At 40.1% G+C, this 72,089-nt stretch overlaps 1 pseudogene; it reads left to right on the top strand.

The window, feature by feature from the left end:
- The first annotated feature begins 40,137 nt into the window (after positions 1–40,137).
- On the top strand, positions 40,138–41,071 carry LOC123743357 (stonustoxin subunit beta-like; annotated as a pseudogene).
- The last annotated feature ends 31,018 nt before the right edge of the window (positions 41,072–72,089 follow it).

Raw genomic sequence — 72,089 nt, forward strand, 5'->3', positions numbered from 1 at the left:
ACAGCAAACCAAGGATCGTCCTCAGACAGACCCATCTTTTTGCCCGAGCTGGATTCAGTGTCCTCTGGGGTCACTTCCATCAAAGGAATCATTCCGGTTGCCCATCTCCTCCGTTATCAATCTCTCCAGAACCCTGGAAATGAGACCTCTCGCACATGGGACCAAACAACAACCACACAACACAAACACACTCATACAGGTGAAAGCAGCCCATTACAGTTCTTACAACCACTTTTCCATTTTCCATTTCCCAAACATGAGCTGTGATTTGGAATGTACGTGCAGCAATGAACCTAATCATTCTACCTACACCGCCCTCTTCTGCCAATAACATATCGAGAGTCAATCTATTTTACCAGGTCATGAGGGGTGGTGGATAATTGGTCAGAGAACCTCTTTACTGCATCCCCGGTTTCATTCATGAATCTGTTGATTATAAAAGATGTCATTAATCCAATCCACATTTTTATTTATTGTCACCCACTAAAATAATGTAGTGTTAAAGCCTTCACATATTTGATTCATAGCTTTGTATTCATCTGGAACTTCCCTGAGGATGCCAATAGCATCCATCTGACAAAGCTCCCTCCTATCCTGGTCAAAACTCTGCCTGTGCCTACTTTAGCCTCTTATAACTGGCCTCTGATGACTAACTTGAACTGGTTGGACCTATAACCCCAGGGCACAAGTTCCTAACCACCCTTTGTGGTAGTTTCTGTCGTATGCATCCTTTGCTGGTACTAGCCCACCCTTCATCAGTTATAGGTGCTGTGAGGTTAAGAATTTTCTACTCATCTTTCAAACCTAAGTCAGTCACATTAACCTGTTGGCTAGGCAGATTTTCACGGCTGGATAAAAAAACGTACCCGATTTAATCTGGTTACTAATCCACCCAGTAACTAGAATATGCATATACTTATTATATATGGATAGAAAACACCCTAAAGTTTCTAAAACTGTTTGAATGGTGTCTGTGAGTATAACAGAACTCATTTGGCAGGCAAAACCCCGAGACATTTTCTGACAGGAAGTGGATACCTGATGTGTTGAATTACCTTTAAGCCTATGCCATTGAAACACACAGGGGTTGATTAATGTTTTGGCACTTCCTATTGCTTCCACTAGATGTCACCAGCCTTTTACAAAGTGTTTTGAGTCTTATACTGTGAGATCTGACCGAACAAGAGCCATGGAACGGTGATGGCCGATTAGACCTGGCCGAGTTCATGTTGGGTACCCTCGTCCAATACGTTATAAAAAAATGCATTCGCCCACCTTGAATATTATTCATGTTCTGGTTAAAAAGGCACTAATGATTTATGCTATACTAACGTTTGACATGTTTGAACGAACGCGAAATATATTTTTTCCTCTCGTTCATGAAGTGAATTACGAGCGGGCTTAGATCATGTGCTAAACAAGACGGAGATTTTTGGACATAAATGATGAGCTTTTTTGAACAAAACTACATTCGTTATGGACCTGTGATACCTGGAAGTGACATCTGATGAAAGAGAATCAAAGGTAATGGATTATTTACATAGTATTTTTCGATTTTAGATCTCCCAACATGGCGGTTAGTCTGTATCGGCAACGCATTTTCTGAGCGCAGTGCTCAGATTATTGCAAAGTGTGATTTCTGCAAGGTTATTTTAAATCTGGCAAGTTGATTGTGCTTCAAGAGATGTAAATCTACAATTCTTTAAATGACAATATAATATTTTACCAATGTTTTCTAATTTTAATTATTTAATTTGTGGTGCTGACTTCGACTGCCGGTTATTGGAGGAAACGATTTCCTCAACATCAATGCCATAGTAAAACGCTGTTTTTGGATATAAATATGAACTTGATAGAACTAAAATGCATGCATTGTCTAACATAATGTCCGGAGTGTCATCTGATGGAGATTGTAAAAAGGTTAGTGCATCATTTTTGCTGGTTTTATGGTTTTGGTGACCCTGTCTTTGAATTGACAAAACATTACACACAGCTATTGTCAATGTCTCTCCTAACATAATCTAACTTATGCTTCGCCGTAAAACCTTTTTGAAATCGACACGGGTTAGATTAAGGAGATGTTTATCTTTCAAAGGTGTAAGATAGTTGTATGTTTGAAAAATTTGAATTTTACATTTATTTGGTGTTTCATATTTGCCGCTTAATGCACCTGCTGTTGATGGAGTGCACCACGGGGGACGCTTAGCATCCCACCTCAGCCCATGAGTTTAACGATTACTTTCAGCCATTAACCTCTTGGGGCTATGTGGGACGCTAGCGTGCCACCCGTGGTGCACCCTATCAACAGCAGGTGCATTTCAAGAGCGGCAAATTTGAAACCAAATAAATGTCAAAATTATCTTACTATCTTACACCCTTTGAAAGATAAACATCTCCTTGATCTAACCACGTCCGATTTCAAAATTTTACGGCGAAAGCATAAAGTTAGATTATGTTAGGAGAGTACATTGACAATAGCTGTGTGTAATGTTTTGTCGATCAAAGACAGGCGTCACCAAAACCATAAAACCAGCTAAAATGATGCACTAACCGTTGACAATCTCCATCAGATGACACTCCTAGGACATTATCGTTAGACAATGCATGCATTTTTTTTTCTATCAAGTTCATATTTATATCCAAAAAAGTGTTTTACTATGGTGCTGATGTTCAGGAAATCGCTTCCTCAATAACCGCAGTCAAGTCGGCACCACAAATTAAATAATTAAAATTAGAAAACATTGGTAAAATATTATATTGTCATTTAAAGAATTATAGATTTACATCTCTTGAACGCAATCGACTGCCAGATTTAAAATAACCACTGGGAAATCACACTTTGCAATAACTGAGCACTGCGCCAGAAAAATACGCTTTGCGACTACAGACAAACGGCCTTGTTGGAGAGATCTAAAATCGAAAATACTATGTAAATAATCCATTACCTTTGATTCTTTTCATCAGATGTCACTTCCAGGTATCACAGGTCCATAACGAATGTAGTTTTGTTCAAAAAGCTCATCATTTATGTCCAAAAATCTCCGTCTTGTTAGCACATGATCTAAGCCCGCCGGACTTCACTTCATGAACGAGGGGAAAAATATATTTGCGTTCGTTCAAACATGTCAAATGTTGTATAGCATAAATCATTAGTGCCTAACCAGAACATGAATAATATTCAAGGTGGACGAATGCATTCTCTTTAAAACGTATTGGAACGAGGGTACCCAACATGACCTCGCGCCAGAGTCTAATCGGCCATCACTGCTCCAAGGCTCTTGTTCGGTCAGATCTCACAGTATAAGACTCAAAACACTTTGTAAAGGCTGGTGACATCTAGTGGAAGCAATAGGAAGTGCCAAAACATTAATCAGCCCCTGTGTGTTTCAATGGCATAGGCTTAAAGGTAATTCAACACATCAGGTATCCACTTCCTGTCAGAAATGTCTCAGGGTTTTGCCTGCCAAATGAGTTCTGTTAACTCACACACCTATTCAAACAGTTTTAGAAACTTTAGGGTGTTTTCTATCCATATATAATAAGTATATGCATATTCTAGTTACTGGGTAGCAGGTTAGTAACCAGATTAAATCGGGTACGTTTTTTATCCAGCCGTGAAAATACTGCCCCTAGCCCCAACAGGTTAATATCATCTAAGTTCTCGGTGCCATTCTTGTATCTATAACACTGGTACTCATCAGGAGTTAAGATGAACCGAGGTGGGTTGGCTGAGTACTTCAATCTGGCCATCCCCAATTCCTGTACAGTTGACTGCTTCCCCAGGATTTTTTTAATGTTTACCTTAACCTGCTTAGGCCTAGGGGGCGCTACAGCGATTTTTGCAAAAATTCGTACCCGTTTTAAACGGCCTCCTACTCAAACTCAGAAGCTAGGATATGCAAATAATTAATACTTGTGGATAGAAAACACCCTAAAGTTTCTAAAACTGTTTGAATGGTGTCTGTGAGTATAACAGAACTCATATGGCAGTCAAAACCCTGAGACCGATCGTAACAGGAAGTGGAATTCTGAATTGCGGACTCAACTTCATCTCTTTGCCTATAAATCACACAGTGAGCAATAGTTCATTGAGCACTTCCTATTGCTTCCACTAGATGTCCCCAGTCTTTACAAAGTGGTTTGAGTCTCCTACTGTGAAAACTGACTGAATGACACGCTGTGGAACGTGGTCACACAGAGAGGGCCATCACCATTATGACGCCGGCGCCCCTGGCTACCCTCCCCTTTCAAACGTTTTGAAAGACAATGCAATCTTCCCCTTAAATCTTATTGGAGCTCTGGTTGAAAAAGGCCCTAAAGATTTATGTTATACAACGTTTGACATCTTTGAACGAACCTAAATGAAAAGAAAATGATTTTTTCGAAAGAGGTGTCCCGGGCACGTCGGAACTTTTTGGTGCAGCCTTCAGAACGCGCTAACAAGAACAAGCTATTGGAAAGAAAATACATTTGTTGTGGACCTGGGATTCCTAGAAGTGCTTTCTGATGAAGATAATCAAAGGTAAGGGATTATTGACAATAGTATACAAGACTAGATTTGATATGCGATTGTTCCAAGATGGCGCTGACATGTAACGCTAGTGTGATTACCCAGTAAAGTTATTTTAAATCTGGCATTACAGTTGCTTTCAAGAGATATTCATCTATAAATCTTAGAATGACAATATTACATTTTAAAAATGTTTTCGAATAGTAATTTAGTAAATTGTAGCGCTGTTTCACCGGATGCATTTGAGGGAAAATAGTTAGTCAACGTTACGCCCGATGTAAAATGCTGTTTTTATATATAAATATGAACTTTATCGAACAAAAGAATGCATGTATTGTGTAACATGATGTCCTAGGAGTGTCATCTGATGAAGTTTGTCAAAGGTTAGTGCTGCATTTAGCTGTTTTTGGTTATTTGTGATGCATGTGGTTGGTCGGAAAATGGCTATGTGGCTACTTTACGATATACTCCTCTAACATAATCTAATGTTTTGCTTTTGTTGAAAAGCCTTTTTGAAATCAGACAACGTGGGTTCGATTCAGGAGAGGTGTATCTATAAAACGATATAACATAGTCCTATATTTGAAGAAAAAAAATTACATTTTGTTATGCTAATTGGGTTAGGATTTTTAGCTGGATGTCCGTCCCGAGCCCGACCAGGGGTTAAACCTACATCCTGATCTTTTTGATTCCTCATTCTGTACGTCACTCATCAGTGTATTATATAGTTTATATTTTACTTCTTCTCAATGACAACGGTATCGTATGATTAGTACCGGAAGGTGGTGGATCTGAATGTATCAGAAAGATTAGATTATGATGCAGCTCAGAGTTTCTACTCTTCCCCAAAACCGCCAACCCTCTCCCTGTCCTTAGTCTCTCTGCTTGGTACCACCCCATACTCACACCTCTAGGAGCACACACAGTGATGAACGGTCGGGATAGGAAATCTTCGTTAAGGAGGTAGCCCCGGACCCTGTTGGTACTCGGTTCTTCTCCTAACTCTGTGTGTGATCAGCAGTGCTCATATGTGTACATTCCTTCTTGCAGTGGGTAACGTGGACCCAAATGACTCTTTCAGCTTTTCTAATGGCAAAGACAGTGGTTTAACAGAACCTGGTATGGGCCTTCCCAACGGTGTTCCTTCCAGTTTTTTCTCCTCAGGGACTGGATCCACACCCAGTCTCCTGGTTGGATTGAATGAATCACCTTCTCCTGTAATTCACCTGTTGGATACAAATTCTTGGACATATGGATTTGGTTAACAAACAGTCATCTCATGTGTTCTGTTAGTATTTCTTCAATTTCTATGTCTACCTGTTCTGGTATCTCTATTCTCCCTAACTCTGGCATTCTATAGGCTTTATCTGATTAGCTAAAATGTCATCCATCCTTTAAAGAGATAGATCCTAGTAAACCAACTCTAGGGATAATATCTTGACTTAATATTCTAGCTACCATAATCATGTCCACCAAGTAAGTTGGGAACGCTTCTACCCATTTGCTATACTTATCTATTATTGTTAAACACCCTTTCTTCCCCTCAATAACTCCATTTCCAAATGTTGGAATGGATATTCTACAACAAACAATTTGTTTAAGTAATTATCCTAACCTGTTCTATCACCTGCTCTACCATACTCCCCCTATTTATACATGGCTCAAGCCATGTATCAATATTGCTGCATATCTAAACAATGTTTTTGGTAAGGTTAGTAAATTATCCTTATGTCAGCCCTTCTCTTGTAGGATTGCCCCCTTTCATTTTCCACATGTCCAATTCTCCCAGGGCAATTCATCCTTAGCTACTCTGTAACAATTCTCTGATGCATATGTGCTTGTCTGTGTAAATAGTCATATCTCTTCTTGGCGAATTTACCAAACATAAAGTTAGAATCAAAACTAAAATACATGCCTCTCCTCCTAACTTTTCATTTTTTTCATTTTTTCATTTTTTTAAACCAATGGAGCCGATAGTCTCTCCATGAATTAATATAAGCTAAGTGAACCAAATTCCCTTTTATTCTTATTATGTCTTTCTGTCTGTCCCAGTATTATTTCTGTCCTCACCTGTTTATAATTTAACTATGCTGGTCTCCACTCCCTAACTGTTATCTAATCCTTCTGCGTCCCTTTTATCTTCTCTTCCTGTATTATGCTCTCCTCCTGCTACTTCCAACCCATCAAGGTCTCAGCAGTGCAGGGAGGACTTCTCTGTCTGCTGTCTTATTCCATAGCTACTTAACCTCTATGGGCTAGGTGGGACGCTTGCATCCCACCTACTCAACAGCCAGTGTAATCCTGTGGCACGATATTCAAATACCTTAGAAATGCTATTACTTCAATTTCTCAAACATATGACTATTTTATACCATTTTGCAATATTCTGAGTAGATAGCTCGCCATCACGGGCTAGCTATTTTGACACCCACCAAGTTTGGCACTCACCAAACTCAGATTTACTATAAGATAAATTGGATTACCTTTGCTGTTCTTCGTCAGAATGCACTCCCAGGACTTCTACTTCATCCACAAATGTTGTTTTGGTTCAAAATAATCCATAGTTATGTTCAAATATCCTCTGTTTTGTTCTTGTGTTCAAGACACTATCCGAACGGTGACGCGCGGACACGTATCGTGACAACAAATTTCAAAATATTCCATTACCGTACTTCGAAGCATGTCAAACGCTGTTTAAAATCAATTTTTATGTTATTTTTCTCTTAAAATAGCGATAATATTCCGACCGGGAAACCCTGTTTTCGTTCAAAGACTCAAAGTTGAACATGGAGTTGTCTCGTGCACGTGCGCTCCCGTCTCATTGTTCTCAGCTCGATCACTATCCAAATGCGCTACTGTTTTCAACCATGGACTGCAAAGTCATAATTCAACGTTCTGGCGCCTTCTGAGAGACTATGGGAGCCTTTGAAAGTGTCACGTTACAGCAGAGATCCTCTGTTTTCAATAAAGAGAGTGTAGAATGCCAAGAAATGGTCAAAGAAGGCTCTTCCTGTACAGAATCTTCTCAGGTTTTGGCCTGCCATATTAGTTCTGTTATACTCACAGACACCATTCAAACAGTTTTAGAAACTTTGATATTCGATTGTTCCAAGATGGCGCAGACCTGTATTGCTAGCCTATTTCTCTGAGTATAGCATCCCCTTTTATTGCAAAGTGTGATTTCCCAGTAAAGTTATTTTAAATCTGGCAATGCAGGTGCTTTCACGAGATGTTCATCTATAATTCTTTGAATGACAATATTACATTTTAAAAAATGTTTTCGAATAGTAATTTAGTAAATTATAGCGCTGTTTCACCGGATGCATTTGAGGGAAAATAGTTTCTCAACGTCACGCGCCGATGTAAAATGCTGTTTTTATATATAAATATGAACTTTATCGAACAAAAGAATGCATATATTGTGTAACATGATGTCCTAGGAGTGTCATCTGATGAAGATTGTCAAAGGTTAGTGCTGCATTTAGCTGTTTTTTGGTTATTTGTGATGCATGTGGTTGGTCGGAAAATGGCTATGTGAATACTTTGACGATATACTCCTCTAACATTATCTAATATTTTGCTTTTGATGTAAACCCTTTTTGAAATCGGACAACGTGGTTCGATTCAGGAGAGGTGTATCTATAAAACGATATAAAATAGTCCTATATTTGAAAGAAAAAAAAAAACATTTTCTATTGTTCGGTTATGAATATGGCGAAATGATTTTACGCTGGATGTTGATTCCGCATACGGGACGGAGAACATCAAGAGGTTCTAAACTTATTCAACAACAAAATATAATAATACTATTATATTAATTCCACAGCCTTGTTGTGTTAAATCTCTTCCACTGAATACAACCACAGCTGACTTCCTAAGGGAAAATAAACTTATCTAGATAATGTAAAAAAATACCCTAATTATCAAACAATATTCACATAACATAATCAGATCAAAATGACTAATCTGAACTACTCCACAAAGAAAAATTATTGTACCCTAATCGTCATTCTGTCTTCTCGTTGGTTCAAATTATCAATTGTGTCTAAGAACTTTAACTCCATCATAATTATCATTTCTACAAATTTCCTTAAAGTCAGTATCACAAATGACCTTAAATTCACCATCCAAATGGCTTTTCATTGCGGCTGATCAGACCACAAAAGGAAAAGTCACCAGAGGGGTCAAAAGTCATACCACCCTTTCAGAACCGTGTTTCTTACTACATTAGACAAATGAAGGCTAAGAACTTTATCTACATTTTGTATCCCAGGTTCCCAGAACATTCCCTATCAAAAGAATTTCAAGTGTTTAATTAACCTCTTGGGGATCGAGGGTAACCTAATCCCACTGACGGGATTGCTAGCAAGGCGGGAAATTCAAAACATCAAAAAATCTAATAATTTCAATTTCTCAAACAATCAACTATTTTACACCATTTAAAAGATAAACATCTCCTTAATCTAACCACATTGTCCGATTTTCAAAGAGGCTTTACGGCGAAAGCATAAAGTTAGATTATGTGAGGACAGTACATAGCCAAAAAAGTACAAACATCCATTTTCAATTCAAGGACAGGCGTCACCAAAAGCAGAAAACCAGCTAAAATTATGCACTAACCTTTGACAATCTTCACCAGATGACACTGCTAGGACATTATGTTAGACAATACATGCATTTTTGTTCTATCAAGTTCATATTTATATCCAAAAACAGCATTTTACATCGGCACGTGTCGTTGAGAAAATGTGTCTCCCCCAAAACTGCCAGTGAATTTACAAAAATACTCATTATAAAACGTGGATAAGATATTAAACTGTTATTCAAAAAATTATAGATTAATATCTCGTAAAAAGCAACCGCATTGACAGATTTCAAAATAACTTTACTGGGAAAGCACACTTTGCAATAATCTGACTACTGCGCTCAGAAAAAATACACTAGGCTATACAGTTAGCCGGCATGTTGGAGTCATCTAACATCATAAATAACATTAGAACTATTCCCTTACCTTTAATAATCTTCATCAGAAGGCACTTCCAGGAATCCCAGGACCACAACAAATGTTGTTTCTTTCGACAAAGTTCATAATTTAGGTCCAAATAACTCCAAGTTGTTCCATGTTGTTAGTGCGTTCGGTAGGCTACTCAAAATGTAGGACGGGGGAGGGAAAAGTCACAACGAAAAGTCAAAATAAAATCTATTTACGTTCGTTCAAACATGTCAAACGTACACCGGCCGCCTGTATTTTTTGTGGACCGATGGAGCTCCCTGGTTGTTTCTTCCACCTGTTAAATCCCGTGGAGGGCTTCTCCCTCTCTCGTTGACGAATGCTGGCTACCTCTGTCCGGTTCTCCTCTCTTCACTAGATGGACGGTAACTTTAGTGTTTAACCCCTCTGTGTCCAAGGACCGGACTTTTGAATATTATTTTCATAGGGCCTCAAGTAGGCTGGACACATTCCAATTTTGACTATGCTTTTTTCTGATTAAAACTAGTTCATTGCATCCGCCATGGAGCCCAGTACCTTATGATAAACAATATTGTTAACAACGTATTTTTCGGATAAAAACTAGTTAATTGCATCCGCCATGGAGCCCCATGGCGGATGCAATTAACTAGTTTTTATCCGAAAAATAGTATCATAATATTGCCTTATGTCCCTGGTTATGAAGTCATCGCAAAAAAAACAGACCTTATTTTAGTGCATTTTTCACCCTGCCAGCTCCTATTAGTTTAATTGAGCACCGTGGCACCAACTCACCTTCTGAACGTTCTATTCCCAGCTCATTGTTCTGCATCACAATGGCAGCTTCGCTATTGTTATCAATAAGACCTGCCTGCGTTAACATTGTAGGCTTATCTCAGGTGACTTACCATTACCAGCGTCACAAGTACTTTGTGTGCAAGCTCACTGTTTACCTGGGTACACCTTGTGGTGACTCATGCTTCAGCTGATGGCTGGCGGATACCCATCAAACGTTAAACATTTTCTGGTCATTGTTAACCATATTTGTTTTCAGAAAAGGTATACAACCTAAACAAAATGCATGTCCCTGTCCTCTTTTTCAAGATGCTGCAGATTTAAACAGCCAGAATTCCTTTTTTTATTAAAGATTTTTTTTTTTTTTGACGATTTGTTGTTTCTAAATGGCTGCTGGGTAATTTGATATGCATCGAAATCTTAATTTTAGGCATCGAATTGAGCGAAAGCTGTGTAGGTTCACTGAGTTTCTAACCAAATGGACAGGTCTAGCTCATTGATTTGTAGATCTGACTCAGTTCCTACGTCAGATTATGAATTTAGCAAGTGTCGCGAATGAGTTATGTAGTACCCACAGAAGGCCACAGGGAGGAGCAAGAGAGCTATAAACCTATACTGTTTTTTGCCTTAAAAACCCTAATCCTAACAATCAATCAAATGTATTTATAAAGCCCTTTTTACGTCAGCAGATGTCACAAAGTGCTATACAGAAACTCTAACCCTACGAATTACCTGTTTTAGCCCTAACCCTAGGTATAACCTATTTTAGCCCTAACCCTAGGTATAACCTATTTTAGCCTTAACCCCTAACCCAAATTCTAGGGTAAAGTATCCTAGAACACTAGATGGATGGTAAAACCTGTCTAAGCATTTAGCTTTTATTGTTTTGTTATATTATTATATTTATTGTTTCAAGGCAGAACACTTGATAAACAAGACACATTAGTTTTATTTTTCTAATGTGGTTTGAACTGGGTGACCTGGTAACCTCTATGTGAAAGTCCATCAATTGGCGTGGGATAGGTGGGGCAGGTTTGAGACTGATCTAAGGAATTAACAAGAAAAATACACATTATTTCTCAGCTGCCTCACCAATGTCTGTACGTGAATTAAGAACTTTTAATTGCTAAATATTTCCAATAGATGGCAGCATATACCATGAAGCATCAGCTATAGTCTACAAGCAGCAATATGATTGACATAAAATAGATTGCAACCAAAGACTTTATGTCCCATGATTTTCTAAAATGGTCACTCATTACTTTATTTAGTTATATATCTCGTTTTAAGGCTGTGTTGTTTTTCGGAGAGCAAAGAAATAGTAATGAGAGCAGGTATTGAACCCAGGGTAAATAATCACTAGTCAGATGCTTAAACCTATACTCTAGTATACTTTCATCATAAAATATTTTCTTAATATCTCATATTGGGACTAAACAGCCTCGAAATAGAATAGACAAGTGCATCTTCCAGCCAATAAATTCCATCATGCAACCCTTGTGGTAATCAAAATTACCTCATTGTGCCCCTCGCTTGCACGCAAAGGCAGAGTGCTTGCTGCAGCTGACAGCACAAGCTTTTTGGAGGGGCAGAGATGACTACTTGTGCGAGCATTTAACAATGAATATACTAGGAAAATACTTTTTTCTTGACCAGATGTGACTGAATTAATGTTCAGGCTTATTGATAATCGTTATATTACTGAAGTATAATTTCAAAACATGAGCATAAAAACAGGTGATAATAAACATGCATCGTCATTATATTACTTCACAGTAATCTGTTAAATGCTTCTTCTGTCCTTCCTCTTGCGTTAGCAGTGTGGAAAGGGACAGAAAGAAGTGCACACAGGAGTTTTCCTGTGAGGGGAAGTGTGTTCAGGGAGAACTAAACTAACATTCTGAAATATAATTTGTGGTCTTATGCTGCCATCTATTGGAATTATGTTGCAACTGCAGGAGTACTGAATAATGTGTAATTCCTTACTAAAGTAGTAATCACACAGAACTGCAAAATGAAAAAATGTTCTAGTTCATTTTACCACTTAAAACCATAAAATAACCATTTATAGCTTAACAAACAATGAAGCTGACATAAACCAAAATCACCATACATTTAGTTAATTTTATATATAAAACGATGTATTTAGTTGGGTGACGTTATCTGCCAAAGTAACAGCCCTGTAGAAAAAGAAAAGCTCTCCAGTATGTACCAACACAGTAAAAGGTGAGGTTACAAGATTATCAACCTTCAAAGCAGAATTACTTTCCCATTGTTCCTCAACTGTAGTGTATGTGTAACTGGTGTGAAATGATTAGCTAGTTAGCTATACTGTGATATACCATTATCTAGCCCTGAGTCTATATAGTGTAACTGGTGTGAAATGGTTAGCTAGTTAGCTATACTGTGATATACCATTCTCTAGCCCTGAGTCTATAAATTGTAACTGGTGTGTAATGGTTAGCTAGTTAGCTATACTGTGATATACCATTCTCTAGCCCTGAGTCTATATAGTGTAACCGGTGTGAAATGGTTAGCTAGTTAGCTATACTGTCATATACCATTCTCTAGTCATGAGTCTATATAGTGTAACAGGTGTGAAATTGTTAGCTAGGTAGCGGGCGTGCACTAATAGCGTTTCAATCAGTGACGTCACTCGCTCTGAGACCTTGAATTAGTTGTTCCCCTTGCTCTGCAAGGGCCGCAGCTTTTGTGGAGCGATGGGTAACGGTACTTCGAGGGTGACTGTTGTCGATGTCTGCAGAGGGTCCCTGTGGCGTGGAGAGGGACGGAAGCTATACTGTGATATACCATTTTCTAGCCCTGAGTCTCCTTTTATAAAAAGTAAAAAACACAATTTCAAATGTTGCTACATACTGTAAGACCGATTTGAGTCGGTCGGTCACATTTGACTGTGTAAAACTTAGTAGTACTACTGATTTCTCTGAGAGTGAGACAGATATATATTATTACTGTGTAAAACCTACCAGTACTACTGATTTCTCTGAGAGTGAGGCAGATATATATTATTACTGTGTAAAACCTAGCAGTACTACTGATTTCTCTGAGAGTGAGGCAGATATATATTATTACTGTATAAAACCTAGCAGTACCTACGGATTTCTCTGAGAGTGAGGCAGATATATATTATTACTGTATAAAACCTAGCAGTACTACTGATTTCTCTGAGAGTGAGGCAGATATTATTACTGTGTAAAACCTAGCAGTACTACTGATTTCTCTGAGAGTGAGGCAGATATATATTATTACTGTGTAAAACCTAGCAGTATTACTGATTTCTCTGAGAGTGAGGCAGATATATATTATTACTGTATAAAACCTAGCAGTACTACTGATTTCTCTGAGAGTGAGGCAGATATATAGCATTTAGAAAAAAACATGATTATTTGTCTCTCTGAAATGAAACCATCAAGTGATTGTCACGTCCTGACCAGTAAAGGGGTTATTTGTTCTTATCGTTTGGTCAGGACTTGGCAGGGGGTGTTTGTTTTATATGGTTCGGGGTGGTTGTGTTGTAGAGGGGTGTTAGATGTATGTATTCCAGGGTTTTTGGTTATTGTTCTATGTTAGTTTATTTCTATGTTCTGTTTAGTTGGTTGTATTTCTATGTTTTCTAATTGGTGTTGGGGCCTTCAGTTGGAGGCAGCTGTCTATCGTTGCCTCTGATTGAAGGTCCTATAATTAGGAGTATGTTTGTTTTGGGGTTTGTGGGAGATTGTTTCTTTGTACTGCTGTGAGAGCCTACAAGACTGTTTGTCGGTTGTGTTCTTGTTTATTTTTGGTGAATAAAAATGAGCATTCACGTACCCGCTACACCTTGGTCTATCCATTACAACGAACGTGACAGGGATAGATTTTAAACAAATACATGTATGTCATTGAACAACCCCATGACATGATTAGATTGTTTTTTCACTATCTCTGAATTTCGGGAAAATTGATATATAGCGGTTTGGAATGAAACTCTTCTTATGTTTCCCCATCTGAGCTCAGAGTAGATGGGAGATGTAATGTTTGTCTTTGTTGTGTTGAAGTCCAATCAAGCAGGAGAGACCAGCCTCCCCTGTTCCCAGCTGTGTGTCCATGAAGAGTGGCAGGTCTATGAAACTTCCTACACAGTTTAGAGAGGGAGACTTTTCTACTGAACAAAGGTAAGAAGAACTCATGGGTCATGGTCAGTGAGTTAAACAACACTGTCTCTAGTCATTTCTCCTCTCCCATTTCCCCATTTATTTTTGTTGTTTTCATAATCCATAGGCTAATCCCTTTGTCCATTTTCATAGACCTAAAACAATATTAAACAAACACAACATTCCCTTCCTGTGTGTGTGTGTGTGTGTGTGTGTGTGTGTGTGTGTGTGTGTGTGTGTGTGTGTGTGTGTGTGTGTGTGTGTGTGTGTGTGTGTGTGTGTGTCTCCCTGGATGAGGAGATGTAATCTCATGTTTTGTCCACAGAAACCAACAGGAGAGATCAGTCAGAGATTATCAGTGGTCAGTCTTCCCAGAGTCATCAAACAGACCTGGTCAACATATTCAGTGTATGTGGTCCTGTTACGTACATTTGTTTTTGTTTACCTCAAGTGCCAGAGGCTTTGAGAGTCAGAAGCAGGATAAGGAAGTGGTGGATGCTGAAGATGAGAAGCAGGAGAGCAGTGCCAGAGAGGGGGCTCTGAAGATCACACTGCACCTCCTGAGGAAAATGAACCAGAAGGAGCTTGTTGACACACTGGAGAAATGTAAGAGCTGTCTGCCTCATGTTGAATGCTGTTTTATAACCTTTAAAAGCTGTAGCTAAAGTACCTGTGTAAATCAATGGTATTGAAGCAGCCTTAACACAACACCTAGTGACCTCATCAAGTAGCAGCAGGGATGTGTTGTGGTGATTCATTTAGAGAGAGAGATAGACAACATCAATAATACCAATAATAATATAATCAGTCACACCAGTCTGTAATACATCATGAGAACATTTACACATTTACATAGACAGTTAATTATTATAATTGAACTTTACAACAGTCCTACAATACTCTAGGCATTAAAACTGACGTAATATTAATATCCTGTGTTATTTCTTCATTCAGATGAGCTTGCTGTGATTTGCCAACGTGAACTCAAATCTAATCTAAAGAAGAAGTTTCAATGTGTATTTGAGGGGATCGCTAAACAAGGAAACCCAATACTTCTCAATAAGATCTACACAGAGCTCTACATCACAGAGGGTGGAACAGGAGAGGTCAATAATGAACATGAGCTGAGACAGATCGAGACAACAACCAGGAAACAAGCAAGACCAGAGAAACCAATCAAATGTAACGACATCTTCAAACCCTTAACTGGACAAGACAAACGTATGAGAACTGTGCTGACAAAGGGAGTCGCTGGCATTGGAAAAACAGTCTCTGTGCAGAAGTTCATTCTGGACTGGGCTGAAGGAAAAGCAAATCAGGATGTCCAATTTGTGGTTTCTTTCCCTTTTCGGGAGCTGAATTTGCTGAAAGGGGAAAAACACACTTTCATTGAACTTCTCAATCACTTCTCAATGGAAACCAAACATTCAGGAATCTCCATCTACAACAAGTACAAAGTTCTGTTCATCTTTGATGGTCTGGATGAGTGCCGACTGCCCCTAGACTTCCAGAAGAACAAGATCTGTTGGGACGTCACAGAGTCAACCTCAGTGGATGTTCTGCTGACAAATCTCATCAAGAGAAATCTACTTCCCTCTGCTCTCCTCTGGATAACTACCCGACCTGCAGCAGCCAATAAGATCCCTTCAGGGTGTGTTGACCAGGTGACAGAGGTACGAGGGTTCAATGACCAACAGAAGGAGGAGTACTTCAGGAAGAGATTCAGTGATGAGGACCTGGCCAGCAGAATCATCTCACACATAAAGACATCAAGGAGCCTCCACATCATGTGCCACATTCCAGTCTTCTGTTGGATTTCTGCAACAGTCCTTGAACACATGCTGAAACATAAGAGAGAAGAGATGCCCAAGACTCTGACTGAGATGTACACACACCTTGTGGTGTTTCATACCAAACAGAAGAATGAAAAGTATTTTGGGAAAGAAGAGACAGGTCCACACTGGAATAAAGAGAGCATTCTGTCACTGGGAAAACTGGCTTTTCAACAGCTTGTGAATGGCAATCTGATTTTCTATGAAGAAGACCTGAAAGAGGCTGGTATTGATGTTAATGAAGCCTCAGTGTACTCAGGATTGTGCACACAGCTCTTTAAAGAGGAATGTGTTCTGTACCAGGACAAGGTGTACTGCTTTGTGCATTTGAGCATTCAGGAGTTTCTGGCTGCTGTATATGTGTTCCTCTCATTCGTCAACAACAATGAGAATCTAATGGACAAACTGCAAACGAAAGACAAGTCTGAAGTTACTTTCTACAAGAGTGCTGTGGATAAAGCCTTACAAAGTGAGACAGGAAACCTGGACCTGTTCCTCCGCTTCCTTCTGGGCCTCTCACTGGAGTCCAATCAGAAGCACTTACAAGGTCTACTGACAAAGTCAAGAAGCAGCTCACAGAGCCATGAAGAAACAGTGAGGTACATCAAGGAGAAGATCAGGGAGAATCCCTCTCCAGAGATGAGCATCAATCTGTTCCACTGTCTGAATGAACTGAATTACCATTCTCTAGTGGAGGAGATCCAAAGCTTCCTGAGCTCAGGAAGTCTCTCAAAACCCAACCTGTCTCCTGCACAGTGGTCAGCTCTGGTCTTTGTGTTGCTGACTTCGGAAAAGGAGCTGGATGTGTTTGACCTGAAGAAATACTCCAGATCAGAGGAAGGTCTTCTGAGGCTGCTGCCAGTGGTCAAAGCCTCCAGAGCTGTTCTGTGAGTACATAAAATGACATTTAAGAACTATTCATCAGAAAGAAATATTAAGTTGAGTAAAATATGTATTATAATATGAAAATAATATTATATTGAAAAACATATTGAATAATTGAATTGATGTTTACATTAGTGTAACATTATGACCATACAGTTCTAGGAGATGGAAGATGAATCTATATGTTGTTTGAGAGAATAAACAAAATGCATCTACCGTTGTCCTTCTACACTACTCGTTAAATGAACAGTGTGTTTGTGAAGTCATGATGATCTCTTTGCAGGCTGTCAGGCTGTGGAGTCATAGAGGAAGGCTGTTCTTCTCTGGTCTCAGCTCTGAGGTCAAACCCCTCACACCTGAGAGAGCTGGATCTGAGTAACAATGACCTGATGGATTCAGGAGTGAAGCTGCTCTCTGCTGGACTGGGGAATCCCCACTGTAAACTGAAGACTCTGAGGTCAGTATTCCTGTAGTTAGTCAGCAAGTGATAATTGTTCACCAGATCTACATGTGTTTACCAGGCACACAGTCCACACCATATGTGTTTGGACAGTCAAGCTTACAGTTTTACATTTGGTGCTATGATCCAGTATTTTGGATTTGAGATAGAATGTCACTTTTTTGAGAGTGTTTATATATGTTTTATCGTTCAGAAATGAAAGCACTTTCATATGTACAATGGCTTGCAAAAGTATTCACACCCTTGGCATTTTTCCTATTTTGTTGCCTTACAACCAGGAATTAAAATAGAACCCCTCCAAAAAATCTATCATTTGATTTACACAATATGCCTAACACTTTGAAGATGCAAAATATGTTTTATTGTGAAACAAACAAGAATTAAGAAAAAAATACAGATAACTTGAGCATGCCAAAGTCAATACTTTGTAGATCCACTTTTTGCAGCAATTAGTCTCTATAAGCTTGGCACATCTAGCCACTGGGATTTTTGACCATTCTTCAAGGCAAAACTGCTCCAGATCCTTCAAATTGGATGGGTTCCGCTGGTGTATAGCAATCTTTAAGTCTTACCACAGATTGAGGTTTGGGCTTTGAATAGGCCATTCCAAGACATTTACATTTTCCCCTTAATCCACTCGAGTGTTGCTTTAGCTTAAACCTCCATCCCAGTCTCAAATCTCTGGAAGACAAACAGGTTTCCCTAAAGGATTTCCCTGTATTTGGCACCGTCATTCCTTCAATTCTGACCAGTTTCCCAGTCCGTGCCGATGAAAAATATCCCCAAAGAATGCTGCCACCACCATGCTTCACTGTGGGTATGGTGTTCTTGGAGTGATGAGAGATGTTGGGTTAGCGTCAGACATAGCGTTTTCCTGATGGCCAAAAAGCAAAAATTTTTGTCTCATCTGACCAGAGTACCTTCTTCCATATGTTTGGGGAGTCTCCCACATGCCTTTTGGTGAACACCAAACATGTTTGCTTATATTTTTCTTCAAGCAATGGCTTTTTTTCTGGCCACTCTTCCGAAATGCCCAGCTCTGTGAAGTGTACGGCTTAGTGGTCCTATGGACAGATACTCCAATCTCTGCTGTGGAGCTTTGCAGCTCCTTCAGGGTTATCTTTGGTCTCTTTGTTGCCTCTCTGATTTATGCCCTCCTTACCTGGTCTGTGAGTTTTGGTGGGTGGCCCTCTCTTGGCAGGTTTGTTGTGGTGCCATATTCTTTCCATTCTTTAGTAATGGATTTTATGGTGCTCCGTGGGATGTTCAAAGTTTCTGATATGTTTTTTATAACCCAACCTTGATCTGTACTTCTCCACAACTTTGCCCCTGACCTGTTTGAAGAGCTCCTTGGTCTTCATGGTGCCGCTAGCTTGGTGGTGCCACTTGCTTAGTGGTGTTGCAGACTCTGGGATCTTTCAGAACAGGTGTATATATACTGAGATCATGTGACAGATCATGTGACACTTAGATTGAACACAGGTGGACTTTATTTAACTAATTATGTGACTTCTGAAGGTAATTAGTTGCTCCAGATCTTATTTAGTGGCTTCATAGCAAAGGGGGTGAATACATATGCACGCACCACTTTTTTATTTTTTTTATTTTTTTTGAAATGTTTGGAAACAAGGATTTTTTTTCATTTCACTTCACCAATTTGAACTAGTTTGTGTATGTCCATTACATGAAATCCAAATCCAAATCGATTTAAATTACAGGTTGTAATGCAACAAAACAGGAAAAACGCCAAGGGGTTGAATACATTTGCAAGGCACTGTATGTATGAAAATACCCTCAAATAAAAGGTGACATTATATACTGTCACCTCATATAAAACATTTGATCTCAAATCCAAAATGTTGGAGTACAGAGCCACATTTAAAATGTTATTTTCACTGTCAAAATAGATATGGTGTGGACTGTATACTCAATACAATCTAAATCTGATACCTCAATATCTGTGTTTTGACTGATACTGCTTTTTAAACTGGTCTGGTCAGTCTACTCAAATATTTGCACTATACATTTCTCTCTCTACAAGTCATATTATGATCATTTATAATAATGAAACATTAATTTCTGAATAGATATGGCAGGTTTCAGGACACTGATATATCTGAATGTGTTGAAAAAATGTACTGCCACTATTTTCACCACCAAAGAATAGCAGTGTGATTTTAATATGATTTGACTCTTTGCAGGCTGTCAGGCTGTGGAGTCACAGAGGAAGGCTGTGCTTCTCTGGTCTCAGCTCTGAGGTCAAACCCCTCACACCTGAGAGAGCTGGACCTGAGTAACAATGACCTGAAGGATTCAGGAGTGAAGCTGCTCTCTGCTGGACTGGGGAATCCCCACTGTAAACTGGAGACTCTGAGGTCAGTATTCCTGTAGTTGGTCAACAAGTGATAACTGTTCACCAGATCCACATGTGTTTACCAGGAACACATAGTCCACACCATATGTGTTTGGACAGTGAAACTTACAGTTTTAAATTTGGCGCTATGCTCCAGCATTTTGGATTTGAGATAGAATGTTTCATATTAGGCGACATTACAGAATGTCACCTTTTATTTAAAGGTTTTCATACATATCTGTGCTACCGTTTAGAAATGAAAGCACTTTCATTTATGCAGTTCTCCCATTTGAAAATGTCTTCATTATTTGGACAAATTCAGTTATATTGTATTAAAGTAGTCATCATTTAAGTATTTGGTCCCATATTCCATGGCTGCAGTGATTACATTGAGCTTGTGATTCTACTAACTTGTTGAATGCATTTGTAGTTTGTCTTGGTTATGTTTTGGATTGTGTTTTTCCTAATAGAAACTGAATGGTGAATAATGTCCTGTCATTTTGGAGTCACTTCACTTGGATTGTCAGTAAGAATAGAAGACGTTTCTGAACACTTCTACATTCATGTGGATGCTACCATGATTATGAATAATCATGAATGAATCGTGAATGATGATGAATGAGAAAGTTACAGAGGCACAAAGATCATACCCCCTCTGTTATTGGTAATGGTGAGAGGTTAGCATGTTTTGTTGTAGTCTCTGTTATTGGTAATGGTGAGAGGTCAGCATGTTTTGTTGTAGTCTCTGTTAATGGTAATGGTGAGAGGTTAGCATGTTTTGTTGTATCCTCTGTTATTGATAATGGTGAGAGGTTAGCATGTTTTGTTGTAGTCTCTGTTATTGGTAATGGTGAGAGGTTAGCATGTTTTGTTGTAGTCTCTGTTATTGGTAATGGTGAGAGGTTAGCATGTTTTGTTGTAGTCTCTGTTAATGGTAATGGTGAGAGGTTAGCATGTTTTGTTGTATCCTCTGTTATTGATAATGGTGAGAGGTTAGCATGTTTTGTTGTATCCTCTGTTATTGGTCATGGTGAGAGGTTAGCATGTTTTGTTGTAGCCTCTGTTATTGGTAATGGTGAGAGGTTAGCATGTTTTGTTGTATCCTCTGTTATTGGCAATGGTGAGAGGTTAGCATGTTTTGTTGTAGCCTCTGTTATTGGTAATGGTGAAAGGTTAGCATGTTTTGTTGTAGTCTCTGTTATTGGTAATGGTGAGAGGTTAGAATGTTTTGTTGTAGCCTCTGTTATTGGTAATGGTGAGAGGTTAGCATGTTTTGTTGTAGCCTCTGTTATTGGTAATGGTGAGAGGTTAGCATGTTATGTGTAGCCTCCGGAACTTTCTCACTCATTATTATTCATGATTCGTTGCTGATTTTTTGGCATCATCTCATGGCATCATCAGGATTAATTTTGTCATGTTTAGAAACATACTCACTTAGACAGAAAATGACTCCAGTCATCATCCACCATTCAGTTAATATTGGGCAAAACACAACCCAAAACAAACTGCAAATGCAACCAACGAGTTTGAGTCACAAGCTTGATGTAGTCATTGTGTTCAAGGAATATCAGACCGAATACTAAACTTTTGACTAATGTAATACACTATGAGTGAATTGATCAGAATACTTATGACTAGATACATAAAGTGTTCATTTCTAAATGGTGAAACAGATATGTATGAAAATACCTTCAAATAAAAGGTGACATTATATACTGTCACCTCATATGAAACATTTGATCTGAGATCTGAAATGTTGGAGAAAAGAGACACATTTAAAATGTTAGTTTCACTGTCAAAATAGATATGATGTGGACTGTATACTCAATACAATCTAAATCTGATACCTCACTGTCTGTCTTTTGACTGATACTGCTTTTTAAACTGGCCTGGTCAGTCTACTCAAATATTTGCACTACACATGTTTCTCTCTACAATCTATACTTTGATAAATTGTAAATTATAATGATGATTAATTTCTGAATAGATATGGCAGGTTTCAGGACACTGATATATCTTAATGTGTTGAAAAAATATACTGCCATTATTTTCACCACCAAAGAATAGCAGTGTGGTTTTAATATGATGTGACTCTTTGCAGGCTGTCAGGCTGTCTAGTCACAGAGGAAGGCTGTGCTTCTCTGGTCTCAGCTCTGAGGTCAAACCCCTCACACCTGAGAGAGCTGGACCTGAGTTACAATCACCCAGGAGACTCAGGAGTCAGACTGCTCTCTGCTGGACTGGAGGATCCACACTGCAGACTGGAGAAACTCAAGTATGTAGAGGGTTTATGTCAATGTTCATATCAGACATGTTTGACTTATCAGGCTAGTTAAGACAAACATTCTTAACACCACTTGGACAAAGTTATATGCTGACCGTGTGTGTGTGTGTGTGTGTGAGTGTGTGTGTGTTTGTGTGTTCAGGTGTATCCCTCAATGACTGTCTGTTATTCTGCTTACCGCTACAGTGTGGAACATGGTGGAGAGAACACAATGAAACCTGGGCTTAGAAAATGTGAGTGTTGACTGCTGTGAAGAATATGACTAAGAATAAATCTTAATGCAAGTTAAGTCATAGTCAAAGACCACCATCATTACTTACTTGGTCATATTAAATATCAGCTGTAGTTCTACAGAGGCAGAAATCAGGGACACCAAAGATTACAAAGAGCTGCTTTGACAATGTGTGTGTCTGTATGTGTGTTACATTAGAAATGTGTGTTTATGTTCATGCATGCGTACGTGTGTGTGTGTGTGTGTGTGTGTGTGTGTGTGTGTGTAATTAATTGGAATAAGTGTGTTTTATATTACCATACAGTATAACATATGATCATTCAACAAGTCTCAAGTTACCTTAACTTCTCCTTTTGATACCTAGAAACATCTACATTAAATGAATTAGTGAAAAGTGAGTTAACATTCTAATGTGAATGATGATGATTTCTAATATTGTGTCTGGTTTCATCCACCAGATGTCTGTGATCTCACACTGGACCTCAACACAGTAAACAGACTCCTCTCTCTGTCTGAGGAGAACAGAAAGGTGACATGTATGAAAGAGAAGCAGCCGTATCCTGATCACCCAGAGAGATTTGAGGGCTGTAGACAGGTGTTGTGCAGAGAGGGTCTGACTGGGCGCTGTTACTGGGAGGCAGAGTGGAGTGGGAGAATGGGGGGCCGATATAGGAGTGACATATAAAGGAATCAGCAGGAGAGGATGGGGTAAGGACTGCGGGCTTGGATGTAATGACAAGTCCTGGAGTCTGATCTGCTCTGACAACAGTTACATTGCCAGTCACAATGATAATGCCACAACCATAGACGTCCCGCCCTCCAGCTCCCACAGAGTAGGAGTGTATCTGGACTGGCCAGCCGGCACTCTGTCCTTCTATAGAGCCTCCTCTGACACACTGACCCACCTGTACACATTCACCTCCACATTCACTGAGCCCCTCTATCCAGGGTTTTTTGTTTATGATGACTCCTCAGTGTCACTGTAAATAATAACCTGACACATACACACACACACACACACACACACACACACACACACACACACACACACACGGTGGCCACAGACTCACAGACACACAGACACACTCACACATACACACTCACACATACAGAACACACACACTGGACACACACACACAGGACAAACACACTGGACACACAACACACACACACTGGCCACACACACACTGACAAACACACAAAGGACATACACACTGGAACCACACATACAGAGGACACACACACAGGACACACAGAAACTCACACTGGACACACACACAAACAAAAACAAAAACACAAACACACACATTACACACACACTGGACACACACACACTGGACAGACACACACACACGAACACACACACATGACACACAAACTGGACACACACTGACACACACAGGACACACACATACACAGGACACACACACACACGGGACACACACACACACACACACACTGGAATCACACACACACACACACACACTGGACACACACACTGGACATAAACACACACACTGGAATCACACACACACTGGACACGCACACAGCTGATGGTTATGTTCTGTGTTAGTTTGTTGCTCAGTCAGATAGAGCTTAAATGATGTCCTGTGTTTCTCAGAGTTTTTTTTGTGAAATTGTTCGTAATATTATGTTTCATTTGTTCCCAGGGGGGAAGGGGAAGGCACCTAGGGAGTGCTTAGGCAAGGGGCCCGTGGGCATACATATACCCGTAGTCATTTATTGTCTATACACACTAGGAAAGACCTGGGCGGACCACCCCCTGTATTTTGGTTAGCGCACCAGGTGGTGTTAAGTTAGGTAAGTAGTGGGTAGGTCACCAGGTGGTGCTAAGTTAGGTCAGTAGTGGGTAGGTCACCAGGTGGTGCTAAGTTAGGTCAGTAGTGGGTAGGTCACCAGGTGGTGCTAAGTTAGGTCACTAGTGGGTAGGTCACCAGGTGGTGCTAAGTTAGGTCAGTAGTGGGTAGGTCACCAGGTGGTGCTAAGTTAGGTCAGTAGTGGGTAGGTCACCAGGTGGTGCTAAGTTAGGTCAGTAGTGGGTAGGTCACCAGGTGGTGCTAAGTTAGGTCAGTAGTGGGTAGGTCACCATGTGGTGCTAAGTTAGGTAAGTAGTGGGTAGGTCACCAGGTGGTGCTAAGTTAGGTAAGTAGTGGGTAGGTCACCATGTGGTGCTAAGTTAGGTAAGTAGTGGGTAGGTCACCAGGTGGTGCTAAGTTAGGTAAGTAGTGGGTAGGTCACCAGGTGGTGCTAAGTTAGGTAAGTAGTGGGTAGGTCACCAGGTGGTGCTAAGTTAGGTAAGTAGTGGGTAGGTCACCAGGTGGTGCTAAGTTAGATAAGTAGTGGGTAGGTCACCAGGTGGTGCTAAGTTAGGTAAGTAGTGGGTAGGCAGGTAAAATAGGAGAGAGGGCTACATTTACTTTCTTTGCTTTGGTTCTGTCCAGCCCCTTTTCCCCAAATTTACCGTGTGAAGGAATAAATTCCCAGTAAATGGTAAATTCTCTGCCTTTTGTCATCCTTACTCGCACCTACAATCCCATACCTCTATCACTCCACCTACAGTCCCATACCTCTTCCCTACAGTCCTACTCTTTCACTCCAGCTACAGTCCCATACCTCTTTCACTCCAGCTACAGTCCCATACCTCTTTCACTCCACCTACAGTCCCATACCTCTTTACCTCCACCTACAGTCCCATACCTCTTTACCTCCACCTACAGTCCCATACCTCTTTCACTCCACCTACAGTCCCATACCTCTTTCACTCCACCTACAGTCCCATACCTCTTTACCTCCACCTACAGTCCCATACCTCTTTACCTCCACCTACAGTCCCATACCTCTTTACCTCCACCTACAGTCCCATACCTCTTTACCTCCACCTACAGTCCCATACCTCTTTACCTCCACCTACAGTCCCATACCTCTTTCACTCCACCTACAGTCCCATACCTCTTTCACTCCACCTACAGTCCCATACCTCTTTACTCCACCTACAGTCCCATACCTCTTTACCTCCACCTACAGTCCCATACCTCTTTACCTCCACCTACAGTCCCATACCTCTTTACCTCCACCTACAGTCCCATACCTCTTTCACTCCACCTACAGTCCCATACCTCTTTCACTCCACCTACAGTCCCATACCTCTTTACCTCCACCTACAGTCCCATACCTCTTTCACTCCACCTACAGTCCCATACCTCTATACCTCCACCTACAGTCCCATACCTCTATACCTCCACCTACAGTCCCATTCCTCTTTCACTCCACCTACAGTCCCATACCTCTTTACCTCCACCTACAGTCCCATACCTCTATACCTCCACCTACAGTCCCATACCTCTTTACCTCCACGGGGAGTTGAGTTGTAGCAGGGTGTTGCGTTCCCTCTTCATAGAGGCGTGCGTAACAGCAGCATAAGACCACGAAGCATCAGTTATAGGCTAAAAGCAGCAATATGATTGACATAAAATAGCATGCAACCCCAGACTATATGTCCCATGATTTTCTAAAATTGTAACTCTAGTTAGCTATATATCTGGTATTAGGGCTGTGTTGCTTTTGGGAGAGCAACAAAATAGTGACTATAGCGGGTATTGAAGCCCGGGTAAATTATCACTAGTCAGAACCTCAACCTCAGTATACATGCATTATAAAAAATCATCTTAATATCTGATATTGGGAGTAAACAACCTCGGAACAGAAAAGACAAGAGTGCGTCTTCCAGCCCACCAATAAATTACATCATTCAACCCTCCCGGTTAGTAAATTTACCTCAACATGCCCTTCTTCTTCACATAAAAACAGGTAATAATTAACATGAATCATCATTATATTACTTTACAGTAATCTGTTAAATGCTTTTTCAGTCCTTCCTCTTGCGTTAGCAGTGTGTAAAGGGACAGAAAGAAGCTCACACAGGAGTTTTCCTGTGAGGGGAAGTGGTGGTGTATCCAGGGAGAAAACTAATCTTCTGAAATGTCATTTGTGGTCTTATGCTTCCATCTATTGGAATTATGTAGCAACTGCAGTAGTACTGAATGATGTTTAATTCCTTACTAAAGTAGTAATTACTCAGAATTGCAAAATATACAATCTTCTAGTTAATTTTATCACTTACATCCATAAAATAACAATTTATAGCATAACAAACAATTAAACTGACATAAACCAAAAACACCACACATTTAGTTAATTGCCAAATTGAGCCGGTCGGTCACATCTGAGAGTGAGACGGATATATAGCATTTTGCAAAAAAAAAATGTGACTCTCTGAAATGAAACCATCAAGTGATATAATATAAACAAAGTCATGTCTGTCATTGAACAACCCCGTGCCATGATTAGATAGTGAAAAAACACAATTTATTTGATCATTTCTTTAAGTAATAAAATCGAATTCACCAACTTTTCTGAAAATTGATACATAGCATTTTAGAATGAAAGTCTTCTTATGTTTCCCCATCTGAGCTCAGAGTAGATGAGAGATGTAATGTTTGTCTCTGTTGTGTTGAAGACCAATCAAGGAGGAGAGACCAGCCTCCCCTGTTCCCAGCTGTGTGTCCATGAAGAGTGACCGGTCTATGGGTATACCTATAGAGTTTAGAGAGGGAGACTTTTCTACTGAACAAAGGTAAGAAGAACTCCTGGGTCATGGTCAGTGAGTTAAACAACACTGTCTCTAGTAATTTCTCCTCTCCCATTTTCCCATTTATTTTTGTTGTTTTCATAATCCATAAGGCTAATCCTTTTGTCCATTTTCATAGTCCTAAAACAATATTAAACACACACAACATTCCCTCTGTCTGTCTGTCTGTCTGTCTGTCTGTCTGTCTGTCTCGTTGCCTGTGTCTCTGCCTGCCTGTCTGTCACTGTCTGTCTCTGTGTCTTTCGCTGTCTGTGTGTCTGTCTCACTGTCTCTGTCTATGTCTGTGTGTGTCTCTCTGTCTCTCTGTGTCTGTCTCTGTCTGTCTGTGTCTGTGTCTGTATGTCTCTGTGTCTGTCTCTGTCTGTGTCTTTCTCTGTCTGTGTGTCTTTCACCATCTGTCTGTGTCTCTGTCTCACTGTCTCTGTGTCTGTCTCTCTCTCTGTGTCTGTCTCTCTGTCTGTGTGTCTGTTTCGGTGTATCTGTCTTTGTGTCTGTCTGTATCTGTCTTTCTTGTGTCTGTCTGTCTCTGTCTTTCTTGTGTCTGTCTGTCTCTGTCTTTCTTGTGTCTGTCTGTCTCTGTCTGTCTAATTTCTGTCTGTCTGTCTGTCTGTGTCTGTCTCACTGTCTGTGTCTGTCTCACTGTCTGTCTGTCTGTGTCTGTCTCACTGTCTGTCTGTCTGTGTCTGTCTCACTGTCTGTCTGTCTGTCTGTCTCTGTCTCACTGTCTCTGTGTGTCTCTCTGTCTCTGTGTGTCTCTCTGTCTCTCTGTGTGTCTCTCTGTCTCTCTGTGTGTCTGTCTGTGTCTCTGTCTCACTGTGTCTGTCTCTGTCTGTCTGTCTGTCTGTCTGTCTCTGTCTTTCTTGTGTCTGTCTGTCTCTGTCTTTCTTGTGTCTGTCTGTCTCTGTCTGTCTAATTTCTGTCTGTCTGTCTGTCTGTCTGTCTGTCTGTCTGTGTCTGTCTCACTGTCTGTCTCACTGTCTGTCTGTCTGTCTCACTGTCTGTCTGTCTGTGTCTGTCTGTCTGTCTGTCTGTCTGTCTCACTGTCTCTGTGTCTGTCTCACTGTGTGTCTGTGTCTGTGTCTGTCTCACTGTCTCTGTGTGTCTCTCTGTCTCTGTGTGTCTCTCTGTCTCTCTGTGTCTCTCGTCTCTCTGTGTCTCTGTCTCACTGTGTCTCTGTCTCACTGTGTCTGTGTCTGTCTCGTCTGTCTGTCTGTCTGTCTGTCTGTCTGATCCCGAGCTCTTCTTATGTATCCCCATCTGAGCTCAGAGTAGATGAGAGATGTAATGTTTGTTACTGTTGTGTTGAAGCCCAATCAAGCAGGAGAGACCAGCCTCCCCTGTTCCCAGCTGTGGGTCTATGAAGAGTGACCAGTCTATGGACCGTCCTATATGTTTTAAAGAGGGAGACTTTTCTACTGAACAAAGGTAAGAAGAACTCATGGGTCATGGTCAGTGAGTTAAACAACACTGTCTCTAGTCATTTCTCCTCTCACATTTTACCATTTATTTTCGTTGTTTTCATAATCCATAGGCTAATCCTTTTGTCCATTTCATAGTCCTAAAACAATATTAAACAAACACAACATTCCCTTCCTCTGTGTGTGTGTGTGTGTGTGTGTGTGTGTGTACTCCCTGGACGAGGAGATGTAATCTCATGTTTTGTCCACAGAAACCAACAGGAGAGATCAGAGTCAGAGATTCTCAGTGGTCAGTCTTCCCAGAGTCATCAAACAGACCTGGCCTCCATATTCAGAGTATGTGGTCCTGTTATGTACATTTGTTTTTGTTAAGCTTAAGTAAAGTTCATCTGTCAATCATTCATTAATGTGTTCATGAGAAAGCATTTCTTCTCTTGCTTAACTTATTTACTTAATTTTTTTCAGTTGCTTGAAGAGAATATTATGACATTTTTGAAGAACGAGCTGAAGATGTTCAAGAGGATTCTTAGTCCAGAACTCCCAGAAGGCTTTGAGAGTCAGAAGCAGGATAAGGAAGTGGTGGATGCTGAAGATGAGAAGCAGGAGAGCAGTGCCAGAGAGGGGGCTCTGAAGATCACACTGCACGTCCTGAGGAAAATGAACCAGAAAGAGCTTGCTGACACACTAGAGAACTGTAAGATCTGTCTGCCTCATGTTGAATGCTGTTTTATAACATTTAAAAGCTGTAGCTAAAGTACAGCTAAAGTAGCTGTGTAACTCAATGATATTGTAGCAGCCTCAACACCTAGTGACCTCATCAAGTAGCAGCAGGGATGTGTTGTGGTGATTCATTTAGAGAGAGAGAGAGACAACATTAATAATACCATCAATAATACCAATAATAATATAATCAGTCACACCAGTCTGTAATACATTATGAGAACATTTACACATTTACATAGACAGTTAAGATAATAAATTATTATAATTTAAACTTTACAACAGTCCTTCAATACTGTAGGCATTAAAACAGACATAATATTAATATCCTCTGTGTTATTTCTTCATTCAGATGAGCTTGCTGTGATTTGCCAACGTGAATTCAAATCTAATCTTAAGAAGAAGTTTCAATGTGTATTTGAGGAGATCGCTAAACAAGGAAACCGAACACTTCTCAATAAGATCTACACAGAGCTCTACATCACAGAGGGTGGAACAGGAGAGGTCAATAATGAAAATGAGCTGAGACAGATTGAGACCACAACCAGGAAACAAGCAAGACCAGAGACTGCAATCAAATGTAACGACATCTTCAAACCCTTAACTGGACAAGACAAACTTATCAGAACTGTGCTGACAAAGGGAGTCGCTGGCATTGGAAAAACAGTCTCTGTGCAGAAGTTCATTCTGGACTGGGCTGAAGGAAAAGCAAATCAGGATGTCCAATTTGTATTTTCATTCCCTTTTCGGGAGCTGAATTTGATGAAAGAGGACAAACACACTTTCATTGAACTTCTCAATCACTTCTCAATGGAAACCAAAGAATCAAAAATCTCCAACTACAACAAGTACAAAGTTCTGTTCATCTTTGATGGTCTGGATGAGTGCCGACTGCCCCTAGACTTCCAGAAGAACAAGATCTGTTGTGACGTCACAGAGTCAACCTCAGTGGATGTTCTGCTGACAAATCTCATCAAGGGAAATCTGCTTCACTCTGCTCTCCTCTGGATAACTACCCGACCTGCAGCAGCCAATAAGATCCCTTCAGGATGTGTTGACCAGGTGACAGAGGTACGAGAGTTCAATGACCCACAGAAGGAAGAGTACTTCAGGAAGAGATTCAGTGATGAGGACCTGGCCAGCAGAATCATCTCACACATAAAGACATCAAGGAGCCTCCACATCATGTGCCACATTCCAGTCTTCTGTTGGATTTCTGCAATAGTCCTTGAACACATGTTGGAATATAAGAGAGAAGAGATGCCCAAGAGTCTGACTGAGATGTACACACACCTTGTGGTGTTTCATACCAAACAGAAGAATGAAAAGTATCTTTGGAGAAGGATTCTCCCTGATCTTCTCCTTGATGTACTTGACTGTTTCTTCATGGCTCTGTGAGCTTCTTCTTGTCTTTGTCAGTAGACCTCGTAAGTGCTTCTGATTGGACTCCAGTGAGAGGCCCAGAAGGAAGCGGAGGAACAGGTCCAGGTTTCCTGTCTCACTTTGTAGACGGTAACTTTACGCCTTTGTCTGATCCTCACAGAAAGGTTCCTGGACGTTGTTTGCAGTTTGTCCATTAGATTCCCATCACTCTTGTAGAAAGTTACTTCAGGCTCATCTTTTGTTTTCAGATTGTTCATTACATTCTCATTGTTGTTGATAAATGAGAGAAACACATATAGAGCAGCCAGAAACTCCTGAATGCTCAGATGAACAAAGCAGTACACCTTGTCCTGGTACAGCCCACATTCCTCTTTAAAGAGCTGTGTGCACAATCCTGAGAACACTGAGGCTTCATTGACATCAATGCCAGCCTCTTTCAGGTCTTCGTCATAGAAAATCAGATTGCCATTCACAAGCTGTTGAAAAGCCAGTTTTCCCAGTGACAGAATGATCTCTTTACTCCAGTATGGACCTGTCTCTTCCTTCCCAGAGAGGAGCATCAATCTGTTCCACTGTCTGAATGAACTGAATGACCATTTTCTAGTGGAGGAGATCCAAAGCTACCTGAGATCAGGAAGTCTCTCAAAACCCAACCTGTCACCTGCAGTGGTCAGCTCTGGTCTTTGTGTTGCTGACTTCAGAAAAGGAGCTCGATGTGTTTGACCTGAAGAAATACTCCAGATCAGAGGAAGGTCTTCTGAGGCTGCTGCCAGTGGTCAAAGCCTCCAGAGCTGTTCTGTGATTAAATAAAATACATGTAAGAACTAATCATCAGGAAGAAATATTCAGTTTAGAGAAAAATATGTATATAATGTTATATTGAAAAATGTATTGAATAAATGCATTGATTTGCATGTATATAATATTATATTGAAAACCATTTTGAATCGGTGTATTGGTGTTCACATTAGTATGACGATATAACCATACAATTATATTAGAAGGAAGATGAATCTATATGTTGTTGGAGAGAATAAACCAAATGCATCTGCCATTGTCCTTCTACACTACTTGTTAAATTAACAGTGTGTTTGTGAATTCATGATGATCTCTTTGTCAGGCTGTCAGGCTGTCAAGTCACAGAGGAAAGCTGTGCTTCTCTGGCCTCAGCTCTGAGGTCAAACCCCTCACACCTGAGAGAGCTGGACCTGAGCTACAGTCACCCAGGAGACTCAGGAGTCAGACTGCTCTCTGCTGGACTGGAGGATCCACACTGCAGACTGGAGAAACTCAAGTATGTAGAGGGTTTATGTCAATGTTCATATCAGACATGTTTGACTTATCAGGCTAGTTAACCTCTATGGGCTAGGCGGGACGAATTCGTCCCACCTACGTAACAGCCAGTTGAAGCCTGTGGCGCGATTTTCAAATACCTTAAAAATCCTATTACTTCAATTTCTCAAACATATGACTATTTTACAGCTATTTAAAGACAAGACTCTCGTTAATCTAACCACACTTTCCGATTTCAAAAAGGCTTTACAACGAAAGCAAAACATTAGATTATGTCAGCAGAGTACCAAGCCAGAAATAATCAGACACCCATTTTTCAAGCTAGCATATAATGTCACAAAAACCCAGAAGACAGCTAAATGCAGCACTAACCTTTGATGATCTTCATCAGATGACACACCTAGGACATTATGTTATACAATACATGCATGTTTTGTTCAATCAAGTTCATATTTATATCAAAAAACAGCTTTTTACATTAGCATGTGAAGTTCAGAACTAGCATACCCCCCGCAAACTTCCGGCGAATTTACTAACAATTTACTAAATTACTCACGATAAACGTTCACAAAAAAGCATAACAATTATTTTAAGAATTATAGATACATTACTCCTCTATGCACTCGATATGTCCGATTTTAAAATAGCTTTTCGGTGAAAGCACATTTTGCAATATTCTAAGTACATAGCCCGGCATCACAGGGCTAGCTATTTAGACACCCAGCAGGTTTAGCACTCACCAATATCAGATTTACTGTAAGAAAAATGGACTTACCTTTCCTGTTCTTCATCAGAATGCACTCCCAGGACTTCTACTTCAATAACAAATGTAGGTTTGGTCCAAAATAATCCATAGTTATGTTCCAACAGCGACGTTTTGTTCGTGCATCCCAGACACTATCCCAATGGTAAATAACGGTCGTGCGCACGGCACATTTCGTGACAAAAGATTTCTAAATATTTCATTACCGTACTTCGAAGCATGTCAACCGCTGTTTAAAATCAATTTTTATGCCATTTTTCTCGTAAAAAAGCGATAATATTCCGACCGGGAATCTGCAATTAGATAAACAGCCGAAGGAAAATATATCACTGGGTCGAATCAGGCACGCGTTTAATTCCATTGTCCTTTGATGGGCCACTTTGCAAAGGCGATAATGTGTTTCAGCCTGAGGCTGCCTCATCATCGTTCAGGTTTTTCCCGGGCTCTGAGAGCCTATTGGAGCCCTAGGAAATGTCACGTTACAGCTAAGATCCTGACTCTTCAATAAACAGAAGCAAGAACAACAAAACCTTGTCAGACAGGCCACTTCCTGAATGAAACCTTCTCAGGTTTTTGCCTGCCAAATGAGTTCTGTTATACTCACAGACACCATTCAAACAGTTTTAGAAACTTTAGGGTGTTTTCTATCCATATGTAATAAGTATATGCATATTCTAGTTACTGGGTAGGAGGGGTAACCAGATTAAATCGGGTACGTTTTTTATCCGGACGTGAAAATACTGCCCACTATCCCAAACAGGTTAAAAACCTCTTACATCTAGACGTTCCGCTAGAAGAACACCTGCTCCAATATCCAATGATGGGCGTGGCGCGAAATACAAATTCCTCTAAAATCCGAAAACTTCCATTTTTCAAACATATGACTATTTCACAGCATTTTAAAGACAAGACTCTCGTTAATCTAACCACACTGTCCGATTCCAAAAAGGCTTTACAGCGAAAGCAAAACATTAGATTATGTCAGCAGAGTACCAAGCCAGAAATAATCAGACACCCATTTTTCAAGCTAGCATATAATGTCACAAAAACCCAGAAGACAGCTAAATGCAGCACTAACCTTTGATGATCTTCATCAGATGACACTCCTAGGACATTATGTTATACAATACATGCATGTTTTGTTCAAGTTTATATTTATATCAAAAACCAGCTTTTTACATTAGCATGTGACGTTCAGAACTAGCATTCCCACCGAACACTTCCGGTGAATTTACGAAATTACTCACGATAAACGTTCACAAAAAACATAACAATTATTTTAAGAATTATAGATACAGAACTCCTTTATGCAATCGCAGTGTCTGATTTTAAAATAGCTTTTTTCGGTGAAAGCACATTTTGCAATATTCTGAGTAGATAGCTCGCCATCACGGGCTAGCTAATTTGACACCCACCAAGTTTGGTACTCACCAAACTCAGATTTACTATAAGAAAAATTTGATTACCTTTGCTGTTCTTTGTCAGAATGCACTCCCAGGACTTCTACTTCAACAACAAATGTTGGTTTGGTTCCAAATAATCCATAGTTATATCCAAATAGCGGCGTTTTGTTCGATGCGTTCAAGACACTATCCGAAGGGTAACGAAGGGTGACACGCGGACGCGTATCGTGACAAAAAAATTCAAAATATTCCATTACCGTACTTCGAAGCATGTCAAACGCCGTTTAAAATCAATTTTTATGCGATTTTTCTCGTAAAATAGTGATAATATTCCGACCGGGAGTCGTTGTTTTCGTTCAAAGACTGAAAAAGTAAAATGGACTCTTAACGTGCACCCGTCTCATTGTTCTCAGATCGACCACTTACCAAATGCGCTACTGTTTTTCAGCCAGTAACTGCAGAGTCATCATTCCTCCACCTTCTGGGAGCCTACGGGAGCCTTAGAAAGTGTCACGTTACAGCAGAGATCCTTTGTTTTGGATAGAGATGACAAAGAAGGCCAAGAAATGGTCAGACAGGGTACTTCCTGTACAGAATCTTCTCAGGTTTTGGCCTGCCATTTGAGTTCTGTTATACTCACAGACACCATTCAAACAATTTTAGAAACTTTGGAGTGTTTTCTATCCAAAGCTACTAATTATATGCATATTCTAGTTTCTGGGCAGGAGTAATAACCAGATTAAATCGGGTACGTTTTTTATCCGGCCGTGAAGATACTGCCCCCTATCCATAACAAGTTAATGAATTAAAACTCGTTAACCTCTATGGGCTAGGTGGGACGCAAGCGTCCCACCCGTGGTGCACTCCATCAACAGCAGGTGCATTTCAAGAGCGGCAAATTTGAATCCAAATAAATGTCAAAATTCAAATTTTTCAAACATACAACTATTTTACACCCTTTGAAAGATAAACATCTCCTTAATCTAACCACGTTTTACGATTTCAAAAAGGTTTTACGGCGAAAGCATAAATTTAGAGTATGTTAGGACAGTACATTTACAAGAGTTGTGTGTAATGTTTTGTCAATTCAAAGACAGGGTCACCAAAACCATAAAACCAGCTAAAATGATGCACTAACCTTTTACAATCTCCATCAGATGACACTCCTAGGACATTATGTTAGACAATGCATGCATTTTTTAGTTCTATCAAGTTCATATTTATATCCAAAAACAGCGTTTTACTATGGCATTGATGTTGAGGAAATCGTTTCCCTCCAATAACCGGCAGTCAAGTCAGCACCACAAATTAAATAATTAAAATTAGAAAACATTGGTAAAATATTATATTGTCATTTAAAGAATTATAGATTTACATCTCTTGAACGCAATCAACTTGCCAGATTTAAAAATAACCTTACTGGGAAATCACACTTTGCAATAATCTGAGCACTGCGCCCAGAAAAATACGCGTTGCGATACAGACTAGTCGTCATGTTGGGGAGATCTAAAATCGAAAATACTATGTAAATAATCCATTACCTTTGATTCTCTTCATAAGATGTCACTTCCAGGTATCACAGGTCCATAACGAATGTAGTTTTGTTCAAAAAAGCTCATCATTTATGTCCAAAAATCTCCGTCTTGTTAGCACATGATCTAAGCCCGCCGGACTTCACTTCATGAACGAGGGGAAAAAATATATTTACGTTCGTTCAAACATGTCAAACGTTGTATAGCATAAATCATTAGGGCCTTTTTTAACCAGAACATGAATAATATTCAAGGTGGACGAATGCATTCTCTTTTATAACGTATTGGAACGAGGGTACCCAACATGAACTCGAGCGCCAGGTGTCTAATGGGCCATCATCGTTCCATGGCTCTTGTTCGGTCAGATCTCCCTCCAGAAGACTCAAAACACTTTGTAAAGGCTGGTGACATCTAGTGGAAGCAATAGGAAGTGCCAAAATATTCCTCAGCCCCTGTGTTTTTCAATGGCATAGGTTTAAAGGTAATACAACACATCAGGTATCCACTTCCTGTCAGAAAATGTCTCAGGGTTTTGCCTGCCAAATGAGTTCTGTTATACTCACAGACACCATTCAAACAGTTTTAGAAACTTTAGAGTGTTTTCTATCCATATATAATAAGTATATGCATATTCTAGTTACTGGGTAGGATTAGTAACCAGATTAAATCGGGTACATTTTTTTTATCCAGCCGTGCAAATACTGCCCCCTAGCCCTAACAGGTTAAAACTCATTAAAACTCGTTTTTCAACCACTCCACAAATGTCTTGTTAACAAACTATAGTTTTGGCAAGTCAGTTAAGACATCTTCTTTGTGCATGACACAGGTCATTTTTCCAACAATTGTTTACAGACAGATTATTTCACTTACAATTCACTGTATCACAATTCCAGTTGGTCAGATATATATATATATATATATCATTAAATAAATAATATCAACAACAGTGTTGAGGATCAGCGTGGCAGATGTGCTGTTGCCTACCCTTACCACCTGGGGGAGGCCCGCCAGGAAGTCCAGGATGCAGTTTGACGACGGGGCGGTAGTCATTTAGGCAGGTTACCTTTACATTATTGGGCACAGGGACTATGGTGGTCTGCTTGAAACATGTAGGTTTTACAGACTCTTTCAGGGAGAGGTTGAAAATGTCAATGAAGACATTTGCCAGCTGGTCCTCGCATGCTCTGAGCACACGCCCTGGTAATCCGTCTGGCCCTGCGGCCTTGTGAATGTTGACCTGTTAAAAGGTCTTTCTCACATCGGCTACGGAGAGCATGATCATACAGTCATCCGGAACATCTGGTGCTCTCATGCATGCTTCAGCGTTGCTTGCCTCGAAGCGAGCATAAATTATATTTAGCTCCTCTGGTAGGCTTGCATCACTGGGCAGCTCGTGACTGGGTTTCCCTTAGTAGTCCGTAATCCTGCACAATCCGACGAGCCTGTGTTGCTTTTGGGAGAGTGAACAAATAATAACTATAGCAGATATTGAAACCCTGGTGAAATAATCACTAGTCAGGCAACCTCAACCCTACTATACATTCATTATATATTAATCTTAATATCTGATATGAAAATAAAAAATACGAAATAAAAGACGAAAGAGTGCATCGTCCAGCACACCAATGAAACGAATTTACCTCAACATGCCCCTTGCTTGCACAAGAAGGCAGAATGACGGCACAAGCTTTTTAGCTGCTGATGGCATAAGCTTTTTGGCAGGGCTTGTTGAGTTGGCTACTTGTGCGAGAAGGTAATTCGGCTCAATGTTGGTTGATGAATTAATGTAAAAGGAAACTACATTTTCTCGACCAGAGGTGACTGAATTAATGTTCAGGCTTATTGATAATCATTGTAGTATTGAAGTATCATTTCAAAACAGGTAATAATAAACATGAATCATCATTATATTACTTCACAGGAATCTGTTAAAATTATGTTTCAGTCCATCCTTGTGGAGAGGGAGAGAGATCGATGTAATCAGGGAGAAAACAGAGCTTCTGAGATTTCATTTGTAGTCTTATGCTGCCATCTATTGGAATTATTTTTCAATTGCAATACATTTTTTTAGAAGCCATGTGTTGATCTGACCATCAGTTTCAAAGGTCACTGAATAAAGTGTTTATCCTTACTGAAGTAGTAATTACTCCAAATTGCAAAATATCCAATATTTGTTGGTTAATTTTATATATTGTCCAGCCTAACATGAGGTAATAAATACATTTGAATATGTCACTTGAGATGATACAATTTACTCTCCACATAATTTTCCATCAATGGATGTCGATTTAACGAATTTGACTGCTATGTTTAAGCAATAAGGTACAAGGGAGTATGGTATATGACCAATATACCACAGCTAAGGGCTGTTCTTATGCACGACGCAACGCAGAGTTCCTGGATACAGCCGTTAACCATGGTATATTGGCCATATACCACAAACCCCTGGGATGCATTAATGCTATTATAAACTGGTTACCAACGTAATATTAATTTTGTAATACCCATGGTATACGTTGATTTACACAATGGCTTTCAGCCAATCAGCATTCAGGGTTCGAGGCTTTCTGCCAACCAGCATGCCATGCTCGGACCCAGTTTATAATTGTAAATAAATCCCTTTTGTGCATGTGCATAACTATAGATAAATCCGACAGGAGTTTGGTAAATTCAATGATTGGTTTGGAAAGGCACACATCTGTCTACAGTGCAGTCAGAAAGTATATTGACTATTTCCACATTTTGTTACATTAGGTTACAGCCTTATTCTAAAATGGATTAAAACGTTTTTTTCCCCTTATCAATCTACACACAATGCCCTATAATGAAGTAGCAAAAACGTTTATTTTTTTTTATTTTAGCAAATTTATTCAAAATAAAATACAGACATTTTGCATTTACATAAGTACTCAGACCCTTTACTCAGTACTTGTTGAAGCACCTTTGGCAGCGATTACAAGCTACAAGCTTGGCACACCTGTATTTGGGGAGTTTTCTATTATTCTCTGCAGATCATCTCAAGGACTGTAAGGTTGGATGGGGAGCATCGCTGCACAGTTATTTTCAGGTCTCTCCAGAGATTTTGAATCGGGCTCTGGCTGGGCCACTCAAGGACATTCAAGCAGATTAATCTATATGTTGTTTGAGAGAATAAACCGAATGCATCTGCCATTGTCCTTCTACACTACTCGTTAAATGAACAGTGTGTTTGTGAAGTCATGATGATCTCTTTGTCAGGCTGTCAGGCTGCCTAGTCACAGACGAAGGCTGTGCTTCTCTGGTCTCAGCTCTGAGGTCAAACCCATCACACCTGAGAGAGCTGGATCTGAGTAACAATGACCTGAAGGATTCAGGGAGTGAAGCTGCTCTCTGCTGGACTGGGGAATCCCCACTGTAAACTGGAGACTCTGAGGTCAGTATTCCTGTAGTTGGTCAACAAGTGATAACTGTTCACCAGATCCACATGTGTTTACCAGACACACATAGTCCACACCATATGTGTTTGGACAGTGAAGCTTACAGTTTTAAATTTGGTGCTATGCTCCAGCATTTTGGATTTGAGATAGAATGTTTCATATTAGGTGACAGTACAGAATGTCACCTTTTATTTGAGGGTATTCATACATATCTGTTTTACCGTTTAGATATGAAAGCACTTTATGTATCTAGTTCTCCCATTTGAAGAAGTCCAAGTTATTTGGACAAATTAATTTACTCAAAAGTTTAGTATTTGCTCCAATATGGAGACTGGAGAAACTCAAGCATTTAGAGGGTTTATGTCAATGTTCATTTCAGACATGTTTGACTTATCAGGCTAGTTAAGACAAACATTCTTATCACCACTTGCACAAAGTTATGTGCTGACTCTGTGTGTGTGTGTGTGTGTGTGTGTGTGTGTGTGTGTGTGTGTGTGAGAGAGTTTGTGTGTCCCTCAATGACTGTCTGTTCTTCTGCTTACCGCTACAGTGTGGAACATGGTGGAGAGAGCAGAATGAAACCTGAACTTAGAAAATGTGAGTGTTAACTGCTGCGAAGAATATGACTAAGAATAAGTCTTAATTCAAGTTAAGTCAAAGACCACCATCATTACTGACTTGGTCATATTAAATATCAGCTGTAGTTCTACAGAAGCAGAAATCAGGGACACCAACGTTTACAATGAGTTGCTTTGACAATGTGTGTGGTGTGTTCGTGTTACATAACAAATGTGTGTATGTTCATGATGCTTAAGGTGTGTGTGTGCGTGTGTGTGTGTGTGTGTGTGTGTGCGTGCGTGTGTAAGTAATGGGAATAAGTGTGTTTTATATTACCATACAGTATAACATATGATCATTCAACAAGTCTCAAGTTACCTTAACTTCTCCTTTTGATACCTAGAAAGATCTACATTAAATGAATTAGTGAAAAGTGAGTTAACATTCTGATGTGAATGATGATGATTTCTAATATTGTGTCTGGTTTCAACCATCAGATGTCTGTGATCTCACACTGGACCCAAACACAGTAAACAAACACCTCTCTCTGTCTGAGGAGAACAGAAAGGTGACATGGAGGAGAGAGAAGCAGCCGTATCCTGATCACCCAGAGAGATTTGAGGACTGTAAACAGGTGCTGTGTAGAGAGGGTCTGACTGGGCGCTGTTACTGGGAGGCAGAGTGGAGTGGGGGAGAGGCTGTTATAGGAGTGACATATAAAGGAATCAACAGGAGAGGAGGGGGTAATAAATGTAAGATTGGTGGGAATAAGGAGTCCTGGAGTCTGGACTGCTCTGACAACAGTTACACTGCCTGGCACAATAATAATCCCACTACCAGCTCCCACTGAGTAAGAGTGTATCTGGATTGGCCAGCCGGCACTCTGTCCTACTATAGAGCCTCCTCTGACACACTGACCCACCTGCACACATTCACCTCCACGTTCACTGAGCCCCTCTATCCAGGGTTTAGGCTTTTTACAAAGTCCTCAGTGTCCCTGTGTCAAACACAACATGATGTTTCTCTCTAATGTTTTATGTTTGATCACAATATGACATTTAAATACATGGACACACACACACACACACACACACTGGAAACACACTCACACATACACTGGACACACACTCACACACACACACTCTTGACTCACACACACACACACACTTCAATGGAACATGTTAATTGTATGTGTCCACATAACTGAGTATGTGACTAACCTTGTGAAACTGTCCTGTTATAATGTCCTGTTTTGGGGAGTATAATCCTGTGTTGCAAACCAGCTGTTTCCTGGGTCCTTGTATAGATAAACAGGGAAGTGAGAGTCCTGCCCAAGAACAGATCAAGATATAAAGATATGTGCTGTGATACGCTCACACACTGGACAAACGCTGGACACACACACCAAATGGATAAACACACACAAACACTGGAGACATGCACACACTGACACACACACACACACACACACACAGGACACACAGGACACACACACACACTCGCAGTGGACACACACACACTCAGTCACACACACACACTCACACACAATCACGCAGTACACACACACACACACTGGACACACACACACTGGACACCCACACACACACACTGGACACACACATTGGAATCAATCGCGCACACACACGTACACCCACACACTAAACACTCACACACTCAATCACACACACACACACACACACACACACACACGCACACACACACGACACACACACACTGGACACACACACACACACACACCGATACAAACACTGGACAGACACACACACACACACACGGACAAACAGACACACACACTGGACAAACACGCACACATACACACACTGGACACACACTCACAAACACACACACTGGACAAACACTGGACACTCACTCACTCACACACACACACACACACACTGGAAACACATTCACACACACACTGGACACACACACACTGGACACACACACTCACACTCTTGACTCACACACACACCAGTTTATTCCTGTAAATCCACAGAACTAAAATATAAATGGCCCAAACACACACACTTCAATGGAACATGTTAATTGTATTTTTCCACATAACTGAGTATGTCACTAACCTTGTGAAACGGTCCTGTTATAATGTCCTGTTTTGGGGAGTATAATCCTGTGTTGCAAACCAGCTGTCTCCTGTGTCCTTGTATAGATAAATAGGGAAGTGAGAGTCCTGCCCAAGAACAGATAAAGATATAAAGATATGTGCTGATCACCCAATGCTTCTGAATTCAGACTGTCTACACTGTGCTGTTGAACTATGTTATTCTCTCTGAATTCATAAATATACACAACACACACAAAAAACACACACAACACACACAGTGAGCATTTCTCTTTGCCAAATAATCCATCCACCTGACAGGTGTGGCATATCAAAAGCTGATTACAGCATGATCATTACAAAGGTCTCTATAAAATGTGTAGTTTTGTCATATAAAAAACCTCAGACCACTAATTGTATGGCGTCATGTGGGTGAGCGGTTTGCTGATGTCAACATTGTGAACAGAGAGCCCCATGGTGGAGGTGAGGTTATGGTTCAACATTGTGAACAGCCCCATGGTGGAGGTGGGGTTATGGTTCAACGTTGTGAACAGAGAGCCCCATGGTGGAGGTGAGGTAATGGTTCAACATTGTGAACAGCCCCATGGTGGAGGTGAGGTTATGGTTCAACATTGTGAACAGCACCATGGTGGAGGTGAGGTTATGGTTCAACATTGTGAACAGCCCCATGGTGGAGGTGAGGTTATGGTTCAACATTGTGAACAGCCCCATTGTGGAGGTGAGGTTATGGTTCAACATTGTGAACAGCCCCATGGTGGAGGTGAGGTTATGGTTCAACATTGTGAACAGCCCCATGGTGGTGGTGAGGTTATGGTTCAACATTGTGAACAGCCCCATGGTGGAGGTGAGGTTATGGTTCAACATTGTGAACAGCCCCATGGTGGAGGTGAGGTTATGGTTCAACATTGTGAACAGCCCCATGGTGGAGGTGGGGTTATGGTTCAACGTTGTGAACAGAGAGCCCCATGGTGGAGGTGGGGTTATGGTTCAACATTGTGAACAGCCCCATGGTGGTGGTGAGGTTACGGTATGGACATTGTGAACAGCCCCATGGTGGAGGTGAGGTTATGGTTCAACATTGTGAACAGCCCCATGGTGGTGGTGAGGTTATGGTATGGACATTGTGAACAGCCCCATGGTGGAGGTGAGGTTATGGTTCAACATTGTGAACAGCCCCATGGTGGTGGTGAGGTTATGTTATGGTTGGGCATAAGCCACAGACCATGAACACAATTGCATTTTATTGATGTCTATTTGAATGCACAGAGATACTGTGATGAGATCCCATTGTCATGCCGTTCATCCTCACCCATCACCTCATGTTTCAGCATGATAATGCACGACCCGATGTCCACAATTCCTGGAAGCTGAAAAAAACAGTTCTTCCATGGCCTGAGTACTCACCAGACATGTCACCCATTGAGCATGTTCGGGATGCTCTGGATAGACGTGTACGACAGCATGTTCCAGTTCCCGCCAATATCCAGCAACTTTGCACAGCCATTGAAGAGGAGTCGGACAACATTCCACAGGCCACAATCAACAGCCTGATCAACTCTATGTGAAGCAGATGTGTCAGGCTGCATGAGGGAAATGGTGGTCAGACCAGATACTGACTAGTTTTCTGATCCACACTCCTACTGTTTTATTAAGGTATCTGACTAACAGATGCATATCTGTATTCCCAGTCATGTGAAATCCATAGATTAGGGCCTACTGAATGTATTTCAAATGACTGATGTCCTTATATGAACTGTAACTCAGTAAAATCTTTGAAATTGTTGCATGTTGTGTTTATTGTTTTGTTCAGTAAACTAAAATGATCCGTTGTACATGTTTTATGTTTGATATGATGTTAGTAACACTCTGAAGTCATTCCATCCTTTCACTAAATGGTAGTAACACTAAGTAAGTCCATCATTTCACTAAATGGTAGTAACACTAAGTCATTCCATCCTTTCACTAAATGGTGGTAACACTAAGTCATTCCATCCTTTCACTAAATGGTAGTAACACTAAGTCATTCCATCCTTTCACTAAATGGTAGTAACACTAAGTCTTTCCATCCTTTCACTAAATGGTAGCAACACTAAGTCATTCCATCCTTTCACTAAATGGTAGTAACACAAAGTCATTCCATCCTTTCACTAAATGGTAATAACACTAAGTCATTCCATCCTTTCACTAAATGGTAGTAACACTAAGTCATTCCATCCTTTCACTAAATGGTAGTAACACTAAGTCATTCCATCCTTTCACTAAATGGTAGTAACACTAAGTCATTCCATCCTTTCACTAAATGGTAGTAACACTAAGTCATTCCATCCTTTCATCCTTCACTAAATGGTAGTAACACTAAGTCATTCCATCCTTTCACTAAATGGTAGTAACACTAAGTCATTCCATCCTTTCACTAAAAGGCAGTAACACTAAGTCATTCCATCCTTTCACTAAAGCTCTAAAGTTACTTTTTTGACAGATGCCTCATTTAAATGTTTTGGATTTTAATGTAAACTTCCGACTTCAACTGTATCTTAACAATATTGTGTCTCTAGCTGTAAGACCATTCCTGCTGGTATTTTTCTGTTATACAGTACCAGTCAAAAGTTTGGACACACCTACTTATTTAAGTTTTTTTATTTATTTTTACTATTTTCTACATTGTAGAATAACACTGAAGACATCAAAACTATGAAATAACACATATGGAATCATGTAGTAACTAAACTGAACTTACTAAAGTAAACTAAACTAACTTTGTAAGAACACTATAAGAAGAAGAAAACATGTATGCAGTCATATTCACTGTTATCTTTCTACCTTCCTCCATGTCTCATATTCACTGTTATCTATCTACCTTCCCCGTGTCTCATATTCACTGTTATCTATCTACCTTCCCCCGTGTCTCATATTCACTGTTATCTATCTACCTTCCCCCATGTCTCATATTCACTGTTATCTATCTACCTTCCCCCATGTCTCATATTCACTGTTATCTATCTACCTTCCCCCATGTCTCATATTCACTGTTATCTATCTACCTTCCCCCATGTCTCATATTCACTGTTATCTATCTACCTTCCCCCATGTCTCATATTCACTGTTATCTTTCTACCTTCCCCCATGTCTCATATTCACTGTTATCTTTCTACCTTCCCCCATGTCTCATATTCACTGTTATCTTTCTACCTTCCCCCATGTCTCATATTCACTGTTATCTATCTACCTTCCCCCATGTCTCATATTCACTGTTATCTTTCTACCTTCCCCCATGTCTCATATTCACTGTTATCTTTCTACCTTCCTCCATGTCTCATATTCACTGTTATCTTTCTACCTTCCCCCATGTCTCATATTCACTGTTATCTTTCTACCTTCCCCCATGTCTCACATTCACTGTTATCTTTCTACCTTCCCCCATGTCTCATATTCACTGTTATCTTTCTACCTTCCCCCATGTCTCATATTCACTGTTATCTTTCTACCTTCCTCCATGTCTCATATTCACTGTTATCTTTCTACCTTCCCCCATGTCTCATATTCACTGTTATCTTTCTACCTTCCTCCATGTCTCATATTCACTGTTATCTTTCTACCTTCCCCCATGTCTCATATTCACTGTTATCTTTCTACCTTCCCCCATGTCTCATATTCACTGTTATCTTTCTACCTTCCCCATGTCTCATATTCACTGTTATCTTTCTACCTTCCCCCATGGCTCATATTCACTGTTACCTTTCTACCTTCCCAATACCCTCCATGTCTCATATTCACTGTTATCTTTCTACCTTCCTCCATGTCTCATATTCACTGTTATCTTTCTACCTTCCTCCATGTCTCATATTCACTGTTATCTTTCTACCTTCCTCCATGTCTCATATTCACTGTTATCTTTCTACCTTCCCCCATGTCTCATATTCACTGTTATCTTTCTACCTTCCTCCATGTCTCATATTCACTGTTATCTTTCTACCTTCCTCCATGTCTCATATTCACTGTTATCTTTCTACCTTCCCCCATGTCTCATATTCACTGTTATCTTTCTACCTTCCCCCATGTCTCATATTCACTGTTATCTTTCTACCTTCCCCATGTCTCATATTCACTGTTATCTTTCTACCTTCCCCCATGTCTCATATTCACTGTTATCTTTCTACCTTCCCCCATGTCTCATATTCACTGTTATCTTTCTACCTTCCTCCATGTCTCATATTCACTGTTATCTTTCTACCTTCCCCCATGTCTCATATTCACTGTTATCTTTCTACCTTCCTCCCATGTCTCATATTCACTGTTATCTTTCTACCTTCCCCCATGTCTCATATTCACTGTTATCTTTCTACCTTCCTCCATGTCTCATATTCACTGTTATCTTTCTACCTTCCTCCATGTCTCATATTCACTGTTATCTTTCTACCTTCCTCCATGTCTCATATTCACTGTTATATTTCTACCTTCCTCCATGTCTCATATTCACTGTTATCTTTCTACCTTCCTCCATGTCTCATATTCACTGTTATATTTCTACCTTCCCCCATGTCTCATATTCACTGTTATCTTTCTACCTTCCTCCATGTCTCATATTCACTGTTATCTTTCTACCTTCCCCCATGTCTCATATTCACAGTTATCTTTCTACCTTCCCCCATGTCTCATATTCACTGTTATCTTTCTACCTTCCTCCATGTCTCATATTCACTGTTATCTTTCTACCTTCCCCCATGTCTCATATTCACTGTTATCTTTCTACCTTCCCCCATGTCTCATATTCACTGTTATCTTTCTACCTTCCCCCATGGCTCATATTCACTGTTACCTTTCTACCTTCCCAATACCTTCCTCCATGTCTCATATTCACTGTTATCTTTCTACCTTCCTCCATGTCTCATATTCACTGTTATCTTTCTACCTTCCTCCATGTCTCATATTCACTGTTATCTTTCTACCTTCCTCCATGTCTCATATTCACTGTTATCTTTCTACCTTCCCCCATGTCTCATATTCACAGTTATCTTTCTACCTTCCCCCATGTCTCATATTCACTGTTATCTTTCTACCTTCCCCCATGTCTCATATTCACTGTTATCTTTCTACCTTCCCCCATATCTCATATTCACTGTTATCTTTCTACCTTCCTCCATGTCTCATATTCACTGTTATCTTTCTACCTTCCCCCATGTCTCATATTCACTGTTATCTTTCTACCTTCCTCCATGTCTCATATTCACTGTTATCTTTCTACCTTCCCCCATGTCTCATATTCACTGTTATCTTTCTACCTTCCTCCATGTCTCATATTCACTGTTATCTTTCTACCTTCCTCCATGTCTCATATTCACTGTTATTTCCCTTCAGTTATCTTTCTACCTTCCCCCATGTCTCATATTCACTGTTATCTTTCTACCTTCCCTCCATGTCTCATATTCACTGTTATCTTTCTGACCTTCCCCATGTCTCATATTCACTGTTATCTTTCTACCTTCCCCCATGGCTCATATTCACTGTTACCTTTCTACCTTCCCAATCCTTCCATGTCTCATATTCACTGTTATCTTTCTACCTTCCTCCATGTCTCATATTCACTGTTATCTTTCTACCTTCCTCCATGTCTCATATTCACTGTTATCTTTCTACCTTCCTCCATGTCTCATATTCACTGTTATCTTTCTACCTTCCCCCATGTCTCATATTCACTGTTATCTTTCTACCTTCCTCCATGTCTCATATTCACTGTTATCTTTCTACCTTCCCCCATGTCTCATATTCACTGTTATCTTTCTACCTTCCTCCATGTCTCATATTCACTGTTATCTTTCTACCTTCCCCCATGTCTCATATTCACTGTTATCTTTCTACCTTCCCCCATGTCTCATATTCACTGTTATCTTTCTACCTTCCCCCATGGCTCATATTCACTGTTATCTTTCTACCTTCCCCTTCCCCATGTCTCATATTCACTGTTATCTTTCTACCTTCCCCCATGTCTCATATTCACTGTTATCTTTCTACCTTCCCCCATGTCTCATATTCACTGTTACCTTTCTGCCTTCCCAATACCTTCCTCCATGTCTCATATTCACTGTTATCTTTCTACCTTCCTCCATGTCTCATATTCACTGTTATCTTTCTACCTTCCTCCATGTCTCATATTCACTGTTATCTTTCTACCTTCCCTCCATGTCTCATATTCACTGTTATCTTTCTACCTTCCCCCCATGTCTCATATTCACTGTTATCTTTCTACCTTCCTCCATGTCTCATATTCACTGTTATCTTTCTACCTTCCTCCATGTCTCATATTCACTGTTATCTTTCTACCTTCCCCATATCTCATATTCACTGTTATCTTTCTACCTTCCTCCATGTCTCATATTCACTGTTATCTTTCTACCTTCCCCCCATGTCTCATATTCACTGTTATCTTTCTACCTTCCTCCATGTCTCATATTCACTGTTATCTTTCCACCTTCCTCCATGTCTCATATTCACTGTTATCTTTCTACCTTCCCCATGTCTCATATTCACTGTTATCTTTCTACCTTCCTCCATGTCTCATATTCACTGTTATCTTTCTACCTTCCTCCATGTCTCATATTCACTGTTATCTTTCTACCTTCCCCCATGTCTCATATTCACTGTTATCTTTCTACCTTCCCCCATGTCTCATATTCACTGTTATCTTTCTACCTTCCCCCATGTCTCATATTCACTGTTACCTTTCTACCTTCCCTTCCTCCATGTCTCATATTCACTGTTATCTTTCTACCTTCCTCCATGTCTCATATTCACTGTTATATTTCTACCTTCCTCCATGTCTCATATTCACTGTTATATTTCTACCTTCCTCCATGTCTCATATTCACTGTTATCTTTCTACCTTCCCCCATGTCTCATATTCACTGTTATCTTTCTACCTTCCTCCATGTCTCATATTCACTGTTATCTTTCTACCTTCCCCCATGTCTCATATTCACTGTTATCTTTCTACCTTCCTCCATGTCTCATATTCACTGTTATCTTTCTACCTTCCCCCATGTCTCATATTCACTGTTATCTTTCTACCTTCCCCCATGTCTCATATTCACTGTTATCTTTCTACCTTCCCCCATGGCTCATATTCACTGTTACCTTTCTACCTTCCCAATACCTTCCTCCATGTCTCATATTCACTGTTATCTTTCTACCTTCCTCCATGTCTCATATTCACTGTTATCTTTCTACCTTCCTCCATGTCTCATATTCACTGTTATCTTTCTACCTTCCTCCATGTCTCATATTCACTGTTATCTTTCTACCTTCCCCCATGTCTCATATTCACTGTTATCTTTCTACCTTCCTCCATGTCTCATATTCACTGTTATCTTTCTACCTTCCTCCATGTCTCATATTCACTGTTATCTTTCTACCTTCCCCCATATCTCATATTCACTGTTATCTTTCTACCTTCCCCCATGTCTCAAATTCACCGTTATCTTTCTACCTTCCCCCATGGCTCATATTCACTGTTACCTTTCTACCTTCCCAATACCTTCCTCCATGTCTCATATTCACTGTTATCTTTCTACCTTCCTCCATGTCTCATATTCACTGTTATCTTTCTACCTTCCTCCATGTCTCATATTCACTGTTATCTTTCTACCTTCCTCCCATGTCTCATATTCACTGTTATCTTTCTACCTTCCCCCATGTCTCATATTCACTGTTATCTTTCTACCTTCCCCCATGTCTCATATTCACTGTTATCTTTCTACCTTCCTCCATGTCTCATATTCACTGTTATCTTTCTACCTTCCTCCATGTCTCATATTCACTGTTATCTTTCTACCTTCCCCCATGTCTCATATTCACTGTTATCTTTCTACCTTCCCCCATGTCTCATATTCACTGTTATCTTTCTACCTTCCCCCATGTCTCATATTCACTGTTATCTTTCTACCTTCCCCCATGTCTCATATTCAATGTTATCTTTCTGCCTTCCCAATAACCTTCCCCCATGTCTCATATTCACTGTTATCTTTCTACCTTCCTCCATGTCTCATATTCACTGTTATCTTTCTACCTTCCCCCATGTCTCATATTCACTGTTATCTTTCTGCCTTCCCAATACCTTCCCCCATGTCTCATATTCACTGTTATCTTTCTACCTTCCTCCATGTCTCATATTCACTGTTATCTTTCTACCTTCCTCCATGTCTCATATTCACTGTTATCTTTCTGCCTTCCCAATACCTTCCTCCATGTCTCATATTCACTGTTATCTTTCTACCTTCCTCCATGTCTCATATTCACTGTTATCTTTCTACCTCCCAATACCTTCCCCCATGTCTCATATTCACTGTTATCTTTCTATCTTCCCCCATGTCTCATATTCACTGTTATCTTTCTACCTTCCTCCATGTCTCATATTCACTGTTATCTTTCTACCTTCCTCCATGTCTCATATTCACTGTTATCTTTCTACCTTCATCCATGTCTCAAATTCACTGTTATATTTCTACCTTCATCCATATCTCATATTCACTGTTATCTTTCTACCTTCCTCCATGTCTCATATTCACTGTTATCTTTCTACCTTCCCCCATGTCTCATATTCACTGTTATCTTTCAGTCTTCCCAATACCTTCCTCCATGTCTCATATTCACTGTTATCTTTCCACCTTCCTCCATGTCTCATATTCACTGTTATGTTCTACCTTCCCCCATGTCTCATATTCACTGTTATCTTTCTACCTTCCTCCATGTCTCATATTCACTGTTATCTTTCTACCTTCCTCCATGTCTCATATTCACTGTTATCTTTCTACCTTCCCCCATGTCTCATTCACTGTTATCTTTCTACCTTCCCCCATGTCTCATTCACTGTTATCTTTCTACCTTCCCAATACCTTCCTCCATGTCTCATATTCACTGTTATCTTTCCACCTTCCTCCATGTCTCATATTCACTGTTATGTTCTACCTTCCCCCATGTCTCATATTCACTGTTATCTTTCTACCTTCCCCCATGTCTCATATTCACAGTTATCTTTCTACCTTCCTCCATGTCTCATATTCACTGTTATCTTTCTACCTTCCTCCATGTCTCATATTCACTGTTATCTTTCTACCTTCCCCCATATCTCATATTCACTGTTATCTTTCTACCTTCCCCCATGTCTCAAATTCACCGTTATCTTTCTACCTTCCCCCATGGCTCATATTCACTGTTACCTTTCTACCTTCCCAATACCTTCCTCCATGTCTCATATTCACTGTTATCTTTCTACCTTCCTCCATGTCTCATATTCACTGTTATATTTCTACCTTCCTCCATGTCTCATATTCACTGTTATCTTTCTACCTTCCTCCATGTCTCATATTCACTGTTATCTTTCTACCTTCCCCCATGTCTCATATTCACTGTTATCTTTCTACCTTCCCCCATGTCTCATATTCACTGTTATCTTTCTACCTTCCTCCATGTCTCATATTCACTGTTATCTTCTACCTTCCCCCATGTCTCATATTCACTGTTATCTTTCTACCTTCCCCCATGTCTCATATTCACTGTTATCTTTCTACCTTCCCCCATGTCTCATATTCACTGTTATCTTTCTACCTTCCCCCATGGCTCATATTCAATGTTATCTTTCTGCCTTCCCAATACCTTCCCCCATGTCTCATATTCACTGTTATCTTTCTACCTTCCTCCATGTCTCATATTCACTGTTATCTTTCTACCTTCCTCCATGTCTCATATTCACTGTTATCTTTCTGCCTTCCCAATACCTTCCCCCATGTCTCATATTCACTGTTATCTTTCTACCTTCCTCCAAGTCTCATATTCACTGTTATCTTTCTACCTTCCTCCATGTCTCATATTCACTGTTATCTTTCTGCCTTCCCAATACCTTCCCCCATGTCTCATATTCACTGTTATCTTTCTACCTTCCCTCCATGTCTCATATTCACTGTTATCTTTCTACCTTCCTCCATGTCTCATATTCACTGTTATCTTTCTACCTTCCTCCATGTCTCATATTCACTGTTATCTTTCTACCTTCATCCATGTCTCAAATTCACTGTTATCTTTCTACCTTCATCCATGTCTCATATTCACTGTTATCTTTCTACCTTCCCCATGTCTCATATTCACTGTTATCTTTCTACCTTCCCCCATGTCTCATATTCACTGTTATCTTTCTACCTTCCTCCATGTCTCATATTCACTGTTATCTTTCCTCTTCCCAATACCTTCCTCCATGTCTCATATTCACTGTTATCTTTCCACCTTCCCCCATGTCTCATATTCACTGTTATCTTTCTACCTTCCCCCATGTCTCATATTCACTGTTATCTTTCTACCTTCCTCCATGTCTCATATTCACTGTTATCTTTCTACCTTCCCCATGTCTCATATTCACTGTTATCTTTCTACCTTCCCCATGTCTCATTCACTGTTATCTTTCTACCTTCCCCTTCTCATATTCACTGTTATCTTCTACCTTCCTCCATGTCTCATATTCACTGTTAGCTTTCTACCTTCCCCCATGTCTCATATTCACTGTTATCTTCTACCTTCCTCCATGTCTCATATTAACTGTTATCTTTCTACCTTCCTCCATGTCTCATATTCACTGTTATCTTTCTACCTTCCTAATACCTTCCTCCATGCCTCATATTCACTGTTATCTTTCTACCTTCCTCCATGTCTCATATCCACTGTTATCTTTCTACCTTCCTAATACCTTCCTCCATGCCTCATATTCACTGTTATCTTTCTACCTTCCTCCATATCTCATATTCACTGTTATCTTTCTACCTTCCTAATACCTTCCTCCATGCCTCATATTCACTGTTATATTTCTACCTTCATCCATGTCTCAAATTCACTGTTATATTTCTACCTTCATCCATATCTCATATTCACTGTTATCTTTCTACCTTCCTCCATGTCTCACATTCACTGTTATCTTTCTACCTTCCCAATACCTTCCCCCACAGAGATGGCTTGGTGCAGTGTGCAGCATAGAGTGCATAGTACTTTAGTCTCTATTGGCCAGATGTCAGGTTAGTGAGGGCCACAGCATGGAGAAAGAAACTGTTTAGATGGGCGTCTTTAACATCCGATCACATAGGTTTACAAGCAGCTGACAGTTGCAACTTCATTGCTAATAACTCAAACTGCCTTGGTTTAGATAGAGGACAATCTCTGTACATGTAGGATATTAATTTGATCATCCTGTTGCAGGACAACGTTGCTGCAATGCAGTTAATTTCAAACTTGTATTGTGTTTGCCATTTAAAAAGGCTTTTGGAGTTTGTAATAGAGGCTACTTCCTCTGCAAGAAAACCGGTCGTCCACATCCCGTGACTGAAGTTATGTGATTTCCTCATAGCAAATTAAAAGCGTGTTTGAAGCCTACGCCGTTTCAAAACGGCTGTTGAAACTATCGCAAACATTTGTCAGCAACATTAGAAGTGGGATAAATGTGTTAATTTGAAGGGAAGACGGGCAGCCTGGTAAGTCTACTGTAGGCTACATAGAACTATTATACAGTTATGTTGTGGTCAGACAAAGCTTGACATATGATCCTTTATCATGCTGACCGACCAGAAGGTCTCCATAGGAAATGTTGTGAAAATATCAGGCTTAGGCTACATGCTCTGGTATTTAGACTGAAAACTGATTTGAAGGGGATAAGTCCTGCTACTGATAGCTTATGTGAATGGATCTGAGCAGGTTTAGGCTGGTCATCTATGATATGTAGGTTATATACAGTACATTCTCTGTCCTGCTACTGGTAGGACTATAACATTATGTTGATCTGAACAGGTTTAGTCTGGTCATCTATGATATGTAGGTTATATACAGTACATTCTCTGTCCTGCTACTGGTAGGACTATAACATTATGTTGATCTGAGCAGGTTTAGGCTGGTCATCTATGATATGTAGGTTATATACAGTACATTCTCTGTCCTGCTACTGGTAGGACTATAACATTATGTTGATCTGAACAGGTTTAGTCTGGTCATCTATGATATGTAGGTTATATACAGTACATTCTCTGTCCTGCTACTGGTAGGACTATAACATTATGTTGATCTGAACAGGTTTAGACTGGTCATCTATGATATGTAGGTTATATACAGTACATTCTCTGTCCTGCTACTGGTAGGACTATAACATTATGTTGATCTGAACAGGTTTAGGCTGGTCATCTATGATATGTAGGTTATATACAGTACATTCTCTGTCCTGCTACTGGTAGGACTATAACATTATGTTGATCTGAACAGGTTTAGACTGGTCATCTATGATATGTAGGTTATATACAGTACATTCTCTGTCCTGCTACTGGTAGGACTATAACATTATGTTGATCTGAACAGGTTTAGGCTGGTCATCTATGATATGTAGGTTATATACAGTACATTCTCTGTCCTGCTACTGGTAGGACTATAACATTATGTTGATCTGAACAGGTTTAGACTGGTCATCTATGATATGTAGGTTATATACAGTACATTCTCTGTCCTGCTACTGGTAGGACTATAACATTATGTTGATCTGAACAGGTTTAGGCTGGTCATCTATGATATGTAGGTTATATACAGTACATTCTCTGTCCTGCTACTGGTAGGACTATAACATTATGTTGATCTGAACAGGTTTAGACTGGTCATCTATGATATGTTGGCTATATCTGAGGTATAGACCTTGATCTGCATATCACTAACAACCCGCTACTATACATTATAACCTAGTCTACTTTACATAAATTAAAACATCTTACTTGTTGCAAACCTTTCTGAATGGATCAAAGATTTCCCCCTCAGATCAATCATGTCCGTTTTAGCCCTTCTGTCTACATTCTCAGATAAGTTCAGATAATTACAGATTGAAAGACAATAAATAGCCTACTTTTAATGAATACAAATATGTTTGAGACATGGCCTTGTGTTGCTGCACTGTCTATAACTACCTTAACAAACAGTGACTTATTATTATTATTATTAATTATTATTGTTGCTGTACTGTCTATTTTTATTATTATTATTATTTTGCTGTACTGTCTATAATACCTTAACAAACAGTGACTTATTATTATTATTATTATTATTATTTCCCTTTTATTTTATTATTATTATTATTATTGTTGTTGCTGTACTGTCTATAACTACCTTAACAAACAGTGACTTATTATTATTATTATTATTTTTTTAACAGTGACTTATTATTATTATTATTATTGACAGTTACCATGGAGATGAAATGTCACAGCTACATGCTCATGTGATGCATTAAATCATCTGACTGTTTCGATATGTCTGTTAATTATATGTTTTATTTCTCAAAGAAATAATGAATAAATTAGAACAATTGACATTCAATAATTACTTGTCACTGTGTTAACCACAACCAGCATGCTGGATTTCTGTTTAGGGGTTTGTGCTGTAAAATGAGTCTCTCTGGGGAGAAAGAGGAGGGGGGCCCTGCCTCTAAAACAAGTCTCTTTGGGGAACATGACACCAAAGCTAAGAGGTGAGATTACAGTTTTGTTTAAGATTATTACGTTTATTTCCAAAATTCTATATAGACAATTTTTTTCACATTTGTTTTTTTAATCAGAAAATATTGCTTATGGGTTCATTCAATATTTCTGATCTCAGATTTTTAATACATATATTTGTGTTTTTTTGCAAAACGCTATACGCTATATCCAATGTTTAGCTGGAATGGGATGTTCATATTGTGTATATTTGACTGTGATATGTGGTTGTCTCACTTAGCTACCTTAAGATAAATGCACTTACAGATGCCATATCTTAATTTGACCCAGTTTCTCACAGCAGAAAAATTATCCTGCAGCAACAGGAAGTGTGAATTATTATGTGGATTACAAAAAATCATTAAAATAAAATTGTTAGGGAAAATCAAGTTTGACATTTTTTAAGAAGTCTTTTAATAGCTAAAATACACTACAATATGGCAACTGTATTGTAAGTCACTCTGGTCCTGGTTTCCTGAAAGCGCTGGAATTTAGGGTTACCAGTGTTTTAAGTGTATCTTTCCTGCAACGGCTGAAGATGTAGCATGTATTTCCCACGCATCACAAGGAGAGGACGGTCACAATGATGACTGAAAACACAACCGTGGGACGAACGAGTGACACATTTCCGGGCAAGGGTGTTCCATTTAAAATTCACTCATTCTTCCCTCACCCACTGTCCTGCACGTGTCAACTCATTATACGTCATGAGACGCCATCAGAAGTGTCCACTTAATTTGAGGGCTGAGGGGAGAGGGTGTCTTTAAGTGTTTGAAACACAGCCATGGATAGTTTAGAAGTAACATTACAACATGATCAATGAGGGCTGAGGGGAGAGGGTGTCTTTAAGTGTTTGAAACACAGCCATGGATAGTTTAAATAACATTACAATATCAATGAGGGCTGAGGGGAGAGGTTCTTTAAGTGTTTGAAACACAGCCATGGATAGTTTAGAAGTAACATTACAACATGATCAATGAGGGCTGAAGCTTCGTATGATCTCGTGTTTTTTCTAACCACGGGTGCTTTTAAAACTCATAAAAGACACACCCTCCTCAACTTACCCTCGCATTATGCCCTTGGGGAATCTCCGCGGCCATCTTGGCCATTGGTCCAAACGATTAGTAAAGCAAGGGAAGTTCACAACATAAGCCCCTCGGCCCTCGTTTTTGCGAGTGTACAATTATGTTCACTTCGGGGGCCTGAAACTCCCCAATTATGTTCACTTCAGGGCCTGAAACTCCCCAATTATGTTCACTTCGGGGCCTGGAACTCCCCAATTATGTTCACTTCAGGGCCTGAAACTCCCCAATTATGTTCATTTCAGGGCCTGAAACTCCCCAATTATGTTCACTTCGGGGCCTGAAACTCCCCAATTATGTTCACTTCAGGGCCTGAAACTCTCCAATTATGTTCACTTCGGGGCCTGAAACTCCCCAATTATGTTCACTTCGGGGCCTGAAACTCCCCAATTATGTTCACTTCGGGGCCTGAAACTCCCCAATTATGTTCACTTCAGGGCCTGAAACTCCCCAATTATGTTCACTTCGGGGCCTGAAACTCACTATAATTCAATTCGCAATGATTGTACATCCTCTAAGAAAGGTCCACCAAAACTTAATACCTCAAAGTCAATATGGAGAAGTTTACATACAAGTTTACTTAAACTTGTATGTAAAATTTCCGGGCAAGGGCGCTCCATTTGAAAATCATTCCTTCCTCCCTCGCCCCTTGCCCTGCAAATGTAAACTCGTCAGACGTCATGGTACATCAGAAGGGACCACTTAATTTGAGGGCTGAGGGGAGAGGGTGTCTTTAAGTGTTTGGAATGCAGCCGTGGATAGTTTAGAAGTAACATTACCACATGGTCAATGACGTCTGAAGCTTTGTTTGATCTCATGCTTTTCTAACCATGTGTTGCAAAATGTGAGAGATCTCACTGATTTCCACCTGGTGCCGGTGCTTTTATAGAATCAAAGTCTCTTTCAAACACTGACCTCTACTGGACACCTTATTAACACATTTAGTTTGACGTCTTCCAGTTTGTAGAGACTGAACGGTATCTCAGCAGGTAGGGACGGGGATTTGGATCAGACCTCTACTGGACACCTTATTAACACATTTAGTTTGATGTCTTCCAGTTTGTAGAGACTGAACTGTATCTCAGCAGGTAGGGACGGGGATTTGGATCAGACCTCTACTGGACACCTTATTAACACATTTAGTTTGATGTCTTCCAGTTTGTAGAGACTGAACTGTATCTCAGCAGGTAGGGACGGGGATTTGGATCAGACCTCTACTGGACACCTTATTAACACATTTAGTTTGATGTCTTCCAGTTTGTAGAGACTGAACTGTAGCTCAGCAGGTAGGGACGGGGATTTGGATCAGACCTCTACTGGACACCTTATTAACACATTTAGTTTGATGTCTTCCAGTTTGTAGAGACTGAACTGTATCTCAGCAGGTAGGGACGGGGATTTGGATCAGACCTCTACTGGACACCTTATTAACACATTTAGTTTGATGTCTTCCAGTTTGTAGAGACTGAACTGTATCTCAGCAGGTAGGGACGGGGATTTGGATCAGACCTCTACTGGACACCTTATTAACACATTTAGTTTGATGTCTTCCAGTTTGTAGAGACTGAACTGTATCTCAGCAGGTAGGGACGGGGATTTGGATCAGACCTCTACTGGACACCTTATTAACACATTTAGTTTGATGTCTTCCAGTTTGTAGAGACTGAACTGTATCTCAGCAGGTAGGGACGGGGATTTGGATCAGACCTCTACTGGACCCTTTTAACACATTTAGTTTGATGTCTTCCAGTTTGTAGAGACTGAACTGTAGCTCAGCAGGTAGGGACGGGGATTTGGATCAGACCTCTACTGGACATTTAACACATTTAGTTTGATGTCTTCCAGTTTGTAGAGACTGAACTGTATCTCAGCAGGTAGGGATGGGGATTTGGATCAGACCTCTACTGACCTTAACACATTTAGTTTGATGTCTTCCAGTTTGTAGAGACTGAACTGTATCTCAGCAGGTAGGGATGGGGATTTGGATCAGACCTCTACTGACACTTAACACATTTAGTTTGATGTCTTCCAGTTTGTAGAGACTGAACTGTATCTCAGCAGGTAGGGATGGGGATTTGGATCAGACCTCTACTGTTAACACATTTAGTTTGATGTCTTCCAGTTTGTAGAGACTGAACTGTATCTCAGCAGGTAGGGATGGGGATTTGGATCAGACCTCTACTGCTTAACACATTTAGTTTGATGTCTTCCAGTTTGTAGAGACTGAACTGTATCTCAGCAGGTAGGGACGGGGATTTGGATCAGACCTCTACTGTTTTAACACATTTAGTTTGATGTCTTCCAGTTTGTAGAGACTGAACTGTATCTCAGCAGGTAGGGACGGGGATTTGGATCAGACCTCTACTGCATTTTAACACATTTAGTTTGATGTCTTCCAGTTTGTAGAGACTGAACTGTATCTCAGCAGGTAGGGACGGGGATTTGGATCAGACCTCTACTGTTAACACATTTAGTTTGATGTCTTCCAGTTTGTAGAGACTGAACTGTATCTCAGCAGGTAGGGACGGGGATTTGGATCAGACCTCTACTGTTAACACATTTAGTTTGATGTCTTCCAGTTTGTAGAGACTGAACTGTATCTCAGCAGGTAGGGACGGGGATTTGGATCAGACCTCTACTGGATTAACACATTTAGTTTGATGTCTTCCAGTTTGTAGAGACTGAACTGTATCTCAGCAGGTAGGGACGGGGATTTGGATCAGACCTCTACTGTTAACACATTTAGTTTGATGTCTTCCAGTTTGTAGAGACTGAACTGTATCTCAGCAGGTAGGGACGGGGATTTGGATCAGACCTCTACTGTTAACACATTTAGTTTGATGTCTTCCAGTTTGTAGAGACTGAACTGTATCTCAGCAGGTAGGGATGGGGATTTGGATCAGACCTCTACTGTTAACACATTTAGTTTGATGTCTTCCAGTTTGTAGAGACTGAACTGTATCTCAGCAGGTAGGGACGGGGATTTGGATCAGACCTCTACTGTTAACACATTTAGTTTGATGTCTTCCAGTTTGTAGAGACTGAACTGTATCTCAGCAGGTAGGGATGGGGATTTGGATCAGACCTCTACTGTTAACACATTTAGTTTGATGTCTTCCAGTTTGTAGAGACTGAACTGTATCTCAGCAGGTAGGGATGGGGATTTGGATCAGACCTCTACTGTTAACACATTTAGTTTGATGTCTTCCAGTTTGTAGAGACTGAACTGTATCTCAGCAGGTAGGGATGGGGATTTGGATCAGACCTCTACTGTTAACACATTTAGTTTGATGTCTTCCAGTTTGTAGAGACTGAACTGTATCTCAGCAGGTAGGGATGGGGATTTGGATCAGACCTCTACTGTTAACACATTTAGTTTGATGTCTTCCAGTTTGTAGAGACTGAACTGTATCTCAGCAGGTAGGGATGGGGATTTGGATCAGACCTCTACTGTATTAACACATTTAGTTTGATGTCTTCCAGTTTGTAGAGACTGAACTGTATCTCAGCAGGTAGGGACGGGGATTTGGATCAGACCTCTACTGTTAACACATTTAGTTTGATGTCTTCCAGTTTGTAGAGACTGAACTGTATCTCAGCAGGTAGGGACGGGGATTTGGATCAGACCTCTACTGCAATATTAACACATTTAGTTTGATGTCTTCCAGTTTGTAGAGACTGAACTGTATCTCAGCAGGTAGGGATGGGGATTTGGATCAGACCTCAACTGTTAACACATTTAGAAGATGTCTTGATCCGCCCTGTTTTTATTTTCAAATGTGGTGTAAACTGGGTCACCCTGGTAACCTTATGTTTCAGCAATTGAAGTATGATAGGGCAGGTTGAGTCTAAGGTATTTAACAAGAAAAAGCACTTTATCCTCTTATCTAGACGCTAGCGAACACCTGCTCCATTATCCAATGATGGGCGTGGCGAAACTCCTCTAAAATACAAAAACTTCCATTTTCAAACATATGACTATTTCACAGCATTTTTAAAGATAAGACTCTCCTTTATCTAACCACACTGTCCGATTTCAAAAAGGCTTTACAACGAAAGCAAAACATTAGATTATGTCAGCAGAGTACCAAGCCAGAAATAATCAGACACCCATTTTTCAAGCTAGCATATAATGTCACAAAAACCTAGAAGACAGCTAAATGCAGCACTAACCTTTGATGATCTTCATCAGATGACAACCCTAGGACATTATGTTATACAATACATGCATGTTTTGTTCAATTAAGTTCATATTTATATCAAAAACCAGCTTTTTACATTAGCATGTGACGTTCGGAACTAGCAAACTTCCGGGGAATTCGCTAATATTTTACTAAATTACTCACGATAAACGTTCACAAAAAAGCATAACAATTATTTTAAGAATTATAGATACAGACCTCCTCTATGCACTCGATATGTCCGATTTTAAAATAGCTTTTTTGGTGAAAGCACATTTTGCAATATTCTAAGTACATAGCCCAGGCATCACGGGCTAGCTATTTAGACACCCGACCAGGAATCTCCTTTTAGCTAAACTGAGGAAAGTAAACAAAGCTTTCGGTCGACGCGGGCACGAGCCTGAGTCTCACAGTACTGTAACCAGCCACTACCCAAACGCGCTACTTTTTTTTCAGCCAGAGCCTGCAAAGCCACGATTCAGCTTTTTACCGCCTTCTGAGACCCTATGGCAGCCGTAGGAAGTGTCACGGGACAGCTAAGATCCTCACTCTTCAATAAACAGAGACAAGAAGAACGACACCTTGTCAGACAGGCCACTTCCTGCCTGAAACCTTGTCAGGTTTTTTGCCTGCCAAATGAGTTCTGTTATACTCACAGACACCATTCAAACAGTTTTAGAAACTTTGGAGTGTTTTCTATCCATATGTAATAAGTATATGCATATTCTAGTTACTGGGTAGGAGTGGTAACCAGATTAAATCGGGTATGTTTTTTATCCAGCCATGAAAATACTGCCCCTAGCCATAACAGGTTAATCTCAGCTGCCTCACCAATGTCTGTGCGTGAATTAATAAATCAAATCAAATCCAATTGAATTGTATTTGTCACATGCGCCGAATACTACAAATGTAGACCTTACAGTGAAATGCTTACTTACAAGCCCTTAACCAACAATGCAGTTTTAAGAAAATACCTAAAAAAGTAAGAGATAAGAAAAACAAATAATAATTAAAGAGCAGCCGTAAATAACAATGGCAGGGCTATATACAGGGTGTTACGGTACAGAGTCAAGGTGGAGACTATATACAGGGTGTTACGGTACAGAGTCAATGTGGAGGCTATATACAGGGTGTTACGGTACAGAGTCAATGTGGAGGCTATATACAGGGTGTTATGGTACAGAGTCAATGTGGAGGCTATATACAGGGTGTTACGGTACAGAGTCAATGTGTAGTCTATATACAGGGTATTATGGTACAGAGTCAATGTGGAGGCTATATACAGGGTGTTATGGTACAGAGTCAATGTGGAGGCAATATACAGGGTGTTATGGTACAGAGTCAATGTGAATAGGCTATATACAGAGGGTACCGGTGTCGAGGTAATTGAGGTAATATGTACATGTAGGTAGAGTTATGTGACTATGCATATATAATAAGAGAGAGTAGCAGCAATGTACAAGGGGGGGGAATGCAAATAGTCTGGGTAGTGATTTGATTAGCTGTTTAGGAGTCTTATGGCTTGGGGGTAGAAGCTGTTTAGAAGCCTCTTGGACCTAGACTTGGCACTCCGGGTACCGCTTGCCGTGCGGTAGCAGAGAGAACCGTCTATGACTGGGGTGGCTGGAGTCTTTGACAATTTTTTAGGGCGTTCCTCTGACACCGCCTGGTATAGAGGTCCTGGATGGCAGGAAGCTTGGCCACAGTGATGCACTGGGCAATACGTGCTAACCTCTGTAGTGCATTCCAGTCAGAGGCCGATCAGTTGCCATACCAGGCAGTGATGCAACCCGTCAGGATGCTCTTGATTGTGCAGCTGTAAAACCTTTTGAGGATCCTGAGGACCCAATACAAATATTTTCAGTCTCCTGAGGGGGAATAGGTTTTGTCGTGCCCTCTTCATGACTGTCTTGGTGTGCTTAGACCATGTTCGTTTGTTGGTGATGTGGACTACAAGGAACCTGAAGCTCTCAACCAGCATTTAATTACTAAATATTTCCAATAGATGGCAGCATAAGACCACGAAGCATCAGTTACAGGCTACAAGCAGCAATATGATTGACATAAAATAGCATGCAACCAAAGACTTTATGTCCCTTGATTTTCTAAAATGGTCAGTCATTACTTTAGTGAGCTATATGTCTCGTATTAGGGCTGTGTTGCTTTTGGGAGAGCAAAACAATTGTGACAATAGCAGGTATTGAACTTCGGTAAATAATCACTAGTCAGAACCTCAACCTCTTAATCCTCATACTGGACACCTTATTAACACATTTAATAGGAATAAATAGACTCAGAATAGAAAAGACAATATTGCGTCTTTCAAACCGCCAATAAATTACGTCATGCAACCCTATCGGTTAGCAAATTTACGTCAACATGCCTTCGTTTGTGCGAGAGGTATGAATTTGACAATGAATGTCCTGGGAAAATGCATTTCTCTCTACTAAAGTAGGGTGAGTGGTGGTGTTTCCAGGGAGAAAACTAAACTAATCTTCTGAAATTTCATTTGTGGTCTTAAGCTGCCACCTATTGAAATTATGTAGCAACTGCAGTAGTACTGAATAGTGTGTAATTCCTTACTCAAGTAGTAACTGCTCAGAATTGCAAAATATATACATTTTCTAGTTCATTTTACCACTTTACCACCATAAAATAACAATTTATAGCATAACAAACAATTAAACTGACTTGAACCAAAAACTCCATACATTTAGTTAATTATATATATATATTTTTTTAATCTAGCCCCAGTCTCTACTTTTATCCAATGTTAAAAAAACACAATTTCAAATTTTGCTACATAAGACCGAATCGAGCCGGTCGGTCACATTTGAGAGTGAGGCAGAAATATAGCATTTTGCAACAAAAAAACATTATTATTTGTCTCTCTGTGAAATGAAACCATCAAGTGATAGATTTTAAACAAATGCTTCTGAACAAACCCATGCCATGATTAGATAGTGAAAAAACACACCAATCTCTTTCAAAATGTCTTTAAGAAATAAAAGCTTATTAACAAACATTTCTGAAAATGGACATATAGCGTTTTGGAATGAAACTCTTGTTTCCCCATCTGAGCTCAGAGTAGATGAGAGATGTAATGTTTGTCTCTGTTGTGTTGAAGTCCAATCAAGCAGGAGAGACCAGCCTCCCCTGTACCCAGCTGTGTGTCCATGAAGAGTGACTGGTCTATGAGTCAACCTTTACAGTTTAGAGAGGGAGACTTTTCTACTGAGCAAAGGTAAGAATAACTCATGGGTCATGGTCACTGAGTTAAACAACACTGTCTCTAGTCATTTCTCCTCTTCCATTTTTCATTTCTCTTTCCTGTTTTCATAATCCATAGGCTAATCCTTTTGTCCATTTTCATAGTGCTAAAACAATATTAAACAAGCACAACATTCCCTCTGTGTTTGTGAGTGTGTGTGCACTCCTTGGATGAGGAGATGTAATCTCTATCCTAATAGTCTAGTCACTTTTACCCCTACCTACATGTACATATTACCTCAATTACCTCAACTACCTGGAACCCCTGCACATTGACTCAGTACTGGTACTCCTTATAGTCTCATTATTACCTCAACTACCCGGTACCCCTGCACATTGACTCAGTACTGGTACTCCTTATAGTCTCATTATTACCTCAACTACCTGGTACCCCTGCACATTGACTCAGTACTGGTACTCCTTATAGTCTCATTATTACCTCAACTACCCGGTACCCCTGCACATTGACTCAGTACTGGTACTCCTTATAGTCTCATTATTACCTCAACTACCTGGTACCCCTGCATATTGACTCAGTACTGGTACTCCTTATAGTCTCATTATTACCTCAACTACCCGGTACCCCTGCACATTGACTCAGTACTGGTACTCCTTATAGTCTCATTATTACCTCAACTACCTGGTACCCCTGCACATTGACTCAGTACTGGTACTCCTTATAGTCTCATTATTACCTCAACTACCCGGTACCCCTGCACATTGACTCAGTACTGGTACTCCTTATAGTCTCATTATTACCTCAACTACCTGGTAGCCCTGCACATTGACTCAGTACTGGTACTCCTTATAGTCTCATTATTACCTCAACTACCTGCTACCCCTGCACATTGACTCAGTACTGGTACTCCTTATAGTCTCATTATTACCTCAACTACCTGGTACCCCTGCACATTGACTCAGTACTGGTAATCCTTATAGTCTCATTATTACCTCAACTACCTGGTACCCCTGCACATTGACTCAGTACTGGTACTCCTTATAGTCTCATTATTACCTCAACTACCTGGTACCCCTGCACATTGACTCAGTACTGGTACTCCTTATAGTCTCATTATTACCTCAACTACCTGGTACCCCTGCATATTGACTCAGTACTGGTACTCCTTATAGTCTCATTTTCTAGTTCATTTTACCAGCTAGAACCATAAAATAACAATTTATTGCATAACAAGCAATGAAACTGACATAAAACAAAAACACCATACATTTAGTTAATTATATATCTATATAAATATGTATTTAGATGGGTGACATTATCTGCCAAAGTAACAGCCCTGTAGACAAAGAAGAGCTCTCCAGAAGGACATTTTCTCAAAAGTGAGGTTGCAAGTTTATCATCGTTCAAAGCAGAGTTACTTTGCAGTTGTTCCTCAACTGTAGTGTGTCATGACTGTCCTGATCAGGTCAGGTTACAGGAGACCACAACCCTACAGGGTCTCTCTCAACCCCCAACAGAGGAGGAGAGATCTAGGGGTCTGAAGATGTGGGGGTTTTATGACCCCTCACGCCCATGATAAATCTTAGGACACAGAGAAATTCCTTTGTCCTCACTATGGAGAACTGGCCTTAGAACATTAAACATGCAATAAAGGGACTTTGGAACAATGGTTTCCGTCAGTCACAATGGTGGTCATGACGAGAGATGGAATATGAAAATGTATGTCATTTTTGTATTGTAATTAAAGGTTAAGAGATGACGTTATTACGAAAACATTGTACCTTTAAGAGTTTTCCAAGTATATGCCTGATGTTTATACATTGTACGTTGTGTGGAAAATATCCAAATCAAAGAGAATGTTTTGGTAAGGAAGAAATGTGAAGTTAGTGTCTAAAATTGGATTTGAGTAAAATCTAGGCCTTGCTCTTAACTTGGTACGCCCAGAGAATTGCCCTAAAGACGGTTACGTCCACTTCTGACCCAAGGGTATAAGACATGAGACTGAAGAATTAACATAGGAGACTAAAATGACCCCAGGCTGCAGCCAAGGTCTGAATGGTCAACGAAACCCAAAACGAAACACAAGGAAGAAGACAAAGGAATCTTTTTCTACACAAGCTACAGATGAGTAGCTGTGTCTAAGCGGGTGAATTCAAGCCGAACCACCTAGCCTTCACTCTTCATCGAATCATGGTATCTATGCTGTTGCATTCCTACGCTGTGAGCTCTGAGCTACAGAGCTGTCTGTCCTCAGACGACACTATCAGAGAAAGGGGGGAGAAATCAGACCACCAAGCCAAGAAGGACACTGACATCGTGAGGACAACTAGAGAGTTGCGTCGGAGAAGTGCGTCATTGAGAAGCCTAAACGAGCCACGCGGAGCTTCCCAACTGAGACTTCCAACACATAATTACATCATTATATTCTGACCCATAAGAGCAGCAGTTCGGGGCAAGGCTAGGTTTAAATAAGCATAGCTGACAAATGAACCCAAATGTATATTTCTCTCGTGTACTTTCTTTGTTTCTCTCTCTTTTAAATCCCCATTTTTGGGTAACACGTGCCATAGTGTGTTGGCCCGTTATACTAAATCCTAATCAATAGCCTAGACTGTGTTTTGTGTAGGTGTATTATTTATCATCATTTTAGCTTGCTAGTAAATAAATAATCAACTAAGATTGGTGTGGTAAACTCATTGGTGAAGCCCGGTTCGTGCAGATTCCCGGATTATGCGACGTTCAGAAATGAGACTAGAGGAAATTGATTAATTAGCGACTGTTGTAAATCGATATTCTGATATTCTTTGAGTTAATTTGGGAAATAGAAACTCAATAAAATGAATTTTCCCATGGTGCCCCAGGTTAATGAGTTAATAATTGCTTGATTCATTGCTTGATTCATTTAATCACGCAATTATAAACCGTTATTCATTCGATGAGCAACAGTCATCACATGAACTAATACAACGTCACGAAAAGTGCATGATAGACCATTCTCTAGGTCTGAGTCTCTACTTTTATGCAATGTAAAAAACACAATTTCAAATGTTTCTACATAAGACCGAATTGAGCCAAGCAGTACTACTCATTTCTCTGAGTGTAATGCAGATATATATTATTACTGTGTAAAACCAAGCAGTACTACTGATTTCTCTGAGAGTGAGGCACATGTGTATTATTACTGTATAAAACCTAGCAGTACTACAGATTTCTCTGAGAGTGAGGCAGATATACAGTGGGGGAAAAAGTATTTGATCCCCTGCTGATTTTGTACGTTCGCCCACTGATAAAGAAAGGATCAGTCTATAATTTTAATTGTAGGTTTATTTAAACAGTGAGAGACAGAATAACAACAAAAATATCCAGAAAAAAGCATTTCAGAAATCTCTCAATCAGAAAGATTTCTGGCTCCCAGGTGTCTTTCATACAGGTAACGAGCTGAGATTAGGATCACACTCTTAAAGGGAGTGCTCCTAACCGCAGCTTGTTACTGTCACGTCCTGGCCAGTATAAGGGTTAATTGGTATTGTAGTTTGGTCAGGACGTGGCAGAGGGTATTTGTTTTATGTGGTTCAGGGTGGTGTTTTGGGAGAAGGGCGTTTGATTTAGTATTTCCGGGTTTTTGGGTTATGATCTATGTTTAGGTAATTCTATGTCTAGTCTAGGTAGTCTGTGTTTCTATGTTTGATTAATTGGGGTTGGGACACTCAATTGAAGGCAGGGGTTTTCTCTTTGCCTTTGATTGAGAGTCCCATATATTAGGGTGTGTTTGTGTTTGGGATTTGTGGGAGATTGTTTTTGCATTGCGTGTTTTGTAGCCTGTAAAACTGTTGCACTATCGTTGTTTATTTTTTTGTATCGTGTTCACGTTAGAGATTTATTAAATTCAAAGATGAACACGACCTCCGCTGCGTATTGGTCTACCTTTTCTGACGAGGACTTTTCTATTTCCTCTGAAGACGATGAATGCTGTGACAGTTACCTTTAAAAAAGACACCTGTCCACAGAAGCAATCAATCAATCAGATTCCAAACTCTCCACCATGGCCAAGACCAAAGAGCTCTCCAAGGATGTCAGGGACAAGATTGTAGACCTACACAAGGCTGGAATGAGCTACAAGACCATAGCCAAGCAGCTTGGTGAGAAGGTGACAACATTTGGTGCGATTATTCGCAAATGGAAGAAACACAAAAGAACTGTCAATATCCCTCGGCCTGGGGCTCCATGCAAGATCTCACCTCGTGGGGTTGCAATGATCATGAGAACGGTGAGGAATCAGCCCAGAACTACACGGGAGGATCTTGTCAATGATCTCAAGGCAGCTGGGACCATAGTCACCAAGAAAACAATGGGTAACACACTACGCAGTGAAGGACTGAAATCCTTCAGTGCCCGCAAGGTCCCCCTGCTCAAGAATACATATACATGCCCATCTGAAGTTTGCCAATGAACATCTGAGTGATTCAGAGAATAACTGGTGAAAGTGTTGTGGTCAGATGAGACCAAAATGGATCTCTTTGACATCAACTCAACTCGCCGTGTTCGGAGGAGGAGGAATGCTGCCTATGACCCCAAGAACACCATCTCCACCGTCAAACATGGAGGTGGAAACATTATGCTTTGGGGGTGTTTTTCTGCTAAGGGGACAGGAAAACTTCACCGCATCAAAGGGACGATGGACAGGGCCATATCCTCTCTGGGCTAGGCGGGACGAATTCGTCCCACCTACGCAACAGCCAGTCTAATCCAGTGGCGCGATTTTCAAATACCTTAGAAATGCTATTACTTCAATTTCTCAAACATATGACTATTTTACAGCTATTTAAAGACAAGACTCTCTTTAATCTAACCACACTGTCCGATTTCAAAAAGGCTTTACAACGAAAGCAAAACATTAGATTATGTCAGCAGAGTACCCAGCCAGAAATAATCAGACACCCATTTTTCAAGCTAGCATATAATGTCACAAAAACCCAAACCACAGCTAAATGCAGCACTAACCTTTGATGATCTTCATCAGATGACAACCCTAGGACATTATGTTATACAATACATGCATGTTTTGTTCAATCAAGTTCATATTTATATCAAAAACCAGCTTTTTACATTGGCATGTGACGTTCAGAACTAGCATACCCCCCGCAAAACTTCCGGGGAATTTACTAACAATTTACTAAATTACTCACGATAAACGTTCACAAAAAAGCATAACAATTATTTTAAGGATTATAGATACAGAACTCCCTCTATGCACTCGATATGTCCGATTTTAAAATAGCTTTTGGTGAAAGCACATTTTGCAATATTCTAAGTACATAGCCCAGCCATCACGGGCTAGCTATTTAGACACCCGGCACGTTTAGCCTTCACCAAAATCAGATTTACTATTACAAAAGTTTGATTACCTTTTGTTGTCTTCGTCAGAATGCACTCCCAGGACGTCTACTTCAATAACAAATTTTGGTTTGGTCCCAAATAATCCATCGTTATATCCGAATAGCGGCGTTTTGTTCGTGCGTTCCAGAAACTATCCGAAATGGTAAATCAGGGTTAACCTGTTGGGGCTACAGGTTAGCAATGAACCCCGAGTCGGGATTGCTAACAAGGCTGGAAATTCAAAACATCAAAAATCTAATAATTTCAATTTCTCAAACAATCAACTATTTTACACAATTTAAAAGATAAACATCTCCTTAATCTAACCACATTGTTCGATTTTCAAAGAGGCTTTACGGCAAAAGCATAAAGTTAGATTATGTTAGGACAGTACATAGCCACAAAAGTACAAACATCCATTTTCAATTCAAGGTCAGGCGTCACCAAAAGCAGAAACCAGCTAGAATTATGCACTAACCTTTGTCAATCTCCATCAGATGACACTCCTAGGACATTATGTTATACAATACATGCATTTTTTGTTCCATCAAGTTCATATTTATATCCTAAAACAGCATTTTACAGTAGCGTGAAATTCAGATTTTTTCTTCTCTGAAATGCTTCCGTGAACATAACAAAATTACTATTCGAAAACATTGGTAAATTATAATATTGTCATTCAAAGAATAATATATTATCATCTCGTAATTGCTACCGAATGGCCAGATCTCAAAATAACTTTACTGGGAAATCACATTTTGCAATAAACGGGGTGCTATGCTAAGAACAATAAGCTATGCTATACAGTTAGCATCATCTAATATCGATAATAACATTGTAAATATCCCCTTACCTTTGATTATCTCCATCAGAAGGCACTGCCAGGAATTCCCAGGTCCGGAACAAATGTGGTTTCTTTTGACAAAGTTCATAATTTATGCCCAAATAACACCAAGTAGTTAGCGTTCATTATGCTCCCACAAAACGTGGTGGGGGGGTTGTAAAATCACGCGAAAAAGCTAAAAAAACCTAGTAAATAATCTATTTACGTTCGTTCAAACATGTCAAACTTTGTTTAGTATTAATCTTTTGGTCCATTTTTTAACGTTAAACATCACTAATATTTTCACACAACCTATCCTATGTCTTGATAAACAATTAATGACAAACTCACGCTTCTCAGATTTATGCGCAGGCGCAAAAAAATGAAATGACGACATGTCAACTTCCCTTGCATTCTAATTTGCTCTCTGTTTATCATAGACGCTTCAAACAACTTTATAAAGATCGTTGACATCTAGTGGAAGCCGTAGGTGTTGCGAAATGAATCCTTTCTCACTATGGTATCTATAAAACAATGACACTAAATAGTACAGTCACAAAATTCACATTTTTTTTAATCTATTTTTCACAGGTTTTTGCCTGCAATATGAGTTTTGTTATACTTACAGACACCATTCAAACTGTTTTAGAAAATTCAGAGTGTTTTCTATCCGAATGTGTTAATAATATGCATATCCTAGCTTCTGAGTTGGTGTAGGAGGCAGTTAAAAATGGGCACATATTTTTTTCAAAATTTCTCAATACTGCCCCCGAGCCCCAACAGAGCATGGCGCAATTCGTGACAAAAAAAAATCTAAATATTCCATTACCGTACTTCGAAGCATGTCAACCGCTGTTTAAAATCCATTTTTATGCCATTTTTCTCGTAAAAAAGCGATAATATTCCGACCGGGAATATCCTTTTAGGTAAACAGACAAAAGAAAAGAAAGCTTTCGGTCGACGCGGGCACGAGCCTGAGTCTCACAGTACTGTAACCAGCCACTACCCAAACGCGCTACTTTGTTTCAGCCAGAGCCTGCAAAGCCACGATTCAGCTTTTTGCCGCCTTCTGAGAGACCATGTGAGCCGTAGGAAGTGTCACGTTATAGCAGAGATCCTTTGTAATTGATAGAGATGGCAAAGAAGTTCAAGAAATGGTCAGACAGGGTACTTCCTGTACAGAATCTTCTCAGGTTTTGACCTGCCATTTGAGTTCTGTTATACTCACAGACACCATTCAAACAGTTTTAGAAACTTTAGGGTGTTTTCTATCCAAAGCCAATAATTATATGCATATTCTAGTTACTGGGCAGGAGTAGTAACCAGATTAAATCGGGTACGTTTTTTATCCAGCCGTGTCAATACTGCCCCCTAGCCCTAACAGGATATACCGTCAAATCTTGGGTGAGAACATCCTTCCCTCAGCCAGGGCGTTGAAAATGGGTCGTGCATGGGTATTCCAGCATGACAATGACCCAAAACACACGGTCAAGGCAACAAAGGAGTGGCTCAAGAAGAAACACATTAAGGTCCTGGAGTGTCCTCGCCAGTCTCCAGACCTTAATCCCATAGAAAATCTGTGGAGGGGAGCTGAAGGTTCGAGTTGCCAAACGTCAGCCTCGAAACCTTAATGACTTGGAGAAGATCTGCAAAGCGGAGTGGGACAAAATCTCTCCTGAGATGTGTGCAAACCTGGTGGCCAACTACAAGAAACATCTGACCTCTGTGATTGCCAACAAGGGTTTTGCCACCAAGTACTAAGTCATGTTTTGCAGAGGGGTCAAATACTTATTTCCCTCATTAAAATGCAAATCATTTTATAACATTTTTGACATGCGTTTTTCTGGATTATTTTGTTGTTATTCTGTCTCTCACTGTTCAAATAAACCTACCATTAAAATTATAGACTGATCATTTCTTTGTAAGTGTACAAAAGTACAAAATCAGCAGGGGATCAAATACTTTTTTCCCCCACTGTATATTATTCCTGTATAAAACCTAGCAGTACTACTGATTTCTCTGAGAGGGAGGGAAATATATATTATTCCTGTGTAAAATCTAGCAGTACTTGTCACGACTTCCGCCGAGGTCGGGTCCTCTCCTTGTTCGGGTTGCGCTCGGCGGTCGGGCGTCGCCGAT

Source organism: Salmo salar, chromosome ssa06 (assembly GCF_905237065.1).
Source record: "Salmo salar chromosome ssa06, Ssal_v3.1, whole genome shotgun sequence".
NCBI classification, from domain to species: domain Eukaryota; kingdom Metazoa; phylum Chordata; class Actinopteri; order Salmoniformes; family Salmonidae; genus Salmo; species Salmo salar.